This window comes from Magnolia sinica, chromosome 2 (assembly GCF_029962835.1).
Source record: "Magnolia sinica isolate HGM2019 chromosome 2, MsV1, whole genome shotgun sequence".
NCBI classification, from domain to species: domain Eukaryota; kingdom Viridiplantae; phylum Streptophyta; class Magnoliopsida; order Magnoliales; family Magnoliaceae; genus Magnolia; species Magnolia sinica.
This window is the reverse complement of record NC_080574.1, coordinates 1,290,143-1,347,314: the sequence shown is the minus strand read 5'-3', so window position 1 is coordinate 1,347,314 and position 57,172 is coordinate 1,290,143. Positions and strand designations below refer to the sequence as shown.

Sequence of the window (57,172 nt, the reverse complement as noted above, 5' to 3'; positions counted from 1 at the left end):
CTTAATTAATGTGTTAAAGAAATCTAGTGGCTCAGATCAACCGAAAGGTTTCCCAATCTAAAACATCAATCACAACAGTCGATGGTTGTCACACGATCAGATGTGAGCCACGCTAGTGGCTGGCCTGACAGGCTTGTAGGTCTGGCTCCCTTGGGGCTGGGCTTGATTGTGTTCATTTCACGTTCCAACCATTAAGATGGTAGTATCCTCAATGAGGAAGAACCATCTAAAAATTTGAGCATAAACGAGTGCACAGATTAGAAGATCTAGTCAATTCAAGTAGGTTTATAGCTGACATCAACATTGAATGAATTTAGAAACTAATATTTGTTTGCATGAGGCAAAATGGCCAAATTTCAAAAGTTGCAATGGGGGAGGCTACCATCTTTAGCCATCAGAGTGCCAATGATGCATGGAACACAAATACTTCCATGTTTGGTTCTTTATATTAAAATTTTCAGCTTGATTTCATTTTCTACTAAATATAAATTCCTTAAATTCCAAAACATATGGTTTGACCATATAATGGCATAATCACTTCTTAAAAAGGAGGGGAACTATATAAATGATAGTTATATCAAGTTCCTTAATTTTTCACAAATGTTTTACAATTTGTTTCACTGAAGAATAAGTGCCTGTGATTGCAATCAACGCTCCCATTACTAGAATCCCCCAAACAAGAACCAACTCTAGTTTACCACGGACGAAAATCTTTAGATAATACAAGCATGGCAACACCATCAAAACCATGCTACTTAAAAATGACCCTATAAACGCCACAAGGACTTTGCTCAATGGCCTCAATGGCTTATCAGGTCTCTCTCTCTCTCTCTCTCTCTCTCTCTCTCTCTCTCTCTCTCTCTCTCTCTCTCTCTCTCTCTCTCTCTCTCTCTCTCTCTCTCTCTCTCTGTTGAATGAATTTGTGACGGCATTGTTTTTAGGACCTATTGATAAGCGAGATTCCATGAAAAAAAGAAGAAAATTTTTTTTGCAGTCATTATTTAATGGTCTCCTAACGTACTATTTAAAATGGATTCCAAGGAATTCCATTTTAAATGAAATGATGTATTTTATTGAAAATCTCCTATTCATATTCATTGAAGATCTCAATACTGGTCGGTGTTGTGGGCCCCACCATGTTGTCATTGTTTTATCCACTTTGTCAATGCATTTTACAAGTTTATTTTAAGGCTTAAGCCTAAAATGAGGCACCAATAAAAACTTCCTAGGACCCATTGTAACATTTATTTGCCATCCAACCTGTTGATTAGGTCGTACAAATTCAGTGAAGGGAAAACATAAAGATCGGTTTAATCCAAAAAATTTGTCACTACCAAAGAGTTTTTAATGGTGAGTGTTGTGGTGTGGTCCACTTGAGATTTTGATATGTCTCACTTTTAGTCTCATGCCCTTAAATGAGCTCGGAAAATGGATGGACTGCATGGATAAATCGCACGCATCATGGTGGGGCCATAAAGCTTTTTGAGCGTACTAATTGGTACCAAACTAACCTGGGCTAACCTGGGTACAAGAATGGTGACTATCCAACCGAAATCCTTTGTGCAATCAATTTAAAGCTACTCCCATCCCTTCTTAGGATTCGGATTCCGTAGTAACCTCTCCAATGCTCAGGTCATTACTAGTCCATGTTGGAAAAGCTTTATAAGCCGCACGATAATGTATGTGATTTATCCATGCAATCTATCCATTTTCTCAACTCATTTTAGGGCACGACCCAAAAACTTATGCAGAACCAAGCAGTGGTGACTGAATGCACACCATTAAAAGCATCTTGGGCTCCACAAGTTTTGGATCAAGTTGATATGACTTTTCCCTTCATCCAGACCATTGTCAACATAGTAGTAGGTTGGATGACAAATAAGCATTACGGTGGCACTCTATGAAGCTTTTAATGGTGGGTAGAGGTGAACACAAACCAAGCTAGCTTGGTTAGCTCGCTTGGTTCAGCCTGATTTAGTTCGGCTTGGTTTGGCCCAAATTGCGTGTTCAGGCTAGGCTGAGCCAAAAATCCCAGCTTGTTTCAAAATCGGGTCGAGCCCTAACTATATGCCAACCTAGTTTGGTTCGATTTGAACCTTGGCTCAATTCGGCCCGATTTATCATAGTTTGGATCCGTTGAGTATGGATGTTGTGTGTGTGTGTGTTGTGTTGTGTTGTGTGTGTGTTTGTAGAGAGAGAGAGAGAGAGAGAGAGAGAGAGAGAGAGTCATGCTCACCTATGCACCTACGCACGTGCGCACCTTTGTGCACATGTCATGGGCGTCTAATCCGAACGGTCCATGTGATGCAAAATCCCATGAAACCTCAGGAGGAAAATTTTCACCCTAATCTAAAAGTCTGGTGGGCCATAGGAAAGAGAAATGCAAATCAAGGGAGGAAACTGTTTTCATTTTTCATGGCCCACTAAAGTTTTGGATCAAAGTAAAAATTGGGCCCAGAGGGTTTCATGGGGTGCTGCTTTACGTGAACTATTCAGATTTTGGAGTCACATCACGTATGATGCGTTCTCAAAAAAGTTCACACGAGTTCTGTACGAACTGGTGCGCGGCCAAGCATTCGGCTATATATATATATAACAAACTAACTTCTAAGTTTGCAACCTTATCCAAGTTCTGATCGAGCAGCAAACGCCATCATCTCCTCCTCTCCCTCCCATTTACCCTACATACCCTACCCAATGTCCTGCTCTCTTCCTCTCCTCCTCTCCTTTTCTTTGAATCTCATCTTCCCCTCTCTACTTACACTCGACCGGTTGACTCGTCCACTGCCTAGCCTGCTCGCCACACCCGACTCCCATTTCCCTTGCTCTCTCTCCCTCTCCTCCACAACAACTCGACACATAAGCTTGTTTCATAAGCTTTGGGTTTTATTGTTCATTTATTTTCCACTTCACTTTTTTTTATCTACAATTACAAAATTAAACCAATCAAACTAGCTAAACTTGATCGCCCAATAAATAGAACTTGAATCAGCTCAAACTTGGCTCGAGTTTGACTTGATGCAATTACCACATTAGGTAGAGCCGACTAGGTCGGCTCAATGATCAAGTTGAGTCGAACTCAAGCCTGACCCCTTGGCTAAATGAGCTAAGCTAAATGGGGGCAGAGTTCGTGATGCAGGGACAATTAACTACTTGCTCTAAAAGCTCGAACTAATAAAGTATGACGAATTAATTCTTTTATCTCATAGCCGAAGCCCTAAATTCATGGGTTAGGTCTTCGGCCGAACCCTCCTCGTGAGCCTCAAATCCATGGGTTTCGTCCCCTCGTGTGCCCTAAATCCATAGGCTCTGCCTCACATGAGCCACCTGCCTCCACGGGCCCCAAATCCATGGGTTACACAGGCCACCCACCTCGAGTGTGCCCCTGCATCCTACAGGCCACCCCAGTGAAGCCCGGTGTGAAAATGCCTCCGCATTAATCACCCCCATTGAAGAGTCTCGAACACGAGACCTCTTGCTCTGATACCAATTTGATGCAAGGATGAACGTGATTAGGTCGATCACCGTCTTCTTCAAGAATAACTACTCCGAATCCACGGAGCTTCTCTTGACTCTTGAGAGAGACTTCTCGAATCCACGAGGAAAATAAATAGAAATAATTTTAAGATATATGAAAGAAACTTCTTGAATAATTGATACATGAAATAAATGAGCCTACAACCTTTTAAATAAGAATACCAAGACTTTGAATAAGTTTAGGAATTAAACTATAACTAAAACTCCCTAAAATTCAAACTTACTATAAATAGTAAAATTTCTATTTATAGTGTCTTATGTGGCTTAACCACGTTATTCTCTTAATTTTTCTAAACACTTTTCATGTTGAGCCCCAACGAATAAAGAGTTATAATTAAACTAAAACTTACTATTTATAGTAAAAACGGAATTAAACATGGAATTCAACCATCGATATAATGAAATCTCGCAAATTCAGCATGGGCAACCTGGCGTAACCAGGTTGGTTGGCTAAAGTATCTCATCCTACCCCAAAATCATATACGCTATGTCAAGTAACTCATTCTGGTTTGCAAGATATGCCTCTTTTAAGGTTTTGGTCTTGATGACTTCTACCTCCAATCAAGACTTCTTTGATCCATCTTAGACATGAAAATATCCACAACCCGCTCTACATCAGATCAACCTGATTAAGCGTGCTCACTCACCACTGTTTCCTATGTGCCGTCTAGCTGAGATTTAGATATGGAATGAGCTAATAAAATGGACGGAGGGAGCGAATAAAATTTACAAATCAAGTGTCAAAAAGTTTGTGTCAAAAGAAACCAACGTTTCGTCGTTTTTTTTTTTTTTTTTTTTAGTTCTGGTATTGCTTATCAGCAAAGCTTCAGCCTTAATTTTTTTTATGTCCGTGCAGAGTCATAGTACTCGGTGAGAATTGCTATACAGGGCCATGGGCCTAAGTGGGCCCACCCATGATCGTAATAGGCAATTGATATAAGGGGTTCAACCCGGATTGCACATGGCATCCATGTCATCCTCTTGAGTTGATCCGAGTCATCCAAGCAAGGCTTGTCAAATTGACAGTGAGATCGTTGTTCTTTTGAACTTTCACCGTGCAGTTCGCACGCTTCTATTTCTTTGGTCGTGCACCATCTCCTTTCCAATGGTCTTTGTTCACCCCTCATTTTTATAGAAAATTTTATAAAATAGTACCTCATTAATTGAGTGTTTAACCCTCAGTACTTAAAAAAAAAAAAAAAAAATCATCGTCGATTTTTTCTAAAATGAGGAAAATGCCAACTGAGCCTTTAACCCGGACGATTGCATAGGCTGCACTGTGGACCCATTATGATGAATGTGTTTAATCCACGTAGTCCATCCAATTTTCCAAATCATTTTAAGGAACGAAACCTAAAATAAGGCACATTCAAATCTCAGGTGGACCGCACCACAGGAAACAGTGGTGATGAACACCCACCGTTAAAAACTTCTAGTGGCTACAAAATTTTTAGATCAAGCTGATATTTTCTTTTCCCTTCATCCAAGTCTGTGTATCTTTATCAACAGGTTGGATGGCAAACAAACATTATGGTGGGCCACTCCATTCATCAGTTTTGCAAGATAAAGAAAGGATAGGATTCTAAAAATCATTTAGATCCAAAACTCATGTGGGCCACACAACACGAAAGACGGGGAATTGGATGCCCAGCACAAGTTCTGCATCGGCATGGTATTTGTACCAATAATTTATCTCAGTGGTGATAACCCTATGAACAGTTTAGATTGCCTATAAACATCTTGGTCGGCTCGAATAAGGTTTGGACGAACTGTTTAATGGGTGTGGCCATGTGAGTTTTCGATCTGCGATCAGGATCCTGTCCTATCCTGATCTTGCAAAACTGACAGAGTAGATTTGTGACGGACTGTCAGCGGACCACTTTGATGTTATGTATTCTGCATCCATTCCGTCCATACGTTTTGCCGGATCATTTTAGCGATGAGCCTGAAAGTGTAGAAAATTCAAATCTCAGGTGGACCAAGCTATAGGAAAAGGTGGGGAATGAAAGCCCAACCATTAAAATCTTCGTAGGCCCACCGTAATGCTTTCGTAATGTTTGTTAACCATCCAAACGGTTGATAAGGTCAAACAATTCGGATTAATGTTTTTAAAAGATAAAAAATCAAAAACAAATATCAGCTTGATTCAAAACTTTTGCGATCCATAAATGGTCAATCACCACTGTTTCCTATGGTGTGGTCCACCTGAGAAGTGGATCTGCTTCATTTTTTATTTTATATTTAAATGATCTGGAAAAATGGATGGACGGCATGGATATAAAACAAATACATCAAGGGGCCCATGTTAATGGCCACACCGTTGGGTGAAGCCGGGGCGGCACCTAATCCGCTCTCGTGCAACCCGCGCTCTCTGATTTAAGATATATGAAATGTGAGGCCCGTTTTCACTTTCCGTGGGGCCCACTCGAATATCTGCTTTTTGTGCATACTCTGTTCCTAAATACATCCTCCTTTCTTTTCTTCTTTTTTTTTAAATTTAAAATAAAATTTTAAAAAAAAAAAAAAAACAGTGAAAGAGCCAGGGCCGCACCTAATCCGCTCCCATTGAGGGTATTGGAGCCTGATTCGTTTGCGACACCTCTTCTACGCAGCTGCGTAAAAAAACCAATCTCTGTGGGGTCACTATGTTATATGTAAATCTAGTCCGTTCATCGGGTGAGAATTAAATTTCAAAATAATCTACGGTGGTGTCGGCACTGTTCCCTGGGGTGTGGCCCACCCGAATTTTGGGCTCAGGACCTAACATGCTCGTTGCAACTGACGGACTGAGTGTATTTCGCACAAATATCATAGTGGGCCCATGGGGATACTCTCTTCGTACAAAAATTTTATGGCCCCCAAAAAGTTTTTAATGGTCTACGTTCATTAAACACTGTTTCCTTTAATGTGTTCCACTTGAAATTTTTATATACCTCATTTTTGGTGTAATACCATAAAATGATCTAGAAAAATAGATGGACGGAATGGATGAAACACATACTTCATGGTGGGGCCCACAGAGCACCGACCATCAGCCCTTGGCTGGTGGCAGGGGGAGTAGCCAATCCGTTTCCGCAAATCTGCTAGACCATAGACTGAATTTCTTAACAGAATACAAATGACTAGACTCTAAGTTCGTTTTGCACCACTTAAGAAAATGTTGGTGACTCCTCAACCGTACGCATTCGATGGTTGTGAGGCACTCCGGACCGTCGAAATCACTGACCTGTGGATGGAGCGTAATTAAACACTTTCATGAAGAAGATAATATACATTAACCATCTGATTTTTCCTTTTGAATTTGGACCAATCACTATTTTACTCTTAACCATCCATTTGAGAGCCATTAATTGCATGGTCAGATTTTCTTAGTCAATGATGGAACCCACACTTTGGATGGTGTGGATAGTTGTATATTAGTTTCACACGTGAGGACGAGAGTCACCACCATTTTGAAAAGGGTGATAAACTAATATAGGAGTCTTCCCAGTCTACAAAAGCTAGCAAAACTCGCCCAAACAGCTTCGGCATTTTCATGAAAATTATAAGAAAAGAAGACCGATCTCAGGCATTACTTAATTAGAAGAAATGGAGGAAGAAGAAGGTATAATAGAGGAGAGTGGGAGTACGTTCTTCCGAACATTATTCAACTTCACGAATGCAACTGCAGGTATCACTATCAGCCAACACACATTCGATCTACCTTTCCATTTCTTATTATTAATTATGTAATAATTAATAATATTCATTTTCTAATTGTTTATGCCAATCGTATGGTTATGATTGTCTTGGATTGAGGCCGATTTTTGGAATATACTTCATGTTTGTGACGATCATGATTGGGAGTCATTACTTATCATATATATCTTGATTTAAGTAATAGATGTAGAAAACTGTGGGAGAATTTTCAAAAACTTCTCATATTCATGTTATCATGGTATTAGAACAGTTTATTTAGATCATCGATTATTAAACCTAATTGCTCCCTACATCACTGCTACCGTCGCTCCGTCTGACTCGGCAGCACCATCTCTATCCACTTTATTTCACCGCCACCACCAGCACTTATTTCACCGCCACCACCAGCACTGATACCTGAATCTGTCACCGCAGTAGGTATAGAAGAACGTTGGAAATTTTCCAAATCCTCTTGTGTTTATCGTGTAATCTATTTGGTGGGGTCCACGATGCATGTGGGCTTGTTTGGCGTGTGTTTATGCCACGTCTACGCGGACCCCAGTGAATATAGAAAACCGTTGGAAAATTCTCAAAATCCTCATGTTCATCGTGTAATTATGAATTTGATGGGGTCCATTATGCATGCGAGCTTGTTCGTCCTCTGTTTATGCCACGTGTACAGATGGGTCTTGGCACACTAGTGAGGTCCCTTTCCCGAATGGCCTGAATCTTGCTGGCGTATGCGGAGAAGTACCTCTCCTCTTCTCTCCACCAAAAAAATACAAATCCTTTGCAAGGATCATTTGAAGGTAGCTCTCATTAGATGAATAATTGTAATTATAGGAAGTGGGCTGGTCTTCCTAGGGTGGGCCTAAAACTGGAAGGCCAAATTAGATAAAACCAGCCTCGGCCAGCCCTGACTCTTAAGCCATCTTGAAAATCAGGATATTCTAAACTTGCTATAAAAGCTCGAACTGTTAGAGTATGGTAAATTAATCATTTTATCTCATACCCCAAGCCTCACATCTTATGGGTTAGGACCTTAGCCAAACCCTCCTTGTGGGCCCCAAATCACATGGGTACCCCCTCACACGGGCCGCCTACCCCGAGTGTGTCTCCTCATCCCACAGGCTACCCCACTCGAGTTTGGTGTGAAATACGCATTAATCACCCCCGGTGAGGAGTCTCGAACACGAGATTCCTCCTGTGAGCCCCGCTCACCCCAAGTATACCCCTGCATCCCAAAAGCGACCCCACTCGAGCCCGGTGTGAAAATGCCCCTGCATTAATAAGTGCTAGGGCTATTCATGGGCCAAGCCTGGGGTTGCTTATGAAATGATTTTCAATTTGGCAAGTTAGACCTGTTGGGCTAGTCCATTAAAAAATCATATATTTGGTTGTTCCGGGTCTGGTCATTGACAGTGCTATATTGGGTTAACGACAATGAGGGTTGTTTTTGAATTGACATCGCACGTATGTGTGCATTCCACAAGAGATTGCGTTGGGTCAGACCTACAAAGATAATATCCAACCATGGGTGAGGTTTCATCCCTCGGATACTTCTGATCTAAGTCCGCAGTCACACATCTGATCCGATTATACAGTTCCTTAAAATTCGAATGCCGAATTTCATTAATCTCACTCTCTAGTTTCCTAACCATCAATCTCATGGGAGTGGATTAGCTATTACCCGGGTAACATGTTAGTGGGTGTTACCCTTACTGTGTGGGGCCCTCCTTGATGAATGTGTTTCATATCCACACCATTCACCTATTTTTTCAGATCATTTAAAGATATTATGTTGAAAATGCAGAAGATCCAAATCTCGGGTGGACCACACCACTAGAAAAAGTTGTGAATGACCATTAAAAGCTTTTTACAAGACACAAAAGTTTTGCATAAATCTAATATTTTTATTTTCCCTTCATCCAGTTCTGGTTGACCTTATCAACGGGTTGGATGATAATTAAACCTTACGGATTTGCTTATAGTGGACCTTGGGAAATTTTTAATGGTGACCGTTCAGTCATCACTGTTTCTTGTGGTGTGGTCCACCTGAGATTTGAATGAGCTTAATGTTTGGCATCATGTTCTAATTATATGTGCTGGAAAAACAATTGAACTGAGTGGATATACAACATATCATCCAGGTGGGCCCTACAATAAGGGTAACATCCAGTAAGATGTTTCCCTCATAACACCTAATCTTTCAACCTTTTATATATCTTTAACTCTCTCATATGAGTTCTACTAGCTGGCCTCAGCTCGACTCGACTCAGCCACTAGCTGACCTCAGCTCAACTCGACTCGGTCCTCGAGCCTGCCTGGCCAGCTTGGCTAAGTTCAGTCAGCAGCTCAGGCCAGTTTGAGCCGAGTTTGTCATTGGAGCATTTCCACAAACACCTGGACTGCACCTTCAAAATCCCACTATTTGTGAAACAGCAATAATGGTTTTACAATTATTTTATCAAACACCTTCTAAACAACATAAAAAACCAAGAAAAAATGGGTATTTGTTTCATGTACATACCTTCCTTACCACCAACCATACTTCGTTGAGTCATTTTATCAAACACTTGGTGAGCAACATCAATATTAAAGTAACCGAGTCACCCAACTGGTTCGATTCGAGTTCAATTCGAGCTGGGTTCGATCTGAGTCGAGTCGAGCTAGGGCCAGCTCGAACTCATTTTCGAGCTCAAAAAATCAGCTAGACTTGGCTCGAACTCAGCTTCGAACCGAGTCGAATTGAGCTTTTTCGAGTCGAGTCGAGCGAGCTAACCGAGCTAGCTCAGTTCGTGTACACATCTAATTATATCTTAATTTCAATAAGGATATGAAACATGTTAGGTTTTCTTATTAAGCTTGGTCAGCTTATATTTTTATTGACTGAAAAATCGTAAAGATAAGGAATTAGCTGATGAGTTGACGCATGAATAGGAAGTTGTGGCTGAATTGGTGCACGACCCACGTGAGATGTGGTCGTATCTATTAGAAGAGGAATTGACCATATTTGGACCATTCCTAATTATTTAATTAAAATTTTACTTGTTATAATAGTATGATTCATATATATATGAATGATGGTATTAGTTGTAAGATTTTAAGCATTTGATTAGTTTTATTTAATTAAATTGTTCTATATCTATAGCAAGTACCAATTAGTAAATTGTATTGACTGATGAATAGTACCTAATTTATTGAATGTTCATGGATGTTGAGAATAGACGGATATTAATGCTTAAATCATTTTGTGTAAATGATCATTAATGAACCTAATCGGAATGTAAAATAAATATTACTTTTGTATCCGAATAATCATATAATAGAATGAGTTAAGTACACAATATACGAGTCACGAATTGAAACTCGGATTTGAGGGTGCACATTCTGTACTCGAATTTCAGGATGTGACAGTCCTAATAAATATTCTTCTCTCAATTTTCTCCTTTGTTAAGGCAGGAACGCAGTCAGGCACCTCAGACACGCACACTCAGACAAGACCCCTTAAGCTAAAAAATTTACGGGTTAGACAACTTTGATGATACAATATTGATGATACAGTACTGGGGTATCACTATAAACCCAATAGCCTTGATATAAATACAACTGCCACATGTACTGTCCAGATTTTTTTTCCTTTTGGAACATTTTTGTCCATGAAACGCAACAAAAACCATCATGTAATTGCGTGTGGTGTTTGAGCAGATCTTCTATAGTATGATGAATGACATGCAGCCGGTTAGACATTACTTAGAATTTGATGCGTGATATACAGGCAATCCAAACTAAACTATTCCAGATAATGGATCCAGTTTAGATGCCTCACTTGATTACCTTAGCTATTAGTAGCTGGACCTTTATAATTGAATGGTTGAAAAAATTTTAAAAAAATAAAAAATAAAAAATCGAAATGGTCTTATTTCAACAGACAAGTATCAGCTAATCAGATGCAAAGATCGCTCAACCATAGATTTTGAAGCTGTTATTTTTAATGACGATGGTGGATTCACAACCTAGCTACTTAATGTGTGCCGTGTGTCCAGTGTTTGACTACAACATAGTATAAAATAACTGAGAAATGATACAATAGGTCATGACTTACTGTAATATGGGAGACATCCAATACTCTTTAATTTCCTCCTCCTTTTCTCAGGTATCGGTATATTATCAGTCCCTTACGCACTCTCACAGGGAGGGTGGTTAGGCTTCATCAGCTTATTCGTCGTAGCGACTGTTTGTTGCTACACTGGAATATTATTACAGAGATGCACCAATGGAAATGCGCAAATTAAAAGTTACTCGGACGTTGGGGAGCGTGCCTTTGGACACAAAGGAAGAATAATAGCTAGCCTTTTTACATATCTTGAGCTATATTTGGTGGCTATAGAATTTCTTATACTTGAAGGTGATAATCTAAGTGAAGTACTTCCCAAAGCAGGCATTGAAATGCTAGGCTGGAATATCAAAGGAAGAAAAGAACTTATCATTCTTGCTGGCATTATAGTTTTGCCAACAATGTTTCTGAGGAAATTAAGTCTACTCGCATATATCTCTGCTGGTGGGGTTCTTGCTTCCATTGCAGTGGTTGTTTCAGTGTTCTGTACAGGTGCAGAAAGCGTTGGATTTCATCAGAAAGGAAGGCTCTTCAATTTTAGTGGAATTCCAACAGCAATCAGTATATATGCCTTCTGCTATGGCGGGCACGCGGTTTATCCAACAATCTATGCTTCGATGAGAAATAAAAAACGATTCAACTGTGTAAGTAAAACTTGGACGATCAAATGCTTGTTTGTCAAATTTGGACGCTTGGGTTATGCTTATGGCAATCTGCTTAGGTCGATTATTGTTGGACAACTGACTCTTCTTTTTCTTTTTTTCGTTTTACCTTTCATTTGCTAAGATGTGACTGACCTTCGGCCAAGATGTTTCTCATTGCAGATTTTGCTTTTGTGCTTTCTTCTTTGCACGATTAACTACGGAATAATGGCGGTAACGGGATATCTGATGTTTGGAGATGATGTAAAATCTCAAGTGACATTAAATCTCCGTGCCAAGATGGTTAGCTCAAAGATTGCCTTATACACCACTTTGATCAACCCCTTCACCAAATATGCCCTGATGGTTGCTCCGCTTGCAATGGCAATTGAAGATATGCTCCAGATAAAAAACAGAATCATCAGCTCCCTTTTTATCTTTTCTATAAGAACTCTTTTAGTTATTAGCACCGTTGTTGTAGCCTTAACAGTTCCATTTTTCGGGTCTCTTATGGCTTTTATAGGGTCATTTTTAAGTAGCATGGTTTCAATGGTGTTGCCATGCTTGTACTATCTAAAGATTTCATCCAGTCGTGGTGGTAAAATAGAGTTGGTTCTTGTTTGGGGGATTCTAGTAATGGGAGTCTTGATTGCAATCACAGGCACTTATTCTTCAGTGAAACAAATTGTAAAACATTTGTGAAGAATTATGGGACTTGATATGACTATTCTTTATATATTTCCCCTCCTTTTTAAGAGGTGATTATGTCATTATATGCATGGTCATCCCATATGTTTTGGAATTTAAGGAATTTATATTTAGTAGAAAATGAAACTAAGCAGAAATTTTCAATATAAAGAACCAAACATGGACGTATTTGTGTTCCATGCATCATTGGCACTCTGGAAATGGCTAAAGATGATAGCTTTCCCCACTGGAACTCTTGAAATTTGGCCATTTTGCCTCGTGAAAAGAAAAATTAGTTTCTAAATTTTCCCTATATATGTGGTATCAGATCGCTTCCTTCCCCCAATAATCACCAGTTTCTAAGTTTTCCCGCACCATTGATTGTGTTCATTTCATGTTCTAACCATTCAGATGGCAGTACCCTCAATGAGGGAGCACCATCTAAAAATTTGAGCATAAACGAGTGCACAGATAGAAGATATATATGATCAATTCAAGTTGGTGTATAGCTGACATCAACATTGAACATGTTGATAATTATGATTAATTTGAATTTGAGGGACTGATTAATGTGAAATTAATATAGATTGTATGGTATATAATGATATGATGATTCATGATTGTAGATGTGATAGATGGTGTGAATTTGAATCCTTTTTTATGGAAATTACCTATTTTAGTCTTTTTATTCAACGGTCATAATACCATTGTTCCTATACAATCTACTATCTTAGATAGCTCGGATTAGTTGGAATGATGATGTAACTTAATAGGTATAGCAAATTCATCTCACACAATCGATGTTGATCGGAGAAGGTAGAGGAGGAAGTTATAACTGCGGAGTTTTATGTGAGGCAAACCCAATTTTGGACAGATTGGATTTGGGAGAGGGAATCTGCATTGGAGCACACGTATGGTCAGTGTCCTTATGGGACATTTGTTTTTCTTCTTCATTTTTCTTCTTTTAACCTCCTTTTTTCTCTCTATAATTCTCCAGAAATTTCTAATTACATGATTTCCCTGATGATTAAGCTAGTTAAAAATAATAATAATTATTATTATTATTATTATTATTATTATTATTATTATAAAATTATAAAAAATTATAAAAAAAAAAAAAAAAAAAAAGCTAGTTGGTCTGGATGTGTTGATTTCGGAATCATTCAAGCTACACTTGCTATTGTAGAAGCTCCAGTCATCCTGATCATGGTCCATGTAATATCATGTTCTTGTGTCTTCAGTAAATAGGATACAGTCATTGTGTATGAGTAGGCTGCTCTTCAATCTAGTTGGTAGAAGTGTGCTAGTGCTGAGAGAATTTTGCTATCTGGGTCATTGTTCTGCTTTTGTTGCTCTAGTAGTCGCAAGAGCATGCTTTTGGTCAGATCTGATCCGATAGGATTGTCCAGGTACAATGCATCAAGGGCTACAATCTGATTTGAACTTATGATCTGATCAATGCACGGATCTTGATAGAAATTTGCAGTTCTATTCAATCATCCATTGATTAGGCCCTATCTGTTAAACCGTAATTCGGTTGGGCCTGAAAATTGGTCAGTGTAGACATCTTGATGCGTTGATCCAACAGTGAACATCAACAGTTGGAATTGATGTGATCTGAGTCATTGATCTTGTTTTTTTAATTTTTTAATGGATCTCATTCATTTGAAACCATATTGGGCTGAAACTTAAACCCTATCTTAATTAATGTGTGTTAAAGAAATCTAGTGGTTCACATCAACCAATGGGCCAGGGACGGGCCTGAATTGTGAACTGCTCAGACCAGACGTTTGGGCCCATTCAAAATTTTAATTTTACTACGCCTAGGCCCGGTCCGCTGCCAGCCTGATATTGAGGTCTTTGGAAAGCTCTAGATACTTACACAGAGGAGGATCAACCTCGTAAATTTGGTGCTGAAGGTAATCTGCCATTTGGGGAGAGAGAGAATTGCATTTAACATAGGAAAGAATAGAAGGATGATACGAGGTAAAGTAAGGAGAAGAGGAAGGCAAGAGAGTTGAGTCTGAATGACCTTCTAAGCATCGGTTACGTCCCACCTCTTGTTATAAATAACAAAACATTAAAACAGGTCTGGAGCCCAGGCCCACAACGACTGAGCCCATACTTAATTACAAAAGATTTCAACAATAGATATAATGAAAATCCACATCAGTTCCATAAATTAGTAACTAATCCTAAACTTATCTCCATCAATTGAATTATACCTAATTATCCAATATAAGATTTGCTTCTTCCAAAAAAAAAACTTTATATTATAAATAATTACTCTCGTTTTGGGTTGAATGAGAGAAAGAGATGACTCCAAAGTAACTGACACTAGGGGCGTTTGGATTGCAAGTTACTTTGGATAAGCTACTTATGCCATAATTTTACCATTCAGTGGACCAACATAATTACTTTTTAGTCTCCAACATCGTTAGTAATTATCCCTCAAATTTGTTTGGTCTCCCTCACACCCACCATCCATCAAGTAAGGCCAACCATTGATGTGGACCATTCATTGTGTGGGCCCCACCTTTGTTGTGGGTTGTTCTTCATACCAGGCCCGCATTGGATGTTGGTCATTCATTATTATGGCCTGACCTCTAACGTGAACCATTCATTATGTAGGGCCCACCTTTGATGTTGGTCATCCATCAAGTGGGTTCCACCATCAATGTTATTGTCCATCATGGGGGAGCCCACCTTCAATATCCACCTCCCACCGTGTGGAGCCGACCTTTGATGTGGACCGTCCATCATGTGGGCCCCATCTCTGATGCTGGTCATCCGTCATGCAGGGGCCCGCCTTGGATATGGGTCACTCATCATTAGGGCTGACCTTTGATGTGGATCATCCATCATGTGGAGCCTACCTTGATGAAAATCATCCACGTGGGCCCATCTTAATGTGGATCATCCATTATGTGTGGCCCATTATTATTAATTGCCCATCATGTGGAGTCCACTTTTGATTTGGATTGTCCATCATGTGGGCCCGACCTTCAATGTAGGTTGCCATCATGCCAGGCTTGCCTTGGATGTGGATCATTCATCGTTAGGGGCTGACCTTTGATGTGGAGCATCCATCACGTGGGGCCACTTCAATATGGGTCATCCATCATGTGGGGCCCAGCTTCAATGTCCGTTGTCCATCATATGGAGTCCACCTTTGATGTGGACCGTCCATCATGTAGGCCTAACTTTTGAAGTGGGTTATACCAGCCCACTTTGGATGTAGGCTTTTTATCATCATTGGCTGACCTTTGATGTTGACCATCCATATGTGGGCCCGCATTAATAAGGGATCATCCATCATATGAGGCCCACCTTTTATGTGGACCATCCACTGTGTGAGCTCACCTTCAATGTGGACAGTCCACTATGAGGGTCCTCCTCTGATATGGACAGTGAGAGAGAGCCTAACAGTAAATTTAGCACTTCAAGCTTCCCACAGTAAATTTTTTTTAACTGATTTTTCAGTTTATTAAACCACACGTAAGTACAGTGGACCTTAGCAAACTGTGTTTGTATAAGTATCTAGACACGGCTTCAGTGCATCCTTGACTATGGGGCCCACCTTAATGTATCTTTATTATATCCATGCCCTACATCGATATCCCTGCATTAAGTTATGGCATGAGCTCAAAACCGTAAGCAGATCCAAATATCAAGTGGACCACACCATATAGGAAACAACGAAGATAGTGTGTCATTAAAAACTTCTTGTGGGCACTGAAATGTTTATTTTCCCATCCAACCTATTGGTAAGGTCACAAAGACCTGTATGAAAGGACCACACAAATATCAGCTTGATCCAAAACTTTTGTAGCCCTTGATAAGTTTTTAACGGTCTATAACCACTGTTTCCTGTAGTATGATTCACCTGAGATTTAGATTCATTGCATTTTTGAGCCTTATACCCTAAAATGATCAGGCAAAACGGATGGACGGTGTGGTTATAAGACAATTATACCGAAGCTACGTCCTACGTCATCCCACTTACGCTGTAATCCTACGTAAACACCTTTGAGTAAATCCCACCCCCGCTGGCATTCTACGCAACCTACTCAGTCGAGGAAAGAATAGATACCTTCAATATAAAAACAAATACACCACACGCCCTCTGATCTAAAAACAAAAGACACCACACTTGTAATCGTAGGAATGGAAATCCAGTCATCCACCCGATCTCCTTCAACAGACCATAATGACATCAGACCAAATGTAACAGACCATGTTGAGATCAAACCAAATGGTTTACATTTTAACGAGCCACCTCCCATCATGGAGTCACAGCGAGGAACCACCTTCCTTAGGGCTGTGCTCAATGGCATCAATGCCTTATCAGGTCTCTCTCTCAAGATTATTTTTTTTTTAATTAATTTTTTTTAAAAGTTTTTAAGTGAGGTCATAGTGACAATGTTTTTTCCTTCTTTTTTTCATTTTTTAAGTTATAGCTGTTGAAATTTTGTTTAAGGTCCATGTTGTTCAATATGTGGACCCTGCTTTTAACATGCACTTGCTTAGTGTTCAACAGGTGGACCTTGCTCTTAACATGCACTTGCTTAGGAGTTGAGCAAGTCTGGACATTGTGGGCATTGATCTTATACGTTTATTGTGTTGAAATGTGTATGCGTGTTTTTCTAAATAAATGACATGTATGGTCCATGCAATTAGTGATTCTCAATCTGATGGCTAAATATGAAATAGATGGGGACCAAACCTTAAAATGGAAAAGAGATTTACTAGTAGAGTCCAGATCTTCTACTTGCCACAAGTAGGAATTTCTCGGCTGGTTGCAATATGATTAGTGCATTGCTACATTAAATGAGGCAGTAACGATGTGGCACAATCATACTGCAACAACAAAAAAAAATCTCTCAAATCCTCTGATTTTACAACCCTCTTTTGTAAACTTCCATCAGGAAAAGGAAAGGTATTGCTCCCTCTTTAAAGCCTCTGATTTTACAACCCTCTTTTGTACGGGACGCGGTTTGCCTGCTCACTATGCCACCAGATACTGGACGGTACTATATATGCTCCACCATTATATATGTATTTTATTCACACTGTACATCCATTTGTATAGATCATTTTAGGGGTTAATAATAAAATTTAGGTTGATCAAAATCTCTCAAATCTCTCAGGTGAACCACATCATAGGACACAATGGTGATTGAACACCAACTGTTATAAACTTCTTGAGGCTACCAAAGTTTTAGATCAAGGTGATATTTGTGTTTCCCCTTCATTCAAGTCTTTGCGACCTAATTAACAGGTTAGATGGCAAATAGATCTTACAGTAGGTCCTATGAAGTTTTCAATAGTGAACGTTTAATTACCACTATTTTACTGCGGCATGGTCTACCTAAGATCTAGGTCTGGTTTTGGGCGCATGCCCTAAAATAATAATTTTAAATGGACTGAGAGCATAGATGTCAGTACACAATCTATTTGGGCCCATCATGATGTATCTGTGATGCAGAGCGGGTCGCGGACAGTTTCATGGCCAAGATGGATCAGAAAAGGACCGGTCAACGACAGAAGTGATCCGGACCATCGGACTTTAGATCGGGCGTATCTCACAATCCAGAATGAGTTATCAGGCATAAAATACATGATTTTGGGGTAAAACGAACTACTTTAGCCAACCAACCCCGCTATGTCAGGTTGCGCAAGCCGGATTTGCGAAATACCCTTGGATCGAAGGTGGTTTCCCTATTTTAATTCCATTTTTACTATATATTTTAAGTTTTAGTTTGATTATAACTCTTCATCCGTCGGGGTTTAGGAGTTACGCCCAACGTGAAAAGAGCTTAGAATAATTAAAGGGTTGTGAACTTGTTTATTTCACTCATTAATCAATTTCGAATTTTATAGAATTTATTTTCTATTTTATTTGCCTTCTTTCTTTTGGATTCAAGAAGCCTCTGTGAGAAGTCCAGAGAAGTTCCGTGGATTCGGAACAGTTATCCTCTTGAGGGAGACACTGCTTGACCTCATCACGTTCATCCCTGCATCAATCTGTCACATCCGCACTATCCATCTATTTTATGAGATCATTTTAAACATGAGCTAAAAATTGAGTCAGATCCAAACTTCAAATGGACTACTGCCAATGTCGCCTATTGTTGAAACCTTCCCAGGGCCCACCGTTATGTTAATTTGTTGCCTTCACAGGGGTCACGCGGACTTATATGAAGGAAAAACACAAATACCAGCTTGATCCAAAACTTCCAAGGACAGTGAGAAACTTTCAATGGTAGGTGTTTAATACCCACAGCTTTCTTTAGTGTGGTCCACTGTAATGTATATGATGTACACACCCACCATCCATATTAAAAGTTCATTTTAAGGCATGATCCACGAAATGTAGTAGTTTCGAATCTCGGATGAACTATGGTGCATGTAACAGGGATGATCTACCATTAAAAACTTCTTGTGGGCCACAAAAGCTTTGGATCAGGATGATATTTCTGTAGCCTTCTTCATCTAGGCATTTGTGACCTTATCAACAGGTTGATTGGCAAATAAACATTCCGATGGAATTTATGAATTTTTTAATGGTGGAGATTCAATCACTACTGTTTCTTGTGTTGTGGTTCACCTAAGAATTGATTCAGCTTCATTTTTGGTATCGTACCCTAAAATGAGCTTTCAAAATGGTTGGACGGTGTGGATTTAAGGCACATACATCAATGTGAACCTTAGAGCCAGGGGTCTCACCCACCACATACATCAGTTGTGATTAAATGCCCACCATTAAAAACTTGGGTCTGAGAAGTTTTAGATCAAGCCGATCCATATGTTTTCCTAAGGTATGGTCCACCTTATAATTTTCTCATTCTTGGGATATGCACTGCAATGACTTTGGGGCCTACAGCACAGACCAGTACCGAGACCTCGGTAGTGGTAGAGGTGCACATCGAACCGGCGGAACTGTGTAACCGGACCGGAACCGTTGGATCGGTCCGGTTTGGTCCGGTTCTAGGGTGCTAACGGTCCGGTTTTTATTCCAAAATTTCCAGAACCGGTTCTAGGGTGCTAACGGTCCGGTTTTGATTCCAAAATTTTCAGAACCGTTGATTACGGATCGGTTCCGATTTAGAGCCCTGTAGAACCGAACCGTTGATCCAAACCTTGGATCCGAACCCTGACACGAACCATGGATCCAAACTGTCGATCCGAGCTTTACATGTTGCTTTTGGACCCACCGGGATTGATGATGATGGATTTAAAAAAATTCATGTGATAATACCAGTACTTTCACATGTTGCTTTTGGACCGTTACCTATATTTTATTCTCAACTACCTAATTCCAAGGCAAATTATCATACGGCTAGGATTCACCTATATAGGATCACTGTACATAATTGCCCATCTACGATAGTATGCACCATTCAACCATGTGGGCCCCATCCAGCTAATGTTGCTGTACTAGTATAGCGAACTAAGTAAAATAGAACAAATGTGTTGAGAAATTTTAAAGGTCCTTATGCATCTACGTTGCACAAATGGTATCCCTTTGTCTGTGATCCAACTGTTCATTTCATCTGACTTGTTTTTTTTTTAAAAAAAAAAAAGAGTCACCTATTCACTGTTGGTACCCTCATATCAACGGATAAAATCTCTGATCCTGGCCTCAATTGCATTTGAATGCATCAAGACCTTAATAGTATCGTTAAAAAAGTGCAATTGGGTTAGAGTTTAAAAAGCCCGGAACCGTGGAACCAATCCGAAACTGAACCAGTTTTCACGGTCTGGTTCCAGTTTGGTTCTAGGGTGCTAACAGTCCGGTTCCAAAAATCCTAGAACCGTAGGGAACGGTTCGGTTCCGGTTTCACCCCATAACCGGACCGAACCGAACCGTGTGCACCCCTAGAGGGTCACTGCCAAGTTCGAGTACCTCAACGACTGTGGACGGTGCATATTATGAAACTTTCACTGATCAAAAGGTCCTAACCTGGTTCTCTAAGGGATGGAGCAAAATAAAATGATTAGCATTCTCATTTAAGTCAAATCCACCCGTCTACCAGTTTTGACAGATCATTTTAGGAGGTGGCCCAAAAAATAGGCAGATCCAAAACTCAAGTGAGCCATACGTACCCAGGAAACAGAGGGTATTAAACTCCGACAATTAAAACAGTCACGGGTCCATGATATTTATGAGAAATCCAGTCCGTTCATCAGTTTCTCTTGATCATTTTAGGGCATGAGCCTGGAAAATAAGGTAGATGTAAAACTTAAGTGGGCCACCTGACGAGGAAAGGTGGAGATGGATCGACCACCATTAAAAAAAACTCTAGGCCCACTGTGATGTTTCTTTAAAATCCAACTCGTCCACCAGTTTTGCTAGGGATTTTTTATGCGTGAGTCCAAAAATGAGTCGGGTGGGCCACATGGTTGGTGGTTATTGATGCCCACTACCCATGGGGCAGTTATGGGCCCACAGAAGTTTTGGATCGGACTACTATTTTTGTGTTTTCAATTCATCCTAGTGGAAATGACCTTATTACCAGCCTGGATGGAATATAAACAGTCTGATGGACGAAGGTTCAACTATAACCATTTCCCTCCACACTATTTCCTACCATGTGGCCCACTCGAGTCTTAGGTATCCCTCTAATAAGAGCTGGCGAAATGGATGGATTTATCAAAAACATCACAGTGAACAAATATAACCCCAGAATAATGGACATTAGTAATTTGAATTTGGATTTTGGAACCATTTATTATTTCTCATTTTAACCATCCATTAGATTGACGAATTGGAGTTTTTGCTTATATACATATTGATTATCGTAGAAGTAATACAAACTGATGTTTGGTTAAACTAATCTGTTTTTAGGTATTGGAATAATATCAATTCCGTATGCACTATCAGAGGGAGGATGGATGAGTTTCATACTTCTCATACTAGTAGCAACGATGTGTTGTTATACAGCAATACTATTGAAAAGGTGCATGGATGTTGACCCAGAAATCAAAACTTACCCGGACATTGGTGAGCGTGCACTCGGTCCTAAGGGAAAAGTTGCAATAGCAATCTTCACGAATTTTGAATTGTATTTTGCGTGTGCTGTGTTCTTGATACTTGAAGGTGATAACTTAGCAAAGTTGTTTCCAAAGGTGGATTTCAAAATCAAGGGATTGAAAATTGGAGGGAGCAGAGGGTTTGTTATACTATCTTCCCTTATAATTATACCTACCACATGGTTAAGGAGCTTAAGCCTACTAGCTTACATCTCTACTTGGGGAGTATTGACTACTCTCATTGTTGTGGCTTCTGTTTTTTGGGTTGGTGCATTTGATGGTGTTGGATTTCATGCAAGAGGGACCTTAGGTAATTTCCGTGGATTTCCTACTGCTATGAGTTTATTCATCTTCAGTTACAGTGGCCATCCTGTTTTCCCCACCATGTACACTGGTATGAAAGACAAAAAACAATTCTCTAAAGTAAGTGAAAACAAAGTACCTTCTCAGTTTCCACTTTCCATTTTATATCGTTGATTTATAGACTTACAGATGATGGTGTTTTTTATGGTTTAAAATACAATTTTAATTTATAATATACATACATATACATTCAAATATTTATGTGCTTTTTAGGTACTTAATATTGAGATTACTTCATAAATTTGTGTCCTAATGTTTTAAAGACCAGCCTATGAAGTCCATCTGGTGTGTGTGTGTGTGTGTGTGTGTGTGTGTGTGTGAGAGAGAGAGAGAGAGAGTTTATAAAGTCAGAAAACTCAACTCAATTTGATTTGATATTTAATGATTAAACTGGGAGATTTAATTAAACTATAATAATATACATTTAAAATACTATGAATATATAATTTGTACTTTTTAACACAAATAACTACATGGTTAGCTATTAATTATGATGCAGAAGTTATATGGTATGATGTTCTTCCTGCCATGCCATAGTAATTTGAATTTTATATGTTAGGTTTTATATAAGTGATCAACCATGTAATTGGTGTTATTTTTCTAGATGTTTTTTATAGCTTCACTGACCTATTTTCTTATGTTGTCTTGCATTCTAGATGGTTATCCTCTGCTTTTTTCTCTGTACCATCATTTACGGAACAATGGGGATTATAGGCTACCTAATGTATGGACATGCTGTGGAGTCTCAAATCACATTAAATCTCCCGACCGAAAAGATTAGCTCAAAGATTGCAACATACACCATATTGATCACCCCTTTTGCTAAATATGCTCTGATAATGACACCAGTGGCGATGGCCATTGAAAACAAGCTCCATATCAGCGACAACAGAACCATTAGCATCTTCGTAAGGACTTTATTGGTGATAAGCAATGTTATTGTGGCCTTGACAATTCCCTTCTTTGGATACCTTATGGCTCTTATTGGGTCATTTGTAAATAGCATGGTAGCGATGATATTTCCATGTATATGTTACCTTAAGATTTGCAAATCTTATTACATGGCTTCTCGGTATCGTCAACTTGAGGTTGTGATTATTCTGGGAATTTTAGTAATTGGGGTTTTAATTGCAACAGTAGGCACTTATACTGCTCTAAGGCAAATTATACGACATTTGTAAGCAATGTTCTTCTTTTTCTCTTTCATATGTAATTTCTCCTTCCCATGTATTCTATTACAATAATAAAGGTGACAATTCTATATTATAGAGTCGAATCATATAATCCTTGTGCAAGGATGTGTACCGTAGAAATTTTCAAGCGGCTACATTATAGAGTTTGTGTTGTTATAAATTATTATTATTTTTGTGGTATTACCTTAGATAAAGAAGGAGAGAGGATTTGAAAGAACTTGTTGGAGATTTTTAACAAATATATATCATTCTGGTAAATAAATGATCAATCCTAATTAGATTTGTCCTGATCAACTTTAACATCCCTCTCAAACTTACAGTGGTTCAAGGGAATAATATGAGAATGAAAGGCATACATATTTATTCAAAATAAAGGAAAAGAGAAAAAATTCATGGCGATGTGATGATTGGATTTTAGAAATGCAATGCAATAATAGATTTCGAAAATCCAATTTTAATTCATTAATTAGGATCCTCATTTAAATATGGTCATGTTCCTTACAAACTAGAAAATTCTAATTAATTAATCTATAACTGATGTGGAATCGTTGATGATATGCAGCTTCCAATCTCTCAAACCATGGAGTTTCTCTAAGATCCATTCAAGGTGAAGGTGATGGAGAGCTATATAGAAGCTAGATATGACCTTTGAGTGGTCCTAAAATGGATCACCATACACAGGTGTGGAATTGTAGACCTACAAGGGCTTGGGCGTGGCCCACCTCATCTCTTTCCCACTTTTTCTTTCTTTCTCTCCATTTTCTCTAGGATAAGGACATCCACAGCCAAAAGGGGAGCATAGACATCTAAGGCTCTCTCTTCCTTAGATAAAATCTTAAAATAAAAAATGAGTTAACATAGCAATTCTTTGGTGACAACTACAACAATCTCACGACTGTCTAGATTTCTCGTGCCTGTCTCACGACCATTCAAAATTGAAAGATTGTCAGCACCATGGCTATTTCACTATCATGAACAGCCGTTGATATTTCGTTTTGCCTTCTTTATTTTATTTATCAATTGTACTTCATTTATATTTAAGATCAATACAATTGGAAAATGATGGACAGGGGATTTCATACACGATGAGTCAATAACCGACAGATCGGAACCATTCCCAGTGATTTCTCTTATTGTGGCTTTAAAATGGACGGTAAAAATGTATGAAAGCGTTTAACTGTTTCAGTTAAGAGAACAGGTGATAGAAGGGGATAGTTAATATTGTCCAATTAGTTTCTGAACCATGGGCCATCATAACCAACTAGGCAGAAGGTCCTCATACGTCCTCTATCTTTCCCCGTAGACGGTGAAAGGTGGATCTATGGGGAGTGCTCTATCATATCATTTTACTCACAGGAAATACGAGAAGAAAACGAGTTAGCAGGGACTCTAGTCACGGACGCGGATTAGATGCTGAGAGGTTGAGTAGCGAGACTCGCTATTGAAGTGACGTCACCAAGTTCTGTGGGACCCATGATGATGTATGTGTTGTATCCATACCATCCATCCATTCAGAGAGATCATTTTAGGGCTTGAGACAAAGAATGAGTCAGATCCAAATCTGGAGTTGACCCACCAGTGGGAAGAGTGACGCCCACCATTGAAACCTTCCTAAGGTTTACTATGATGTTTGTCTGAGATCCAACGTGTTCATAAGTTAAGACAGACATGAAAGAAAGGAAAACACAAATTTCAGCTTGATCGAAAACTTTTGTGGGGTTAGAAATTTTTAATGGTGGGCATCAATCTCTCCACTGTTTTCTATGGTGGGGTCCACTCAAGCTTTGGATCTGACTTATTCTTTGGCTCATGCCCTATATTGACATCTCCAAATGTATGGACGGTGTGGATACAACACACATCATAGTGGGTCCCACAGAAATTGGAGACGTCACCTCAGTAGCAAGTCTCGCTACTCAACCTGTCAGTAGCTAATCCACATCCTCTAGTCACCTATTTGGGCGGTTGGAGACCTCAAGATTTTCACAATATTTTCATTGCTACTCGAGACAGACCCCAAGATTTTCATGATATTTTCATTCGCTACTTGAGAGAGAGATATGGCAATCTCGACTCTCCCTCTCAATCCCATATCTCCCCATATCTCCCCAAATCCCAATAACAAACGAGCCAAACAGGCACCCAATCCCCAAACAGAGAGAGCCCCCACACTACCTTCCCTCCCTCTCCCTCCTCTCCAAATGCAAATCCCTCAAACAGCTCCAGCAAATCCATGCCACCATAATAACATCACAGCTCCATAACGATACCCCCACCCTCACAAAGCTCATCCACTTCTGCTCTCTCAACCCCTCCACAACCATGGACTATGCCCAACACCTGTTCGACCAAATTCCCCAACCAGATGTTGTCCTCTTCAACACCTTGGCCCGTGGCTACTCTCACACCCATACCCTCGTGCAGTGTCGCTCTTCGCCAATATGCTCATCCCTCCCTCCTCAAAGCATGTGCCACTGCCAAAGCCTTAGAAGAAGGAAAACAAATACATTGCCTGGCTGCAAAGCTTGGATTGCACCGTAACATCTATGTCCATCCTACGCTTGTGAACATGTACGCTGAGTGCGGCAATGTGCAGGCCACACACCAGCTCTTTGATCAGATGGACCAACCTTGTGTAGTTTCCTACAATGCCATGATCGTGGCATACGCAAGGAGTTCTTTGCCCAATGAAGCATTAGCTTTGTTTCGAGAATTGCAAGCGAGCGATCTAAAGCCAACTGGCGTCACGATGCTCAGTGTTCTGTCATCGTGTGCATTGCTTGGAGCACTGGAGCTGGGGAAATGGATGCATGAGTACATAAAGAAACACGGGTTCGATGTGTATGTGAAGGTAAACATGGCCTTGATTGACATGTATGCAAAATGAGGGAGCTTGGAAGATGCGGTATGTGTTTTTGAGAAGATGGGTTCTAGAGATACACAAGCATGGTCTGCTATGATTGTTGCTTATGCGATTCATGGACATGGAAACAAAGCCATCTCTTTGTTTGAAGAGATGAAATGGGCGGGAATTATGCCAGATGAAATTACATTTCTAGGCGTCTTGTATGCTTGTAGTCACACAGGATTGGTGGATGAGGGCCGCCAATACTTCAATAGCATGAGAAACCGTTATGGGAATACTCCAAGAATTAAGCATTATGGGTGCATTGTAGGTTTGCTAAGCCGAGTCGGGCTCCTAGATGAGGCTTGTAAGTTCATCGAGAGCTTGCCAATCAAGCCCACACCTATACTCTGGAGGACCTTGTTGTCCGCATGTGGGGTTCGTGGCAATTTGGAGCTGGGGAAACATGTGATTGATCGGATCTTTGAACTAGAAGATTCGCACTGCAGCAATTATGTGATCTTATCAAATATGCGCGCAGCTAATGGTAGATGGAAAGACGTAGATTATATAAGGAGGCTAATGAAAGACAAGGGAGTGGTCAAGGTGCCGGGGTGTAGTTTAATTGAGGTGAGCAATGTGGTCCATGAATTCTTTTATGGGGATGGAAGAACCCATCCCCAATCGGTCGAGCTTCATCGGATGCTCGATGAGTTAGTGAAACAATTGAAGCCGGTAGGCTATGTGCCTGACACTTCTCTGGTGTTTCATCCGGACATGACAGAGGAGGCGAAAGAGGTTAGCCCCCGGTATCACAGCGAGAAGCTCGCGATTGCATTTGGGCTTATAAACTCTCCACCAGGGACAACCATTCGGGTGGTGAAAAACCTTCAAGTTTGTGGGGATTGCCATTCTCCACCAGAGACAATATTTGGTGTGATATAATTCCAATGATTGTCACCCACATCCTTCTTGGTTGACCTTGGCTTTTTATTAGAAGGTACGAAGCAACAATGAGGCCAACACGCATACATTCGCATGGTGAAGCCATTGGACCTACTTCCGTTCAATGTAGCCTATGTCGCCTCCATCTACGCCCCCATCATCGACATCGGCTGCTCTCCTTAACTCTTGTGACTCACCATGAGGAAGTTCAAGAAAGAGAGCAAGAAGAAAGGTGTAATGTTTGCTTTAGTCACAAAATAGGTATAAGAGAGCCCGTTACTGACCAGAATGAGCCTATTCCAGATGAAGTCAAATCCATGTTGCATGACTTCCAAGATTTAATCCCTGATGATATGTCTAAGGAGTTGCCTCCGCTGCGAGATATTCAACACGCTATAGATTTAGTTCCCGGAACATCCTTTCCTAATTTACCATCATACTAAATGAGTCCCTCTGAGCACGCCGAGTTGAAGCATCAAGTTAATGAGTTGCTAAAAAAGGGGATAAATCCGAGAAAGCCTATGCCCATGTCTTGTATCAGCCCTCCTTACCCCCGAAAAAGATGGAAGTTGGCGTATGTGTATAAACAGTCAAGTTATTAATAAAAACACAATGAAGTACCACTTTCCCATTACTCGGTTGGATGATATGTTGGACTTGATGCCAGTTGCTAGTGTCTTCTCCAAGATTGATCTTCATAGTGGATATCACCTGATCCACATCCAACTTGGTGACGAATAGAAAACAATATTAAGACAGAGGACAGTTTTTACAAGTGGCTATTTATGCCATTCAGTCTCATAAGCATGGCTAGCACTTTCATGAGTGTCAAGGTCCAGTTGTTGTACCCTTTTATTGGTAAGTTTGTCGTTGTCTATTTTGGCGACATTCTTATCTACAGTAAGTCAAGGAGCACCTCAATCACCTAGGCCTGATCTTTGAAGTCCTTCGCTACAAGTGCTACTACATCAACCTTAAAATGTGCACCTTTAAAAGTACATATCTGGTCTTCTTAAGGTACATTATCTCCTTACAAGGTGTAAAGGTGGACCCTACCAAGGTGAAAGCCATTGTTGATTGGCCAACACCTACCATTATCTCTGAAGTTCATAGTCACCACATTTTACAAATATTTTGTGTGAAACTTCGACAGCATCATGGCTCTAATTACCAATTTCATGAAATAGAGAGAATTTTCATGGACAAGTGCAGCAACAAGAGTGTTTGATAGGATCAAACGTAAGATGACCAAAGCTCCAATTTTGGGCCTTTCGAATTTTGAGAAAGTATTTCAAGTGAGATGCGACACTTCCAACAGCGGTGTTGGTGAAGTTCTAAGTTAGGAGGGCTATCCAATAGCCTTCTTCAGTGAAAAGCTTTCCGACGCGCAGTGATATTCCACTTATGAAGAGTTTTATGCCGTTGTTGCATTGGCGTCACTATTTGGTTGGCAAGGAATTTATACTACACTCTAGTATCTAAACTCTCAACAGAAGATGAGTGCTCGCCATGTCAAGTGGAGCGCTTACCTTTAGGAATTCTCCTTTGTCATCCGTCATAAGGTTGGCAAAGACATTCAGGTCATTGATGCACTGAGTTGTCATGCGCATTCATTGTCATCAATGTTTGTCACTGTTCCGAGATTCAAAGAGATACGACGTGAGTATGCTATCGACAAGGATTTCATACGTAATTACCCAGATGTTCTCAGTGGAGACCATGCGAGACACCCGCATTTCAGCATTCATGATGACTACTTATTTCAGGATTCACAATTTTGCCTACCCAGTACGTTTATTTATCAGTATGTTGTGAGAGAATTACATGCCAGTGGGTGTAGTGGTCACTTGGGTCGTGATAGGACCCTAGCCCTTATAAGAGATAGATACTTTTGGCCTTGTTTAAAATCAAACGTAGCAAAGATCTACTAGTTATGCAGGGTTTACCTATTTGCTAAGGGTCAAAAGAAAAACAGTGAATTGTATCAACCACTGTCAATCCCACATGCTCCATGGGAAGATCTTAGCATGGACTTCATTCTGGGTTTTGCCAAAACCGCTCGAAAAGTTGATTCAGTATTTTTAGTGACTGGCCGATTTTCAAAGTTGGCTCATTTCATACTATGCTCGAATATAGCAAACACTCTCAAGATTGCTCAATTATTTTTTTAAGAGGTTCGTTTTCTTGGGTTTCCGAAGACAATTGTGTCAAATTGTGATACCAAGTTCATAAGTTACTTCTTAAAAACTCTTTAGGCGACAACGAAAACTAAGCTTCAATTCTCTAGTGCCTAGCATCCTCAGACCGATGGTCAAACAAAAGTGGTCAATTGTAGCTTGGGCAAGTTATTACGGTGTCTTGTCCACAATCATATAGCCATGTGGGACCTAGTAAAACCCATAGCTGAATTTGTCTATAATAACTCAATCAACAGGTCCACAGGCATGTCACATTTTGAAGCAGTAATTGACCACGCCTTCAAGTCAATTTGGTTCCTCTACCCATAGAGTTGAGGCCAAGCACGAAGGTTTATGACTTCATCCACCATATACAGCAAGTGCATGGCGAAGTTCAACACAATATCAAGTAATGAAAGTTATAAGCAACATGCAAATACAAAATGCCGTTTTTGTTGAATTTGCAGAAGATGATATAGTTATGGCCCACATTGATCTTAAATGGTTGGCCCCTTGGTACATCAAAGAAGCTCCAACCTCACAACGCAGGACCGTTCAAAATCATAAAGAAGATTAGTGCTAATACTTGTCTTTTAAATCTCCCACCAGATTTACCTATCAGTCATACTTTTAAAGTGGAAGATATTTCCATCTATCGTGGGTACCATATTGAAGTTGGCATCGAAGAACAAGTCATCACACTTCTGACCATTTTGCTACCTACAGACACGATCATTGATGTTCTCAATGACCAAATCGTCTCTATGCACCAAGGTGGTTATTAGAAGTTTCTCGTCCATTGACAAGGACGACTTCTCTCCAATGCTACAGGGATCGCAGCTATAGACTTCTAGCGCCAGAATCTTGACCTCTATGAGCATTATCTTCTTCTTCTTCTTCTTCTTTTAATGAATTTTTATTAAGAAACAAAAGAAAGGAAGAACATCAACAACAAAGAGGGACGCCGAGAAGGCTACCCAACACTACCCAAGAATATTCAAATTACAATCCTTTAAATTGGAGACACAAGAAGCCCATTCAATAACCAACAGTCCAGCCCTCTGGGGCATGCCTTCCAACGGTTCACTATTATTATTAAAGCAGCTCGTATTTCTTTCAGCCCACCAAATTGTGAGTAACACTATTCTCCAAAGCACAGTTTTAACTTTCCCTCAACCCACCCCATTCCAAGAGGATACAAGACTACCCAACAAATCTAGGGTGACCTACATCAAATGGAAGTGACCCAACATATCAACCCAAATCGGGGTTAGGAAAGAGCAATGCGCAAACAGGCAGTCCACCGTCTCCTAATCATGCATGCACAAAATGCAAATATTTGGAAGCACTATATATCTCTTTTGAAGGTTATCAATTGTTATAACTTTCTTCCTTCCCAACAACTAATCGAAAGCCGCTGAGAAATGAGAAATGAAGCCGGCAACGTGAAGTTGGCAACGAAGAGAACAGAAAAGGGGACAGATGCAATAGAACGGCAACATAGCATACCATCTACAGAGGTTTGGATGGACGTATCGAACAGAAAAGGGAAAGGAAAAATCAGAGAAAAAACCATCTACAGAAATCTTGCGAGCTATCCAACACTATATGCCAGAGGCTACCCAGAGGGATGGCTGCCTATCAATGTTTCAAGAGTTTTTGGCCAAGCCGGTGTGGTCATGGACGTGATAATGCCGAGGGACCGAGCAACTGGAAATTAAAGAGGCTTTGCATTGATCAGAATGAGTTCAGAAGAAGAAATATCTCTAGCGATTCGAACCCTGAACGGAGAAAGCTTTGGTGGAAATAGGATGCTGGTTCAAAGGGCTAGGTATGGACCTGAACGCAAAACAGATACTCAGAAACCATCTCCCTCAACGACTCAGCACAACGCCCTTAAGAGAGTATCCCAAAAAATTTCTACAAAGACCTCTTCTCATTTTGAAGGACTTTCATTCAGAGATGTGCTGCTCAAATCCATAGGGTTGGCGAAGCCGCAGAAAAATCAAATGCCCAACCAGCGCAACAGGAAGAAAAAGGGTCATTTCAAATCAGAGCAGAAGGAACACACTAATTCCACAGATCGAACAAAGAAGGATTTTGTGCTGAGGATCGATTAGGGAATTTTAACCAAATCCATGAAGGAAATGCAGGACACGATAGTGCTTATCACGAGGGAAGGAACATCCATTTCTCAAGCTACAAATTGGATAAATGATTGCACCAGAATCCGACCAGATATGTACATCATTAGACCCATCAGGTACAATGAGCTGTGGATTAAGGGGAACCCGGGAGTTCATCTGGACTCTCTAATCATGGCTGCTTCGCTATTTTCAGATGGTCCGATCTTATGTGCGAAGAGATGGAATGAATTCTCAACATTTGGCATAGAAGACGTCTGGATCCTCGTCTGAGGGATCCCCCTAGAATTTTGGAACAAAGACTTCTTCATCACTGTGGCATCTCTTTTAGGTTCCTTCATCAAAATCGATCAGAAGACAACTAGTGGTGAAGAAATGGCCGTCATCAGGATCAGGGTCAGAAAACAAAAGGGGTCTTCTTTGCCTAATCAGATTCAGATTCTTGTGAACAATAGAAGTATCGATCTTCCAATCTATCTAGAATCTAATGATTCCCCAGCCCCTAGATGGGGCGATCTTTGGAGGCTGAGGGAGTCGAAGAGCCCTCCGACTTCGTTTCCAGTGGCGGTGGTACATGATGGAGCACACCCTCAGTGCTCCTCAGGAACTCCAAACACCATCCCCATCCTTCCACCTGCCTCAATTAATGACTCACGTGGCTGTCAGCATCTCGGCGCAACACATGGTTCCCACTCAACAGCTACCAAACCAAACTCCAAAAACGCGAGCGTCGAACCGCTATGATTACGCTACGCTATTTTCCAAGTCTCGAGGAGTCAATGCATCAAGACGCTAAACCGACGCCTTCGGTGGAAGAGAGAAGGCCACGTAGCATCGCAGCTCCTGAGTCAGCAGAAAGATCATTACTGCGTCAGGTCCAAGAGCCACACGCCGGGTCGGGAATGCTCGGGACTTCGAGGGCAGGTTCCGATCCTATAGAGAGAGTAGTTTATCCCGCAGGGATTGAAAACTACATCGTAGCTCTGGACCCACATCCGTACTCGGGCTCCGAACCTCAGCTACAAGTCGAGGCGACTCTTGCACTCCACTCTCCTCTCGACCTAAATCTCTCATTAATCCCCGCCCATTGCTGTGAAGGGAGCCTGACTCCAGCATGGAAAGTCTCGAAGACCCATTTCAAACGGACTTCCCTCTAGATATCACGCAGATTCGCTAGAATATATCCCTCATCCCGTTACCAATACAAGACTGGGAGAAACGAAGCTCCTCTGCATGGGTTCTTCAAGCAAGCCTTCTCAACTCCTCTTGAGAAAGCGTCGACGATGAGGAGTATACTGATATATAGTCATCCTCCGGCAGGCATTCGACCACTCCCCCCTCCACCTTCTCCGATTGGTCCGATTATAACCTCATATCCCTCTTTCAAGACAAATCGGGAGAGGGAATTATTGAAGCAGAGCTGTTGCAAATTAGAGTTGGTCATTCAGATCATCAGGTGGGTTCTCTGGAAAACAAGAAGGAATACAAAGAAAGCAGATCAAATCTAATCGATGTAATTCACAAGAAGAAATGGCTCAGGGATGCAATGGGTCATATCGGAAGATCCTTAGAGATGTCTTTCAAAGACTGCCCAGAGGACTATATTGCATTATTCCAATGTGTCGAAACCCGTGGTAGACCCCTATCCACTACGAGATCTCCCAGGAAGAGTCTCTCCAAGTCATGCAGCTCCAGAGAAATTCAGCAATTACAGATGAGTTCTAGAATGTCGGTCAGCATCAAATCCGATTTCGAGCGCAAGGGTATGCGAGGCAGCATAGTTCCTAAATGAAAATCGTTTCCTGGAACATTAGGGGAGTGGGCTCAAAGCAAAAAAAGGCGGCTTATAAAAGACTCGTGGGAGATACAAGCCTCAAATCATCTGTCTCCAAGAAACAAAAGTTCAACAATTCGATGATCACCTAATGAGCTCTTTATTGGGGGTGAAAGACATCAAATGGACTTCGCTTAACGTCGTTGGCAATGCAGGGGGCATCTTAGTGGCTTGGATCTCCTCTCATTGGGCACTGCAACAAAGCTGAACTGGCAACTTTTCAGTTTCGGTTATATTACAGGATATTGCGTCAGGTTCTTCTATCCTCATTTGCTCTGTTTATGGCCCCTCAGTGGAAGCTAATAGAATTCATTTATGGGATGAATTGAGCGCTTCTAGATAAAGATTCTCTGGCCCGTGCTATTTTGCAGGGGACTTCAACTCAATCAGATATGCAGATGAAAAATCTATTGGGTCCAGAATCAGCCCAGCCATGAGAGCTTTCTCTAGATGGATCGACGACAATGATCTTGTAGATCTCCCCTTGATTGGCTCAAGGTATACTTGGACCAACGGGAGATTGAATCCAATTCTATCCAGATTGGATCGATTCCTCTTATCTCCCGAATGGATGGATCAGTATCCTTCTGTCTCCCAATCAGTTCTGCCTAGAACTACTTCCGACCATTGGCCGATTCTTCACTCAGTTGATGAATATAACTGGGGCCCTAAACCTTTTAGGTTTGACATTTCATGGCTCCAAATTCCGGTCTTTCATAAAATGGCGTCTAACTAGTGGGCTAGTTTTCAGGTTCAAGGTTTTGCAAGATACAGACTCAGCTCCAAACTGAGACTTCTGAAAAACAACATAAAGCAACGGAAGCAGAAAGAACGGCGTATCAGAGAAGGGGATCTGGACTCGATAACCTCAGAGCTTCAATTGATCGACTCACAAGCAGAGGACACCCCAATGGCGTCTGAAATTTTAGCCAGGAGAATTCAACTCATTCAAAACCTCTCCTCCAGAGCTCTTGAAAACAAAATCTCTTGGAGACAGAAATCCAGAGCAAAATAGTTAAAAGAGGGAGATAAAAATTCTAAATACTTCCACATTTTAGCCACCATGCATTCTAAAGCCAACAAAATCAGTAGCATCATTGTCAATGACTCCCGTGTTGAAGATCAAGACTCGATTGTTATCGAGGCTGTCTCTCATTTCAGCAGCTTACTCAAAGCTGATTTCTAGAAAAGACCTCACCTTGAGCATCTGGATTTAGGTAAAATGTCCTATGCTAATTCTCAATCTCTGGAAGCCCCCTTCTCTGTGGAAGAAGTCAAATTGGCGATCACTTCCTTAAGTGGTGATAAGGCCCCCGGCCCTGACAATTTCCCTATCCGATTCTTTCAGCAATTTTGGGAGATCATCCAAGTCGATGTCATGGATTTCCTGAGGGAATTCCATGAGAGAAGCAGACTTTCCAAAGATCTCGAGTCTTCTTTCATAGCGCTCATCTCAAAGATCTCGAGTGCGGCCTCTTTCAGCAACTTTGGGCCCATCAATTTAATCAAGGGCCCGTATAAAATCCTGGCGAAGGTATTGGCTACTCGTCTGAAGAAGGTTATAGGTTCAATTATTTCTCCCAATCAATGTGCCTTCATTCCGGGTAGACAGATAGTGGACTGCACTCTAATCGCAAACGAATGCTTGGATTCCAGTCATAGATCAAGTTCCAAAAGCATTTTCTGTAGTCTGGACGTAGAGATGGCCTATGATCATGTCGACTGGGATTTCATGCTCTATATGATGAAGCGCATGGGATTTGGTGACAGATGGAGCAGGTGGATAGCCGAATGTATTGGTTCACCATATTTTTCCATTCTCATCAATGGGTCCCCGAAAGGGTATTTCAAAAGTTCGAGAGGTCTAAGACAAGGAGATCCTTCATCTCCTTTCCTTTTTCTCATAGTGGGTGAAGCCCTTTCAAGAATGTTATAGAAGGGCCAAGAAGCAGGCATTCTCAGTGGGATTTTGGTAAAAGGCAGAGCAGCCCAATATCGCATGTTCAGTTCGCGGATGATACTCTGATTTTTTCTGATGCCAATCCAGCCAAGGTGGATAATCTGCGCACCACGATCTGCTGCTTTAAGGCAGTTTCCAGCCTTAGAATCAATATGAGCAAATCTAAATTATAGGGGGTAAACTTGGAGGAAGAAGAGGTTACACATTTCGCTTCGCGTATCGGTTGCTCCTCGGCTTCTTTTCCTACCTCGTATGTAGGCCTTCCGTTTTGCATTGGATCTCCTCCTAAGTCTCTATGGAACAAGATCATCCAAAGGTTTGAGAAATATCTAGCAAGATGGCAATGCCGCTTCCTATCTCTAGGTGGTCATGAACTCTAATCAAGTCTGCCCTTTCTAACCTTCCCCTGTATATTTTGTCATTATATAGATGTCCGTCTTCAGTTCTGGCTTCTATAGACAAGCTAAGACGTGACTTCTTATGGCACGGGAAAGAGGACAAGAAGAGATTTCATCTTATGGATTGGAATCAGGTGTGCAAGCAATTTAAAGAGGGTGGAGCAGGTATTAAAAACCTTAAGAAGCTGAATAAGGCTCTCCTTGGGAAGTGGATTTGGAGATCAGGGCCGGAAAGCACTAGCTTATGGAACAAGAATATTAAGAGCAAGTACGGCAGTTCGGTTGGTGGATGGTGGGCCAAAGAGTCGTCTGCTTACAGGGCCTCGGCCATCTGGAAGGGCATCCTTCGCCTTAAAAAGGATATCTTCAAAGGTATTAGTTTCAAGCTAGGAAAAGGTGATAGAATCCGATTTTGGAAGGACCCCTGGATGGGGGACAAACCTCTTAAAGATTCTTTTCCAACAATATTTCGTTTGGCCTCCAATCAAGACACAGCTGTGGCCGATTGTTTTTCTATTAAGGACGGCAAGACGGATTGGAATTTGCGTTGCAGAAGAAATCTTGAGGACGGCGAGATCCCTGAACTAGCGAATCTATTGGAATGCATCTATAAAGTCATCCCAAATCAGGAAATGGATGATAGAATCACGTGGAGATTGGATATATCTTCCTCCTTCACGGTTAAATCTTTCTACAACCAGACTTTGTCATCTTAATATCCTATTGCTAAGCAATCTTCCGCATATGTTTGGTTTTATTCCCCCCCCCCCCCCCCCTCAAAAAAAGATTGTGGCATTCGGATGGTTGGCTGTTATAAAGAAGATTCTCACTGTTGACATTTTGAGGAAGAGAGGGATGGTGCTCCCGAACATCTGTCTTTGCTGTATGAGGACCGCAGAATCAGTCGACCACTTCTTCACTGCTCCATCTCTAATATTTGGGCTGAGTTTCTCTCCTGCTTTCAAGTCAAGTGGTGTTTTCCGGGCTCGGTGGATCTTCTCCTCAAGGCTTGGCACGGAATCAGGATAGGGAAGAAGAAGACGCAAATTTGGAGAATGGTCATCCTTGCTATCTAGTGGTCCGTTTGGGTAGAACGAAATGACAGATGTTTTAGGAATTGCTCAAATCCAGTAGAGGTCGTAGCTTCCAAAGCTAAACGTTTGGTGATCGAATGGGCCGTTTATCTTGATGTTTTAAAAGATGTAGATTTTCTTTTTCTAGGAGTTTAATGGTCCCGCTATCTCAACGGACTGTTTCTCCTATTTTTTCCTTTTGCTGCTCTGGTGCTTTTTTGTTGTTGTTTTTCTGTCATATTAATATATATCAATTACCTCTCAAAAAAAATGCCGCTATATTTGGAGGAACGTTACAGTGCCAAATGAATCTAGTACTCTCCGTCTCCCTTTGGTGCTCGCCTCCCCCCACAAGGGAGTGAAAAGATTTAACCGAGAAAGAGCCAAATTTATCAACCTTCCGCACCAATACTAGAGAAGCAGTCTACCACCATGATAGTAGGATCGGGAGCCAACTAGAAAATGCTAGGGAAAGCATCTTTTAGATAGGATGATCCTACCCAAACATCTTCCTATCTTCGATCAGGTTATCACCAAATAAGGGTGCATGTTAATGATGTACACAAGACATCATTTTGTACTCACGAAGGTCACTACAATTTTTTAGCAATGTCGTTCGGATTAATAAACGCACCATTAAACTTTCCAGAGCCTCATGAACGAGGTATTTCGTCTCTATCCTCATCAATTTATTTCAATATTTTTTAATGATATTTTGATTTATAGTTCTTGTTAGGCTGATCATTTAGTGCATGTAAGATGTATTTTTGATATATTATAAAAGCACAAGCATTTTGTAAAACGATTCAAGTGCATGTTTGAGCGTCGTGAGCTCAATTATTTTGGCCACATGATTTTAGATGATGGGGTGGTTGTTGATCATCAAAGACTGCCATCGTGACTCAATGACACCAAAAGACCCTCAAGGCGTTATGCGGTTTTCTTAGCTTAAACCGACTCTTACGTACCGGAGATTTGTCAAGGAATACGTCGAAGTCAGCAAAATCTTGATCAGCATGCTAAAAAAATGACTCATTCTAGTGGTCCACGAAAGTAGAGGAGGCTTTTAAAGCACGTAAGGTGGCCATGACCACCACACCAATCCTCCCTTTACCAGATTTTTCAGAAACCTTAGTTGTAGAATGGGATGCCTTGGGCACTGGCTTGGGTGGCATGTTGATGCAAGAGAGCCAACCTATAGCTTTTATTAGCAAGGCTCATCAATGTATGAGAATGAAATATTGGTCGTTGTACACGCCACCACAAAATGGAGGCCATACTAGTTAGGCCACCATTTTAAAATTTGTACAGACAACCCTAGTTTGAAATACATGCTGGAACAACGTGTTATCACTCTTGTGCAACAAAATGGCTAACCAAACTTATGAAGTATGACTACGAAATTATCTACAGGAAAGGAAGTGTTGTGCAATCAATGCCCTATCATGTCAGCAAGAAGAGGTTCACAATGCAGTAGTCATGGGTATTTCCACACCTCATCTTTTGTGGCTTGAGGATGTCAAATGCACTGGCCTAAAGACTCGGACCTACAGTGAATTATAACAAACCTCATGCGGGACTTGTCCGCTCATTCAGGTTTCATGTGGGCTCAAGAGGGCTTAAGTTACAAGGGTCAATTCATTTTGGCTCCTACGTTACCTCTGTGAGCGGTTATACAATGAGAATTCCATGCCAACTCAAAAGGTGCGCACTCGAGGGTGCACAAGACCCAAAAACAAGTGGTCTGATCATTTTATTGGCAAGCCATGTGGAAGGATGTGTGAAAGTTCCTCAATAAATGTGATGCTTGTCAAAGATATAAAGGAGAAAGAGTAGTTGAGGCAGGAAGCCTACAATCTTTACCCATCACAGATCGTGTTTGGACAAATTTCAATAGATCCATTGAAGGGTTACCAATGCCATTGGGAAGAGGTGTTATCATTGTGGTGGTCGACGGATAGAGCAAATACGCACATTTCATTGCCCTGTCTCATCCATATACAACCATTACCATAGTTCAAGCTTTCTTAGATAATATATTCAAGTTGCATGGCATGCCTCAATCTGTTGTGAGCGATCAAGTTTGATGTTCATTAGCCAGTTTTAGCAGGAGTTTCTTTTTTTCTACAAGGGACACAATTGTAGATAAGTGTGTCAGTTTTTTTTTTTTTTTTTTTTTTTTTTTTTTTTTAAAGGTAACACTGCCAAGGATTGAACCCTGGATTACTCAAATGCACTACGCTTCTCCACCAACTCATCTAACAAGGAAGGGACAAATGAGTTCATCTCACCACTAGCAGACTGGCGGCCAAACAAAGGTCGTTAACCATTGTTTGGAGACATTTGTGGTGTGTCACAGGAGATCGGACCAAGCATTGGGTCAAACGGTTGTCACTAGCAGAATGGTGGTACAACATTGATGCAGGACATGAAAATTAAATATGATGTGCAAGATTTTCAGGCTTAAGATCACGTTAGTTCAAAAACAATTACACAAATTTCCACATCCCACATAAAAGTGCAAACACTCAATCAAGGGGAATCTTATGCGGATCCAGGCCTACACATGCTAGGGCCGGATCAATCAAAATTATAGACCAAACAAGAATCAAGGAGGGTAAATTCATCCACACATGCACAGAAATAATTCCTCGATCCAAGGGGTTTACAAATTTCAATTCATAGAACCTTAAGGTTGAAGAAAGGGCATGCAATTGGATTTTTGAGTAATTTAAGGTTGTGTTCAGGGATTTTAGGTGAAAGCGGAGTGAAAGAGAGGAAAGAAACGAACCAGAGAAGTACCGCACACATGGACAACAACAATGGCCCAGACGCACGTGCGTATGATCTCGGCCACACGTGTGTGGGGCCTATTATTTAGAAAAAAACCACTTTTCCCCTGGTCGGTCAGGGATGGACTCCAAAACCTCTAAATCTCAGCTCGATCCGATGTACGGTTTGTGAGTGGTACTCCGCCGAAGTTTTAGCCCTCCTGTAGGGCCAAATTCTGAAATTCTGTTATGGGGAAGAAAATTGCTGCAATAGATGATTGATTCGAAGTATAGATGATAGGGTAAGATGAGAAGAAGGGATGGTAGAAGATGGGTAGTAGAGATGGCGATGGATGGGGGTGAATTGGGATAGATGTGGCTTCACACCACGATAGTTAACCCTTCGATGAAGGGAGGACTTCGCACCCAATTAGGCTTCACAACTCAAAGAGTAGGAAAACGCAGAATTTTTATTAATCTTCAATAAATGAAAAAAAGTGACAAGGGGTATTTATAAGAAAACCTTATATCCCAAAATCCGCGCCATGTGCGCAACCTATTACTTGGCAATGAAGTAAACCAAAATAAAAACTAATCAAAGAAATCTAAAGCATTAATAAGCAAAACCTAAAATATGAAATCAATCCGACTAGTGGGCCACGATCATGAGATCCCATGATGGCTTTTTTTGGCTATCGAGTCCACTCTCTTGAACCAAGACTTCGTCTTCTAACTAGGAGGCCCTCCTTGGATGTCGTCATCAATCCACATCGACAGTGGGACCCTCATTCTCTCGCGTACGTGCGTAGGGGGGCGGCGTGCGTGTGCGTGCACGTGTGATGTCCCCATCAAACAAAGTGTGACACACATCTACAAAAATGATCCCATAGAGGTGGTTTGTGGACAGCTACCCTTTACAGTCATACCATATAAAGTGGCACAATGTGGATGTTGTAGATAGGAGTTTAGCTGCCCAAGAGGCGGTGGTCCAACTCTTAAAACAAAACTTGGTAGCAGTCCAAAAAAAAAAAAAAAAAAAAAAGAAGAAGAAGAAGATGCAGCAGCAAGCCAACTGCCACAGCTCAGAGCAAGAATTTGAAGTGGGTGATTTAGTGTACCTTCGTTTACAACTCTACAACTAGACTACCGTTGTTGTTGTTGTTTTTTTCTTCTTTTTTTCTTTTTGATCGATGGGAATTTTATTGAGAGAAAACGTCGAAGCCAAAAGAATACAGAAAACTTTACAAAAAAGAAAGAAAGAGGAAATAAACACAAACACAAACACCTGATTACAACTCTGCCCAATTATTAGAGAATTGGTCAGCCACAATAATCTCTACATCAATCACCCATTCTTTAACCAACTCCTTTACCACTTTGCAAATCCCCCCAGGGGACTTTTTCCGATTCCAAAAACACCAATTATTTCTTTCAATCTGCAACAACCATAATCCAACAGGGAGACAAATACGCCATTCTTTCCTACCCACCTCCCCTCTTCCTCCTTCATGCCAAGATTCAAATAATGCTTTAATAGAATCCATCATTACCCAGTTTCCTAACAAATTCCTCCCAAATCTTTGCCGCAAACTCACAATGGATAAATAAATGATTTACTGGTTCTTCAGCTTTATAGCACAGCAGACACATTAGGAAGGATCATCCCTCTTTTACGTAAGATGTCCATGGTAAGCACCTTATTACTTCCCACTAACCATGTGAAAGCAGACTACCTTTGGCGGAGCTCCATATTTCCAAATGCAAGCAGTGTGGCTAGCCTTGGAACCAAAAGACCCTCCAACAAATCTTAGATAGACAGATTTTACTGAGAACTTATTGAACTTTTCATTTAGTCACCTCATCGAATCACTTTGTGATATCACTGGGTGCACCTTACTTAGCAATTCCAATAAACTCAACAACTCTTCCACCTCTTCCTCAGATAAGTTCCTCCTGAGGAACCCATACTACTAAATCACCATGGATTAAAAACATCTAGCCACTACTACATTTGGATTTTGAGCAATACTCGCTAATCGAGGAAACCAGTCCCTCAATATTTGATCTCCTAACCATATATCATCCCAAAATCTTATCCCCTCCCCATTGCCCAAAGAGAAACCCACTCCTTCCTAGATTTAAACTTTTAATGAGGCCACCACTTTCCAAAAAGAGGAGGCTCTATACAATGAGGATGCCTTTGTCCACCTAGCATTTCCTTGAATACCATACTTTCTACCAACAACCTCTCGCCATAAACTACTCTCCTCGACCCCAAATCTCCACACCCATTTCCCCAAAAGAGTTGAGTTCATAACCTCCAAAATCCGAAGCCCCCCAAAATATATATATATATATATATATATATATATATATATATATATATATATATATATATATATTATATCTCCTTATTCTTTCAAGCTTATCTACCACCGCATTCGGACATTTGAACAATGACGTAGAGTAAACCGGTGAGTTTGACATTGGTGCACCCCCCTCCCCAACGACATGTACCTATTCTTCCAAATTGATAGTCTACTAACAAATCTTTTGATAACTTTATCCCATAGATACTTCATACTTGGGTGGCTTTCCTATGCACAAAGGAAGCCCAAGATATGTTGTCAGAATAGAACCTTCTCTACAGCCGAAAGTCTTGGCAAACAAGCCCACCTCTTCCTTGGACAAGCTAACTCCCAAATTTCACTTTTACCCAAATTCACCTTCAAATCAGATACCACTTCAAAGCACACAATGATCATACGAAGATTATCCACCTCTGATGACTCCACTTTACACATGAGCAACGTATCATCCGCGTATTGTAAGTGTGATACATGGATATGAGAGTTATCGACTTTGAAGACTTGAATTAAGCGAACCTCCATGCCTTTGTCAATCATCCTGCCCAAAGCTTCCATGATCCCTTTCTTTCCTTTATATTGAGCATCAAGTACTTCGTGAGCTATCAACGCACTATCCACAATCTGTCGCCCCTCAACAAACGCCCCTTGAGATTTGGAGATCACTTCACCTAAAACCGAGCAAAACCTTGAGGCCAAAATCTTTGCCAATATCTTGTAAGGACCTCCCATAGAAGGCTCTCCGCCCCTTCTTTTTTTGGAATTAGTGCTACAAAAGTTGCCCCAAGTTCCGCCGCTATGTAACCTTTTTCAAAGAATTTGTTCACAAACTGAACTATATCCTCCTTAAGTAAGCCTCAAAAAATTGATTGAAAGCTATCAGGAAACCATCCAGACCAGGATCTCTCTCCCCCCAACTTTGAAACTACCACTTCTATTTCCTGAATAGAAAAGGATGCTTCAAGTGACTCAGCCGCCTCCGTTGATATGGAGTCAAAAGGGAGGTTGTCGAGTAGCAGTCTATCCCACTCTTCCCTTAATAAAAGATCCTTATAGAACTCCACAATCGATGTACAGACTTTTGCTTTTCCTTTCATCCTGGATCCGTTTACCACCACACTTTTAATCTTGTTCATTTGTGATCGCGCACTAGCTATTGCATGAAAGAATTTGGTATTCTTATCACCCGCCTTAAGCCAAAGCACCCTTGAGCGTTGACACCATTTTATTTCATCCTCTCTCAGCCTTGTGTTAAACTTTGCCCTATGAATTTCCCTCCATGCCCTTTCATCGTTCAACAGTTCCTCTTCCTCTTCTTTTTACATCTAGCCTCTAAATCTCTTGTAAGATCACCGAGTATTCCTCTTCCTGTTTCCTCAACACTTCTTTTTTCCAAATGTTATCTTTCCTTTTAGTAATTTCAACTTTTGAAAGAGGGAGAAGCCAACCCCACCTTGAATTGAAAAGGAGGACCACCATTCTCTGATCTTGTCAGTGAAACCTTCCACTTGTGGCCAAGCCAACTCGAACCTGAAAGGGCGAGGCCCCTAATCTTCCCCTTCCACTTCAAGACTGATCAGACAGTGATCAGATACTGGCTTAGGCAAGCCTCTTTGGAACACCAACGGATATTTTATCTACCCACTGTGCTGACAACAAGAATTGGTCAAGCTCGGATTGGGCGGTCCTAGCTCGACCTTTTGACCATGTGAACTTCACCCCACCCATGGGAAGATCTACCAACTCATACCTGTCTATCCAATTGGAGAAGTTAGGCATGCTTCTTGAAGTGTGGCCTGAACCAGATTTTTGAAATGGGAATCTAACGACATTAAAATCACCTCCCACCGCCCACGGTAATTGCCATATATTTCTGCATGCATCCAAATCAACCCACAATGACTGATGAAGAGATTGTCTATTCGGCCCAAAGACTGAAGTAAACACCCATCTGAATTTTGAATTGACTTCTTTCAACAACAGCGAAAGAGAAAACTGCCCCTCGAAAGTATCCCCTTTTGACCACACCTTAGAGTTCCAAATTATTAATATGCCACCTGCTGAACCAACTGCATTGAATGATGCCCAGTCTTTTGTTTTACCTTTCCAAAGTGAATCTACCACCCTCTGATCAAATGACTCCAATTTTGACCCTCGAAAAGATACCATGTGTGCCTTGTACCTGTTGCACAATTCCCTAATTTGAACCATTTTTTGACGACATCCCAGGCCACGAACATTTCAGCTTATTATCTTCACAATAGAACTGAATTACATGTTATTCCCTTATCTGAATTCTCATTATTTTTTCTTACCTCAGAGGACTAGGCTGAAAAGGTCACTCGCAATTCCCTGCCCTCATTTGGGCGTAGATCTTCTGAAGATAATTTGCCTCTCGCTTCCACAAATTCAAATAACTCGACATGATCTTCAGGTCTGTCCCCAAAAGTGACTCCCACCATTCGCGCAATCCATTCCCTTCCAATTTACCTTCTTCGTTCCTTGCGCCATGGACATCGAACCAACATCAGGGTTTAAAGCGTCAGACTTTGCCAAAGCCTCACCGCATGATGGTATTGTTACCCCTTCCCATTCCAGTATTTCCTCTGGATGTTGCATTATCCCTGTCAGGTCATAATGTTATACAGAGTTTCCCTTTGTTGAGGTACCCTCCGCTGCTACCTCGATTCCCTCTTGAAATCGTGATGTTGGATTTTCAGATCTTTCCCATTAGAGATCAGTAAAGTATTCTAAGAAGTCTCACATGCAAATGCCTTGCTACTCCTCCAGCCCCATTTTTAGAGTCTGACCAGTCTTCTTCCAACTTCGAAATAGTTTCCTTCAAACGTACTTCCGTCAAATCCCCTTCTCGCAATTGGTCGACGTTGAAAAAAGAGAGGAATAGACAGACCAAGGAGTTTTTGTAAACCAAGTCCAAACACGTGCCATGACTTAAAACATCCCCCACTTGTGCGAAGTATGTCATGCGCGTAACTCCCGCCTGTGTGAATAAAACCACACGTGACTCGCCTACCACACGTGGAGAGAATAGACCGTTCGAGACGTCGATATTAAGCTGTCCTTATTGCATGACATCATTGGGACAATTGACGTATTTTCTAATGTCAGTGTTACAGTTGCCGCCTCCCGACGTGTTGCATACTCGAGACAAGAGGAGCTTGCCTTATGAGCCTCGACAGACGCACCTAGAAAAAGAGACGGATGGTCATCCTTTTCTCTCTTAAATTTGCCACACGTCAAGTCCTCCTTAAGACAAAACATACCACCTTTTTGGCAGCCAATGGGAAGTGAACAACACATGTCTCTTGATTCAATAGTTTGCAGGAGTTTTGATTGCATGTTCCATCAACCGAACTGGGAACCACCATGGGTGGCCCTGAGAGGTTTCTCCGATGTCTTCTTCAGTTGCGGGAATGCAAGGGAAGTATCTTTTGATCCGGATACAAGTGACCGAACTTCTTGCACCAACCTAACCATAAAGGAATCACAACCAACCCTGATTTGAAAGAAATCTGGTATCGATCGGAGCTTCTTCTTCCTTATAAAGATTCTGACAAACGAAACATTTTCGCAGTTTGTCATCGCTTGATCTACCTCCAGAACTTCTTCGAAGCAGGAATTGATTTCTTTGAAGACATCATCTATCCATATTTCAAGTAGAAACTCCCAGATTTCTATCCAAACTTCTTCCCAACCAAACATGGACCATGACTCCCATCGCCTTATTTCCCTAACCTTTTTGCCCCGAAATAGATTACTTGACATAATTAAAATAAATAAATAAACTATTCGACGCTTCATTGGAGTCGATTGATACCCACCACAAATCATCCCTTAACCTTTTTAGGATATATTACTCCTTCTAGGTTGCAGCTTTGCTTCATCCACTGTACGAATTTTTCCATTGAAGTTTCGGCTTGAACTACTACCGTAAAACTGAATTTAAGCTTCTGCAGCAAAAAACCTACCATATTCCGAGAGATTCTCATCTCCAGGCCTTCCTCTGTTTCAATCTTCAAAAACCCCTTCTCCTCCAAAGGTTAAGGTGAGCCGAATGAATTTGTGTTGTGAGTGTTCGTCTTCTTATCACCACAAGGAGGTCCCACCAACACGCCTCTGAAAGATCGGGCATTAGCATCCAAGTCCAGATTAGGTTTTGAACAAAAATATTCCTTCTTTGTCGGGTGCACTATTTTGTTATAATATGTCTCAAGTACACAATCTTTGATTCCACCCGCTTCCCTATTTTTCATCTCCGGACCAAATCGGGCTTACTGCACAAGCAATTTCTTTCCCTCAAAATTTTCTCCATTCAATATTTGTATCACCCTCTCAATCGCATCCTCCCGGCTCATTCAGATAAACGCAAAACCACAATATTCGGAAGAGAAACGATCTCGAGGGATGACAACTTCCATAACTCTCCCAGCTCTACTAAAAACTCTTTTGAAATTTATTGGGAGCCATCCAGCGGGGAAACTGGTCACATACAGGGTCGGCAGTTCCGTAAGATTAGGGGAAAATGCATACCTCTTCTTCCCTGCCTTCAACTTCTTACAACAAACTACAGTCCATCCTTTTACATTATCTTCTTCTAATACACATTTATCTTTATCAGCATAATGCATCCAATCCTTCGCAACATTGTTCTGAGTCGTTATTGTAGAGTTACGATGTCCTGCTCCCTCAGGGTTCTTGTCTTCCTTCTTTCGCCAATATTTCATCTTCTTACAGATAGACCACTGTCGTTGTCAACCCTGCCATGAAATTACTTCCCTAATATTATTTCAATAAAAATATCATCTTTCACAAAAACTAAAAAAAATCCCCGATATTATGGTCCTGTTGTTTAACGAATTGGCAAGGTAGCTTATAAATTTTAGCTACCGCCAAGGTCTCACATACACCCGTGTTCCACATTTCTTGCTTACGAAGAAACTCGGTGAGCATGTTATACTACAAGGAGCTCTGCTAGAAGTTGAACATGAAGGCACAATCAAGCTAGAACCCTTGGCTATTTTGGAAATTGTGGAATGGTTAAACGAAAGAATTTTGCGGTCACTGAAGTCATAGTGCAATGGTCGAATATGGATCTGACTCATGCGACATGGGAGGTGTGGCAGTCATTGAAAGAGAGGTTTCTACACTTCCAACCATGAGGACAAGGTTATTCTCAAGTGGGCAACAATGCTAGGTGCCTAATTTGGCAAGTAGAATAAAGCCATCATGCAGCCCAGATTATAGGACTTAGTTGCTATATTTATTTCATTTCCTTGGGGGTCGTTTGGAATGCCTGTAACTTCTGTAAAATGTAACAAAGTGGAAGGTAAGTTACAGATGGTGTTTGGGGGAGAAAAGTTTTAGGTAACTTTCTCTCAACCTGTAACTTTCTTACTGGAAAAGGATCCGAAAATTTCACAGGGAGAAAGGTTGTTTTTCAAGTTACCTGTGAGTTTCTTACAAGCAACGGTTTGAAATTTTGAATTCAAAATTTCTTAGGAGAATCACAGGTGCATTGTGGCCATTGAAGGCTCTTGAAGGTTGAGGCGGCCGGTAGGTTTACCTGTATTGAAGCCGATAGGTGGCATTCTCCCTCCCTCCCTCTCTCTCATCCAGCTCCATCTATTTCAGATTATTATTTTAGGGTATCATCCCAAAATGAGGAAGATTCAACTCTCAAGTGGACTATACCATAGGAAACAATGGTGACATAATGCTTGCCAATAAAAATGTTCTAAGGGCTCAATAAGATGGTGATATAATCCCACTTTTATGGCCCAACTGATGATTAGTTTAGCCTAAAAATTGGCCCAACTATTCATTTAGATGGGCTCAATAAGATGACATATTTTTATTTAAGTTTTTTTTATGTGTCAATTTGATTTTTAAACGATTTCCTAGTCGAAGCTCTGATTGGTGTGAATATACAACTTCTTACTTATAACTAAGTTACACGTTACCCAAACACATAAACTAAGTTACATGTAAGTAAGTTACAACTTACATCCAAACATGATTATTTGTAACTTATTTGAATCTATAAGTTACATGTAACTTACAACTTAAAAAACTTACAGGCATCCAAACATAACCTTATTTTACTGCTTTATTTAAGTAGGTTAGTGTTGTTATGTGATGGGGATCTTGTAGCCAAGTCTTAAGGGATTTGATAGTGTACTAAAAAATAATAAAAAGGATATCCAGAGGGAAGAAGGGGATAAAGTAGTAACTTCTTTAGGTATACAATTTGACGCAGGGATAAACGTGATGAGGTCGATCACCGTCTTCCTCAAGGATAACTACTTCGAATCTACGGAGCTTCTCTGGACTCCTCAAAGAGACTTCTCGAATCCACAAGGAAAAAGCAATAAAAATATAAATAAAATTCTATAAAATTCGTAATTTGATTGATTCCTTGAAATAAATGAGTTCACAACCCTTTAAATAGGGATACCAAGCAATAAGAGAGAAATTAGAAACAAACTATAACTAAACTCTCTAAAATTCGCAACTTACTATAAATAGTAAATTTACTTTTATAGTAAGTGTCCTATGTGGCTTAACTACGTTATTCTCCTAATTATTCTAAGCACTTTTCATGTTGGGCAACTCCAAAAGCCCAACGGATGAAAAGTTATAATCAAACTAAAACTTACTTTTATAGTAAAAATGGAAATAAACATGGAATTTGACCGTCAATCTAATGGAATCTCGCAAATTCGGCGTGGGCAACCCAGCATAGCCGGGTTGGTTGGCTAAAGTAGCTCGTCCTACCCCAAAATCATATATGGTACGTCGAGTAACTCATTCCGGTTTGTGAGATATGCCTGTTTTAAGGTTCTAACGGTCTTGATGACTTCTGCCTCTAATCGGGCCTTCTCTGATCCATCTTGGACATGAAAGTGTCCGTGACCCACTCTACATCAATCCCCTCCACTTCAAAAGAACTCGTCCTCGAGTTCTTGTGCTGCTTCGGTTCATAATACTCGGTCTGGTGTGCCGTAACGATACCTAGATCAAAAGTTATGATCAATTTACGGTCCACCTTCTTTTGGTCCAACCATGCTAGGAATGTATCTGTGACACATTCTACATCAGACCCCTCTGCTTGGAAAAAACTCGTCCTCGAGTTACTCAAGGGACTTGGTTCATGATTCTGAGATAACTTTTGATGCCGATGTTTAGTAGCCCTTTTCTTGCACTTGGCATTAGGCTCTTGAGCTATCACAATACATGTACTCATGTTTTCCTTGACTAGTATCGATCAGATCCTTCACTCCTGCCTTCAAGATCTAACATTCTTTTTGACTCATCTAACAGTGAAGGCGGTTGGGCAAGCTAGCCCCAGGGACAAGGCTCATGTGATGTTGGATGTCTCTCACGGGGGGGCAATCCATCAAGTAAATCTTCTATACATAATAATCCATTAAAACTAGGAAGTTCGGCCTTACCTCGATAGTATCTTTCAATATGATCTAGACGATCTCCTCCATGGACTAGTCGTCAGGCAAAGCCGTCGTCGAAGTCCTCGTCGCTAGAACTCGCATTATCTAGTATATCCCTACGATTCACTACTGGTAGTGCTCTACGAAAATCAAGATTGTGCCGTATAGCAACCACGGGCGGTTGAGCATCACATAGGGCTCACGGTGGAACTAGCACATCCGCAATACGGTTGAGGGTTGCCTGCAGCCCTTGCATAGTCAACTGACTCTCCCGGTGGAAAGTTTCCATTCTTTCCAAAAGATAATGAATCATTGGATCACCGTCCACAGGATTTTTGTTCATACCTTCGTTATTTGTCATCGGCCCGAGGGGAGTCCTCGCTCTAATACCAATTGACGTAGAGATGAACGTGATCAGGTCGATCACCGTCTTCCTCAAGGATAACTATTTCGAATCTACGGAGATTCTCTGGACTCCTCACAGAGACTTCTCGAATCCACGAGAAAAAAGCAATAAAAATATAAGTAAAATTCTATAAAATTCATAATTTGATTGATTCCTTGAAATAAATGAGTTCACAACCCTTTAAATAGGGATACCAAGCAATAAGAGAGAAATCAGAAACAAACTATAACTAAAACTCTCTAAAATTCGTAACTTACTATGAATAGTAAATTTACTTTCATAGTAAGTGTCCTATGTGGCTTAACTTCGTTATTCTCCTAATTATTCTAAGCACTTTTCAAGTTAGACACAACTCCTAAAGCCCAACGGATGAAGAGTTATAATCAAACTAAAGCTTACTATTTATAGTAAAAAAGGAAATAAACAAGGAATTTGACCGTCGATCTAATGGGATCTCGCAAATTCGGCATGGCAACCCGTCATAGCCAGGTTGGTTGGCTAAAGTAGCTCGTCCTACCCCAAAATCATATATGGTACGTCGAGTAACTCATTCCGATTTGTGAGCTATGCCTGTTTTAAGGTTCTGACGGTCTTGATGACTTCTGCCTCTGATCAGGCCTTCTCTGATCCATCTTGGACATGAAAGTGTCCACGACCCGCTCTAAATCAGTCCCCTCCACTTCAAAAGAACTCGTCCTCGAGTTCTCGTGCTGCTTCGGTTCATGATACTCGGTCTAGTGTGCCGTAAGGATATCCGGATCAAAAGTTATGATCAATTTGCGGTCCACCATCTTTTGGTCCAACCATGCTAGGAATGTATCTGTGACACATTCTACATCACAATTGTAGAGAGGTCTCCCTACCGGGCAAGGGAATCAACTGGTTTCTTGTTTTTTTCTTCTTCTTCTGATGTGGTTCTTATCAAATCCAGACCCATTTCAAAATGGGTCTGAAAACCATCATAAAAACCCCATATTGGAAAATAGAAGCATGCACAGATAATTACCAGACCAGAATTAATAAATGACAGAAATATTAATAAAAATTCAAATAATTCATAATTCCAGCAAAAATAATCGAGAAATGGAATGAAAAGGGAACTCGCCTCACTGCCAACACATCCTCTAATCAACCTCTGCACGTAATCAATGACAGCCTTCCTTCTCTGCTCGGCTGGGTCCGGCATATTATCTCGTGGGCAGTCTCCTCGGCTCTCCGCCAGCTATCGCCCCTGATTGACGACAGATTGGGATTCGACAGTGACGATGATGGCAATGGTGATGTGCTTTCTTCGATCCAGGCGCCGTTCCGCTGTGGCGGCCAAGATTGGAGATCGCCCATGCAATCAACGGCTGGATGACATCCGGGAATTCTCAGGGACCGGGAAGCCAAGGGATGGCGACGTGAGACGTCTGATCGGGAGCCATCAGGGGGGTTGCGGAATCGGACGGTTCAGAGAGAAGGATCATGGGGGTGAGTGCGGATCATCTGGTGGATGATGGCGGGAATAACTGATCGGACGGTTGAGATTTTGAGAGGGTTTTCGATCCTGGTGGGCCGTTGAGGAAGGACTTTGATGAAGATAAAAGGGTTTGGAAAATGAAAATGCAGCGCCTTTGCAGAGAAAAACCCTCTCGAAGAAACCTCGCTTGACACGTGCTATATGAAACACGTGTGATCGGATCGAAACCGTTTAAAAAGTCGGACGCGGATTGTGTAGTGAGGAATAGCTTGGTGTGGATACTCTGTGGGGCCCACCGTGATGTATGTGTTTTATCCATGCCGTCCATCCTTTTTTCCAGCTCATTGTAGAACATGGTCCCCAAATTGAAGCGTATTCAAAAGCTCAAGTGGACCACACGACTGAAAACAATGGGAATAATGATGGCCACCGTTGAAACCTTTCTACGGCCCACAGTGATGCTTATTTGTCATCCAACCTGTTCAATTCCCACCGTTTATTTTTATTTTTCTATGGTGTGGTCCACTTGAGCTTTGGATATGTTCAATTTTGAGCTCATGTCTTAAAATGAACTGGAAAAATAGATGAATAAAACACATACACCACGGTGGGCCCCACAGAGTATCCACATCGGAGAAGGTGGGGGCCACCATATGAATGTACTGGACTACGTCCATGGGTGGAATACTTTATGAGCGAGGGATTGTTCACACGCGTTCAGACGCAAGGTAAAATCATACATTCGAGCTGCGTGGGCTCACAGTTAGTGTGAGTGCCATCGAGTCCGTCTATTAGGTGTGCCACCAATTTTTTGGCTAGATTCCAAAATCCATCTTGATCCATGATTTTGGTGGGCCACACGGGGCGCCGTAAAAGGACTGTGGCATCTACCATATTTTTTCGTATCATCTAAACCATTCATCCGGTGGAAAATCACTGGAATGAAGTAACGTACGAAAGCTCAGGCCATTCAAAAGTTTAGGTGGGCCAAAACAAGATAATAAACAGGTTTTAGGGAACGTAGTGTGGCTGGTGACCCCCACATCACAACAGCTAGCTGCTGTCAAGGCTCTGTGTGACCCTGTTTGGAGAAAAGATATCAATCAACAATTGTTTTATCTACGCCGTCCATCTATTTTTCTGAGGGCATTGGTACTATGGGTCGACTTCATGGGAACTTCCCATGATGTTGAGCTGTGTAGGCACCACCATAATGTGTGTCCAACATTTACCCCATCAGTTAGATGTACCATTTCATGATGAGAGATGGGCTTAAAAATCATGTCAATCCATGACTCTTGTAAGCCACACCACATACAATAGTTGTGAGCCACACCACATACAACAGTTGAGAGGGGTTACCCTCCATTAAAACATTCATAATCATTTATTGGGCCCAACGAGATGTGGTTCACAAATCCAGCCCATCCATTGTGTGTGTCCCACTTGAATGAGGGATCAGACCAAGTTTCAGCCGCATCCAAAACTCAGGTGGGCCCCACCAGGTACTTTTATTTGTTTTGGGAATCTCTTCACAATGTTTTAGATGGTATGGCCCACCTGAGTTCTGTATACCAATTATTTTTGGGATTTTACATAACCTAAGTGGGACCCATCAAATGCACGATGTCGATGTTTAACGCACATCACGGTGGGGCCCACACAGCTCGACTAATGGGAAGTTCCCATAAGTTCTTACCTTATAGTACCATTTACGTGTATATATATAGTCGGACCTTTTAAGGCATTAAATGCGTGAAATCTATTCTTGTTGTGAATTTGTAACGGTCTCTTTGAGAAATTATGAATACCATATCTTTAGGTACGCTTGTTAAAGCTACCAACCGTTCAATCAAATGGGTTCTGCTAACTGTATATTATCAATAAAAGAATTATCAAAATATATTTATTACTTTACCCGTGGATGCAAATAAAATCTGAACGGTTGTAATGCATTTTTAGCTGTCCAATTTTCTACTAAAGCTATTCTCCCGTAATAACAGTGCCGTGCGGAGAACTTCTGATGGGAACATAACAATTAACAGGTGGACTCTAGGTGAGTCACCATAATGTGTACTTAAAATTCAATCCGGTCATTATGTATGTGATAGAAATTTAGCCATGATACTAAAAATATGGTGTATTTCATGAATCGGTTGAGCCAAATCACGAGAAACAATTGTAGAGGAGCTCTGACCTTTGATGTTTATTAGGCACACCTTAATGTTTATGTAAAATCTACTTAAATTATTCCTTACGTCATCCATTTGTTATGTTGAGGGCCCAAAAATTATGCTACACAGGGCTCATTTAAGGTAACAATTGTGAGGGACCTCTATCATTATTTTATCTTTTTTTGGTCCATTGTTATGTTTATATGAAATCTATTCCAACCATTATCTTAATCATGAAAATTTATACTTTTTGGCAAAAAATTAGGCCCGTGCATGATTTATACGATCCATACCAATGTGTTTTAAACACACACACACACCCCCACACACTCACGCCATAGTGGGATTTCATCACCTATGGATACTTGAACCCTTGACCGGGTGTTGAAACTCCCGAGAGTCCACCACCAGAGCAAGAGGATCCATGAATCATGTGGGCCACATGATTCATGAATGTGCTGAGTTTTTGTTTTTTATTGGTAAATCTCCATCACACCATGTGATCAGAGTGGATTTCACATACAAGTCAATGTGAACCCACCACTTCTTATTCACGTGTGGCCTCTGCAATGGGCATGCAAACTAAGATGCGAATCCAACCGCTAGTCTCCATGTCGAGCAAAAGAGGATGTGGTCTCTGGCAAATGGTCTCTCTTTGATGTGTATGTGAAATCCACTCTCACAATGAGGTGTGCCATGGAACCTTAACCATAAGGTAAAAAAATCAGCCACATTCATGATTCAAAGTAGGCTATATGATTGAAAATAGTATATAGGGAGACAGTCACCATACAAACTTTTTTACTAGCGATAGCACACATAAATCACATGTGAGCCTAATATTTAGTCCAAATATATAACTTGTCATGAAAGAGCTAATGGTTGAAGTGGATTTCACATAAATATTATGTTAGGCCCGGTAAAAAAATTTAATAATCCTATCAAAGTTGTTTTATTTTTTTGTGGCCTACCTAAATTGCATGACAACTTTAAGCCAAGCTCTCACCCCGTCTACTCGGTGCAGTTTGGAGAGAATTTTTTAAACTTTGGTTTCCTTTAAAATGAGAAAAAAAAGAGGAGTTTTAAATGATGAGAGAAACTAACAAATGAAGAGAGAGAGAGAGAGAGAGAGAGAGAGAGAGAGAGAGAGAGAGAGAGTAAAGTCTTGTTTTTAAACTGCTATATTTTAAGAGTTTTACATATGTGATGCATTTGGACGAAGCACAGCATGTATAAGAGAGACCTGATCTATTAATCAATTGGGGCACCTTGTAAGAATGAGAAGAAATAAAAAAATTTCAATTCTAATCAATAGTACAAATTTTAAAGGAGAAATTTGTAGTGATTAGAAATGCATTACAGTAATTTAAAGTTAACTTCCATGTGGGGCTTAAATAACTAGTAAATTAATTTAAATAAATTATAGTAAATAATATCTAATTAATGGGTCCTATTTGATGAACCATCTAGACATTTTCATCGTTTAATGGACAGTGCAAATAGTTGTGTGTGAGCATTTTTACAGCATAAAAACATATTCAATATAACAAGGCCACGAAATTACAATACTGAAATCACATTATATAAAAGGGGAAATGTCGAGATCCCCCATGCATCTGTTTTTGCCAAGGGACCTTGGATTGCCATTGCCCTCTCTTCTTCCTCTTATGACATCTCCCTTTCTTTTCACTTTCATCAAAACCAGACTCAAGACTCTTTTGCTGTTGCATTATAAGCTCAGGGGATATTTTTCAAGTACTCACACAAACTCTGTGTGATGCCTCTGAGCCCAATGGATGCAAAGAAATTGATGGAGAACCGAGTGTTTTTCAGATTATCCTTAGGAAATATAGATTCAAATGAGTTCTGCATTGTCGGATCATTCAGCGATTCATTTAACAACCGAATGCCCAGATGCTCCTATAATTCCTGCCCATTACAAATCACACAAAGTAAAATTCACAACACTCTCTAAGAAATAATGATAAAATGCGGTTAGGGCTGTCAATGTGTACCTGGGTTGGTGGGTACCCAATGGACCTAACCCAATTTTAATAGGTCCAGATCCCATCGGGTCAAGTTCAGGTCTCACCTTTTTAGACCTAGTTAATATTGGGTCTAATTGGGTTCAGGTCAGACCGATGTAATCGAACCAGTTAAAGTCGGGTAGAGTTGGGTTGGGTCAAAGTCAGGTTGAGTCCAAATAGCTTCATCAGTACAATTTTATATATTTACAATATATTGATATATTGACGATTCTAGCAACAAAATGAGGTTTACTAACCGACACAGATTTAGGAGAGCCTGCTTACACGCCATGCACATATCAAAGGGATCCATGTGTGTGCAATATAATCCATCCATCAAGTGGGCCCAACCATATGAATATTCTTATCTGTCCCAAAATAAACTCAAAACCTAGACCCAATGGTCACCTGAATCAGATTGGATTGAGGTTGGTTCTTCAAGAACTATACCCAGACCTGGTAAGACCCAAACCCGGTCAGCCCAGGTACAGGGACTACAAGATCCCAACCAATGTAATACCTAAAGACGAGGATTAAGAGATTTTCTTCTGCGAATTCATGCATGACCGGCAGAAGAGGCCCCGACCCCGGATGAGATTCTCTGCAAAGAGCTCCGGGATGATGTTCTTTATATTTGTAGCATTCACCTTGTTCACCAGCCCATTTATGCTCTTACGGAGAGCATCCCACGTCTGCCGTTGGTACTTCACATTGCTCTTATCTTCAAGATCCTTCATCATCTGTGCAAGCTTAAACGGCGGGATGTATATTCCTCCGCTCTTTCCAGCTTTTGCATCTGCGAACACTGTTCCATCATCCTTCCTCGCTTGCTGTTCTCTATTAGGATGGCGGTGCCGTTCATCTCTGTACTCATCAGCATGCCCAGGATAACTCCACCTCGCGTATGTGGCCATGGGTTCCAAGCTCGAAGATAGGAAGCAGCATCACTTATAGGTGGTGTTTAGGGGAAGAAATTCGGAAGAAATTAGAAGAAGGAGAAGGGAACTTATAGGTGGTGTTTAGGGGAAGAAATTCGGAAGAAATTAGAAGGAGAAGGGAACTTATAGGTGGTGTTTAGGGGAAGAAATTCGGAAGAAGTTAGAAGAAGGAAAAGGGAAACGCACCTTTTGATCGGGGAGATACGTACGTAGATTTGGAGAATGAGAATCCGACTTCAAGAGCATGAAGCCCGCTCGGTTTTATATATTTCTTTTCCTGGCGATTTTGCAGAACGCGGATATCCGCGAAAAGCTTTCGCAGAAAATTCCCGCGCTGAAACTAGGTGGGGCCCACCGTGATGTTTGTGAGAAATCCATCACGTCCATCCGTTTTTCGAGATCATTTTAGAATATGGGGCTAAAAATGAGTCGGATCTAATACCCAAGTGGGCCGAAAACGTAAGGATTGAACGTGGGGCCACGGAAGTTCCGAATCAGGTTAATACCTATGTTTTCAGTTAATCTCACTAGGAACGACGTTACGACCGGTATGGATGGCATGTGATTTCTCACTAACATAGATAAGTTTCCAGCGCAGTAACTTGGGAAACGGATCACGGACTACTCCCCTGCCACAAGCCCGGTGGCTGGTGTCGGTGCTCTCTGCGCCCAACTATGATGTATCTGTTTCATCCATTTCGTTCATTCATTTTTACTGATCATTTTAGGGTTTAATTCCAAAAATGAGAGGGATATATATCTCAGGTGGACCACACCGAAAGAAAACAATGATGATTAGATATCTACCATTAAAATCCTCCTAAGGCCCACTGTACTATTTATTTGACATCTAATATATTAATTAGGTCATTAAGAGCCAGATGAGGGAAAAATAAAATATCAGCTTGATCCAAAACTTTTATGGCCTCTAAAA

The 57,172-nt window shown here is 40.9% G+C and overlaps 2 protein-coding genes and 1 pseudogene across 2 annotated transcripts; all 3 read left to right on the top strand.

Annotated features, from left to right (window-relative positions):
- Window positions 1-7,125: 7,125 nt before the first annotated feature.
- Window positions 7,126-12,675, top strand: LOC131237987 (amino acid transporter AVT1I-like). Its single transcript, XM_058236119.1, has 3 exons — window positions 7,126-7,207; window positions 11,372-11,976; window positions 12,157-12,675. Exons 1-3 carry the CDS (start codon window positions 7,126-7,128, stop codon window positions 12,673-12,675), a joined length of 1,206 nt encoding a protein of 401 aa, XP_058092102.1.
- Window positions 12,676-16,739: 4,064 nt separating this feature from the next.
- On the top strand, window positions 16,740-23,339 carry LOC131231332 (amino acid transporter AVT1I-like). The gene is made up of 3 exons (XM_058227506.1): window positions 16,740-17,011; window positions 21,512-22,119; window positions 22,716-23,339. The coding sequence occupies exons 1-3, from the start codon at window positions 16,828-16,830 to the stop codon at window positions 23,238-23,240; spliced, it is 1,317 nt and encodes a 438-aa protein (XP_058083489.1). The 5' UTR covers window positions 16,740-16,827; the 3' UTR covers window positions 23,241-23,339.
- Window positions 23,340-25,286: 1,947 nt separating this feature from the next.
- LOC131237986 (pentatricopeptide repeat-containing protein At2g02980, chloroplastic-like) lies at window positions 25,287-27,230 on the top strand (annotated as a pseudogene).
- The last annotated feature ends 29,942 nt before the right edge of the window (window positions 27,231-57,172 follow it).

Bases quoted from the DNA above. Each gene is read 5' to 3' on its own strand.
- LOC131231332 (XM_058227506.1), top strand. From the start codon at position 16,828: ATGGAAATCCAGTCATCCACCCGATCTCCTTCAACAGACCATAATGAC. The intron at 17,012-21,511 runs GTCTCTCTCTCA...ATCTGTTTTTAG, and splicing joins TGGCATCAATGCCTTATCAG to GTATTGGAATAATATCAATT. The intron at 22,120-22,715 runs GTAAGTGAAAAC...CTTGCATTCTAG, and splicing joins ACAAAAAACAATTCTCTAAA to ATGGTTATCCTCTGCTTTTT.
- LOC131237987 (XM_058236119.1), top strand. From the start codon at position 7,126: ATGGAGGAAGAAGAAGGTATAATAGAGGAGAGTGGGAGTACGTTCTTC. The intron at 7,208-11,371 runs GTATCACTATCA...TCCTTTTCTCAG, and splicing joins CTTCACGAATGCAACTGCAG to GTATCGGTATATTATCAGTC. The intron at 11,977-12,156 runs GTAAGTAAAACT...TTCTCATTGCAG, and splicing joins ATAAAAAACGATTCAACTGT to ATTTTGCTTTTGTGCTTTCT.